At 41.2% G+C, this 60,948-nt stretch overlaps 1 protein-coding gene across 1 annotated transcript; it reads right to left on the bottom strand.

The window, feature by feature from the left end:
- Positions 1–309: 309 nt before the first annotated feature.
- Positions 310–38,984, bottom strand: pgrmc2 (progesterone receptor membrane component 2). Its single transcript, XM_067993639.1, has 3 exons — positions 38,603–38,984; positions 9,688–9,843; positions 310–1,658 (listed from the first exon to the last, which is right to left on the bottom strand). Exons 1-3 carry the CDS (start codon positions 38,952–38,954, stop codon positions 1,561–1,563), a joined length of 606 nt encoding a protein of 201 aa, XP_067849740.1. The 5' UTR covers positions 38,955–38,984; the 3' UTR covers positions 310–1,560.
- Between the last annotated feature and the right edge of the window lie 21,964 nt (positions 38,985–60,948).

Genomic DNA, 60,948 nt, shown 5'->3' with positions numbered 1-60,948 from the left:
ATTGTCAACTGCCGTTACATTTGTATCATGCATCCATGTTTTAGAACTACTTTGCTTCCCATCCATCCAAACAAGTAGATACGATTTAATGCAATTTAAACATTAGACAACACTTTACCCAATTTACAAGTACTAAGTGGGGAGACTGCATACATTTAAACTGTTTACCAAAGGTTATTTCTGTGAGAAAAGCTAAAAGATGAAATAATTAAGCCAATGTAACCCAATCTGTTTCTTTGCTATTTCTGTTACTTGTGCTGTTGACATAGATTTTAAGTATTTTCAAAATAAATCACAAATCAGACCAGATTAATAACCAATTGTTTATTGTGCAATATCCATCTGATCCACCATAACCTATAGCTCTGGTTCAAGATTTGTTACTCTACACGGTCAGTTCTCAGTCTGGTTGTAGTACATGCTTTTATTAAAACAGTTACACATATTTACAAAATTTGCAGTGTCTTATCATCCCAATTTTTTTCCTATCCCACACAAGTTAAAGGTACTCCTCTCTCCCACAGAATAAAAGAGCTACTGCAAACAATAAGGAAGAAAATAATGAAATGTGGGTTTCTGACTATGACAACACTAAACTGTACATCACTACATAAATATGGCAGTATCACTGGATATGCTAGCCGCACATACATTAGCACGAGTGGCTTCTTTCCCGCCACTCTATCAATGGCAATATCATACTATAGGCAATGATAAACAGAGGTCTACAGGCAATGACTGCTTTTCTCCTTTGAACACTATTACACCATTGGCTCAGGTCTGGGGAAACTGAATTACAATATTTCAAGTTGAAGTAGAAAAGTAATCAAAATAAGGCACAATGAATATTACATACATTTTGATAATGGAGGGGAACCAAACTTCAGTGTTACATCATTGCAGAGAAATATAATTGTGTAACATTCAGTGGGAAAAACCACACAGCATTTTGAAACTGAGCCAGCACAATCAGTTACCAGTACCCCCTCTTTCCTTTGATTACTGCATACTGATTTTGTGCCGTTTTATGGGGAAAAAAGCCTTTAAAACTGCATTGTGCAGAGTATTCAAAATTCATCTCTGAACTCCAGCTTTCAGTAGTGCAAACTACTTACTATTTTACTGTAAAAGCAAGATCACTGGCAATTGCTTGTAATGTTGCTGTACATAAAAATTGCACAAAACAAGGATCCCAAGACAAAGGGGCCTTGCCCTATTACACCCAGTTTAAAGAATCTTGAAACATTAGTAATGTTGGATGGCTTAAGCCCATCTCCCCTCTACCGGCAAACAAAAGGCCCAAGATAAATCAACTCCTGGATGTTTTTTTTTGCTAACATGGACGTAACCTTACCTGACTTATTACAACAACTGCAAAACAACGTTGGCAGCATATACCAGACATTTTAATTAAAATCTCCACACAAAGGTATTCATCACTTTTTACAAAATATATTTTGCATTCAATCATTTGTAGCTTGTGAAGAAAAAGAAAGCTGCAGAAATCTGAGTAAAATGGGTTGCAGCACGGAAGGCCCTTGCTTTGGTTGCTGAACAGTTTTAGTCCTGTTTTGAGTGCTCCTTGACATCTTCCTCATCTGTATATTCTGATGGTTCATCCCATGGCTTCAGCAGCCGACCTATGTAATCATATTTTTCTGCAAATCAAATAAGCAAAGATTTTAATTCAGTAATACTTGTTTTCAAAAAAAAAATTCAGAACATTTTCTACATAACTTAGTATGCCGATAGGTTAATCTTACAAAATACCGCATTGCTTAAAATAAATTGTTGTGGTGTATGTCAGTTTTAAGCAGTATTTTTAAAAATGCTAATTTTTTGGGGATGCAGTCATTATTTGTCAGCTCTTTTTTTAAAAAACTAGAATTAACTACTGCAAAACCATAGAAAATACAGAATTTGGTCTGGAATAATTATCAAATGCACAATCAAGCAGAAGAATTTTTACAGCATAATAATGCAGATTAAAAACACTGAATTGTAAACAATATTCTTTAAACCTGTACAATAAGTTTATCCACTCAAAATTGCAATTTCATTTAAAAAAAATAAACTATGTAGTTTTCAGCAAAATTATTTGCAATTGTAGTTTGATGGAAAATTTGCTGAACACTGCAAAAGAATTGCAAATCACTCAGATTTTACACAACTATTGTGTAAGCAGTACTGGATGCAAAAAATATGCAGACATCTGAATGGGGATTATGATAATTATATTCAGGTCAAGATCCTGGCAAATTTGCAAACAAAAGCTCACTGCTCATTTACAGTACTAAAACCTCAAGATCTGGGCCATTTGAATGAGGTAAGTACCATCACTGTGGCTGTTTATTTCTCTCCCCTCTGCTTCAATCACAGCACAGCCAGGTCATTAATGGCATTGCTTTAATACTGTGCGCTGATCATTTGCAGGTGCTAGATACTGTTCTAAATCGACTTACTGCACTAATCCGCAGGGTTAAGTCTTCAAAAGGAACTGTAAACATAGTGGCCCAGAAGTTCCTCGATCCAACTTAAACCAATATTACACCAAAATCTGTGTCAATCTTACAACTGCCGACTTACGCTGAAATTTCCTGAAAATCTCAGTAGCATACACCAGAATGTAAAAGCTGTCGGAAATTAGTGTAAACAATCGATGTTATGTAAATTAAAGTTTGAAGCCATCAAATCATCATTGATGCATATTAGGCACAGGGCGTTCAATACAACTGTAGAAGCTTTTCTCTTTCTAATGCAACAGACTCTGCTGCCATTAAAATGAATTCAGAGATATAGAAAATACAGTGCTGGTCTCAGTAGTGAGACATTTAAAAAAGAAACGCTACAAAACATCAGAAAGAGTGACTTTGGGTCCTGCTTTGCCAAAAATGTTGTGCGTAAATGCAGGAAACTCATGCTGTCTGGTCTTAAGTCACTTATGCAAGAATTTCCTCGGAAAATCCCAGCCCAATGCAACTCCTATGCCATTGTTGCGCGGAAAATTACGAGGAAATTCCGGGCCAATGCTACAGAGAAAAATCTAAAATATACAGATCCAGGAGTGTTAGTAGACTTAATGCATAACATGTTCAATCACTGTAGCCAAAATCAAAGAAAATATAATGCTGAACTATATAACAGAGTACAAGTCAAAAGACGTTATAATGCTGAAACTGTACAATACTCTGGTTAAATCTCACATTGAGATATGTAGATGGTGCAGAGCCCTAAAGCTGATACCTAAGCAGACAATTTTGCGAGCTTGTGCTGCTGGCAGCAAATATCAAAGATTTAGGCATGCACTGCCCAAAATTCTCAAATCAAAACCTTTGGCAGCACATGCCTGAACTTCTTTTTAAGCTTTCTCCCATTAGCGCAGACTTGTAAAATATCCCTTTAATGTCAGACTTTGAGTTACATGAAAAGATTAGAATTGCATTTATATAGCACCTTTAACATAGTAAAAGGTCAAGGCGCTTCACAGGGGCCAATGTAGGTCAGTGAGCCAGGGATGATGGGAGAACAGGACTTGGTGCAAGTTAGGATATGGACTGCAGAGTTTTGGATGAGTTCAAGTTTACGGAGGGTGGAAGGTTGGCCAGGAGAACATTGGAATAGTCAAATCTAGAGGTAACAAAGGCATGGATGAGGATTTCAGCAGCAGAGGAGATGGGTGATGTTACCAAGGTGGAAGTAGGCGGTCTTGGTGATGGAGCAGATATCTGGTCGGAAGCTCATCTCAGAGTCAAATAGGATGCCAAGGTTGCGAAAGGTCTGGTTCAGTCTCAGACAGTGGCCAGGGAGAGGGATGGAGTTGGTGGCTAGGGAACGGAGTTTGTGGTGGGGGCTGAAGACAACGGCTTTGGTCTTCCCGATATTTAGTTGGAAGAAATTTTTGCTCATCCAGTACAGGATGTCGGACAAGCAGTGTGACAAATCAGAGACGGTGGAGGTGATAGTGTCTTATTTCAGCCTTGAGTGGAGGGGATAGTTAATTTGTGGCCAATATTGCAGAATTACGCATGTGAATGCACGTTATGTGTGTGATTGCCATGACTCCTCCTTAGAGAAATTCTATAGTGCTTGCACTCTGTAAAGCAAAGACAAGTGCTCAGTTGGATCCTGAGGCATAAAGGCTAACCTTACAGCCTTGGCTAGGTGACACTATTGGAGATCCCCAAGATGCCAGCAGAGCACAGGTTAAGAGAAACACATTGTACCACCAGAGTAATAATTAAACACTTCATCAATATTGAAAGCGAGCTTCCAGGATGATGGTTGTCTACTGCATGCTGCAAAATTTTGCACTGCAAAGAGTGCTGCCCAGCCCAAAAAAAGAGTGTTAATGGAAGACAAGGGGAGAAAAAGGGGACCAGTAGCAGCAAGAGCAGGGAGGATGTCTGTGGCAGTAGCCAGAAATAGTCACAACACTCTGACGAAAGGTCATCGACCCGAAATGTTATCTCTGTGGCATGGGCGGACACGTGGCATATGAAATTTAACGCAGAAAAACGTGAAGCGATACAATGTGGTAGGAAGAACGAGGAGAGGCAATATAAACTAGAGGGCACAGCTCTAAAAGGGGTACAGGAACAGAGATCTGGGGGTATAGGGGCACAAATTGTTGAAGGTGGCAGGGCAGGTTGAGAAAGCGGTTTAAAAAAAAAGCTTTATAAATAGAGGCATAGAGTGCAAAAGTATGGAAGTCATGGTGAACCTTTATAAAACACTGGTTCGGCCACAACTGGAGTATTGTGTCCAGTTCCGGGCACTGTACTTTAGGAAAGATGTGAAGGCCTTAGAGAGGGTGCAGAAAAGATTTACTAGAATGATTCCAGGGATGAGGGACTTTAGTTTTTTTTTTAAAATCCATTCATGGGATGTGGACGTCACTGGCAAGGCCAGCGTTTATTGCCCATCCCTAATTACCCTTGAGAAGGTGGTGGTTAGCCACCTTCTTGAACTGCTTCAGTCCGTGTGGTTATGTGGATAAACTGGAGAAGCTGGGGTTGTTCTCCTTGGAACAGAGGTGGTTGCAAGGAGATTTGATAGAGGTATTCAAAATCATGATGGGACTTGACAGAGTAGATAGAGAAACTGTTCCCATTGGTGGAAAGGTCAAGAACCAGAGGACACAGATTTAAGGTGATAGGCAAAAGAACCAAAAGGTGACATGAGGGAAAACTTTTTTTTTCATAAACACAGCGAGTGGCTAGGATCTGGAATGCACTGCTCGAGGGGGTGGTGGAGGCAGACAAAGGAAAAAATTTGCAGGGCTACGGGGAAAGGGCAGGGGAGTGGGACTAGCTGGATTGCTCTTGCATAGAGCTGGCGTGGACTCGATGGGCCTAATGGCCTCCTTTCCTTGCTGTAACCTTTCTATGAATCTACACAGATGCTACCTGATTTGCTGAGTATTTCCAGCATTTTCTGTTTTTATTTCAGATTTCTAGCATCTGCGGTTTTGACTTGGTTGATTCCTTTTTTTGAGAATCAGCTGTTACCACTGCAGAAGCATTCCATGCAACACTGTTCCCCTGCCTTTTCCTGATCACCCATCATGCTCACTAGCATCTGGGTAAACATCTAAACATTTCCGATTCCACATATCTCAACACACTAATGTCAATCCTGAAGAAAAAATGAAGGACCTAGCACCTAGACAATTTTTTTTTCAAACTATCCACAATATCACATCTTTGTATCACCTTGTTTCCCCTTGGTGCCACTGTTTGTTCTTTATGCCTAAACTGGTGCTCTTCCCAAATGCTACTCAAGAGGTTGGAGCATGCAAGGTAGCTGGTTGTCGACTATACATGATCCTCTCGGCACTGATGTGGCTGAGGAAGATGGCTTCGGGACTGCTAGCTCCCTAAGCTCCTATCCTTTGCAACTCCATCCATGGCCATCCTTTACCTCCTGTCTCCTCTCCTCCACTGTTCAAGAACCTCTGCTCCTAAAAGTGGGTACATTTTAGCACAATCTACAGGTTAATGCTACTTGTACAGAGCACACTGCCCATTCCCTGACCCTAGTTGTAGTGTTTTTACTTGTGCTCTTTTCAACAACTGAGACTCTGTTCACATTTTATTTCCTAGACTATTCGGTCATCAGGACTCTGCAACATTACACTGTATGCCTCAGCTGCCAGAACTCTGCTCTGCCACTCAACTGCCGATTTTAAGTAACCTGTTCTAGCCAACAGTGCCCACCCCTCATCTGCTGCTGTTATCTTTTGAGCTTCAGGACTGTACTGCAGTGCACTGCTGGCTTCTCAACTTTACTGTGCTGCAGTGTTGGGTCCTGGACAGAAATCTGCTTTCTCCTGGACCAAATTCCATTTCTCTGCTGGCTTCTGGGCTTTACTGTGACCTCCACCTTCGCTGCCATTTTCTACTGAGACTGTATTCTCTGCCAGACTACCTATATTTCAGTGCTTGTCCTGCTTTAGTGGTCTCAGTTTTCTGCTCCTCTGCAGGAACTTTTCACTCTACGTTGAGCTAGCTGTGGTCCATCTTGCTGGTTCCCATCATGCTCTGGATCCTGCTCCCAACGCTGCTGAATGATCCCTCCTTTGCTGCTATCTGCTTGCTCTCTTCATGGCGGCTGACTCTGCTCCACTTGTCCTTCAGAATTCTCAATCGACTTCATTGGACTGTCAACCCCGAGCTCTTGCTGCTGCTCCCAATTTTGTGTGCTCCTTACCTTCCTACAACTGTTCCTCCGATCTCCCTGCACCGATACCGTGGATTTACCTTTCAAGCTTGCTTTTGATCCACTGATTTCAATCCCACTGCTCGTACACTGCTAACATCCAAAGCCACTACGTACTTCCTCTGGACCCCTGGATCATGGCCGGCACAGACATGGGCCAAATGGCCTACTGCGGTGCTGTGAATTTTCTATGTTTCAACTCTCCACTTCTCCTCTGCCCTGATTCCACTGGGCAACTTTGAGCAGCATGACCACCAATATCTGCCTCTCAAGCAGCTCCTGGATTCACTCCCTCTCCGCAACTGTCTGAACTGGACACTGGTTCGTGGATATTCCAAGCTGACTCCACCCTATCTATAAGTCAACTTCATCCCACCACAGGGACTCAGGCTTCAACTTTAGACTCTTTCACATCGTTGCCTCAATAACCAGGTCTCTCCTAATCTCTGCTGGACCTACATAACCTGAATTACCAGAGTCCATTCGAACGTGTATTTTGGCTGCTACTCTAGATCTTCTGTCGCCGCCTCTTGTCTCCCAGTCATGCCACCTTTCATTTCTCTCTTCTCGAATACCTTGCCGCAGCAATCTCTACCCCAACTCATCACTGCTTCTCTGCCTTCATATTCCTCTTCTGCTGTCCTAGGCTCAAATCCCTTTGAATAAGCCCATAACTCCTCACTGTGCCTCACTTTGCATTACCCAAAGGGCCCATCAAGGCACCTCCTTATGAGCAGTAACCTCTACTGCTCCATCCTCCTCTCTTGCCAACCTCCCCACACAACACATCCACTGGAGGGTAACTGTACCAACCTCCTCCTCACCTCCACCCACCACTGCCAGTAGATCAATCATCTGCATTTCTCACCAAAATATCTGCTCACTCATGAACAAGGCCCTTGCCATCCACAACCTTATTGTGGATGATTGTATTACCATCTTGGCTTTGACTGAAACTTGGCTCACAGGTGGCAACATCTTGCCCCTTACCGAAGATTCTCTACTTGGCTATACTTTCCACCATCTGCCCGTCCCAAACCTGGTGGTGTGCCCTTATCATAAAGTCACACGTTAGTCTCTGCCCATACTCCTATGGTATCTTGTTCCACTCTACCATCCACTAATCCAGGATTATCCTGGAGAGCAAAGATACCCCTGTTTTTTTTCTCCACTACCAAACATTTCCTTAAACCCCTCCACCCTTGCCTCAAACAAATGCGAGGAGCTCATGGACTTCTTTGAGAGTAAGATTGAGACCATCTGTTTAGCTACCTATGCTGTTTCCCCCTTCTACTTTCCAACCACGTTAAACCTCCACCCAGGCTCCACACACCCTATATCTTTCTCTAGTATCCACCTACTGCTCCCTTGACCCCATTCCCACTGAACTGACCACACAACTTCCTTTTTTGGCCCCATGCTAGCTAACAGTGTAAACAGTTTCCTCTCCTCAGGTACTGCTCACCTCCCTTTCAAAACCGCCAACTCAAAAAAAAATCCATCCTCAACCCCTCTGTTCTTGGAAACTACTGCCCCGTCTTCATTCTCTCTTTCTTCTCCAAAGTACTTGAACATGTTATAGCCTCCCAAATCCATGCCCATCTTTCCCATAGCTCTCCGTTTGAAGCTCTCCAGGTTTCCTTCTATGCAATAGCACTGAAACTGCCCTAACCAAAGTCACAAATGATATTTTCTGCGACTGTGACAGTGGTGCTTTACCGCACTTCAACCTCTCTGCTGCTTTGACAGGCTTGACCACAGAACTTTCCTCCAACGCCTCGCCTCTACTGTCCAGCTCAGTGGGAATGCCCTTGCTTGGTTCCACTCTTACTAATCCAATCGTAGCCAGAGTACTTCAAATTGTTTCTCTACCAACCCCCACACCATCACCAAATTCCCCCAAGGATCTATCCTCGGCTCCCTCCCCTTCCTCATTTACATGCTGCCCCTTGACGACATCATCTGACGACATGGTTTCAGCTTCCACGTGCACACTGATGACACCCAGCATTACCTCTCTTGGCCCCTCCTCTGCCTCTGTGGGAGAAATTGCGGCACATCCAAGATTGGATGTTGAAGCAGTATGACAACAATTAAACATTGGGAAGACCAAAGCCACCATCCATGGCCCCCAATTCCATCTCCCTCCCTGACCATTATCTCAGGCTGAAGCAGACTTTGCAATCTCAGCATCCTATTTAACCTCAAGATGAGCTCCCGACCCATATCCTCTCCATGACCACCTACTTCCACATCCACAATCACCCGCCCTGCCCTTACATCAGCCCATCATCTGCTGCTGAAACCCTGATCCATACTTTTGTCACCTCCAGACTCGACTATTCCAATACCCTCCTGGACAGCTTCCCATCCTCCACCCTCTAAATTTCACTTCATTCAGCACTCTGCTGCCCATATTCTATCCCACACAAATTCCTGCTCACCCTTCACCCCGTCTTCACTAACCTACTATGGCTCCCAGTCCCCGAGCACCTGAAATTTAAAATTATTATCCTCATGTTTAAATCCCTGCATGGCCTCGCCCCTTTCTTTTGCTGTAATCTCCTCCAACCATGCAACCCTTCCCCCCAAACTGTTTGTTCTTCTAAGTCTGGCTTCTTACACACCCCCCCCCACCCCCACCCCCACTCCCCTTCACCCTACCACTGGTGGCCATGCCTTCAGCCACCTAGACCTCACACTGTGGAATTCCCTCCCTAAACCCCTCTGCCTCTCCAGCTTTAAGACCCTCCTTTGACCAAATCCACCTCCTTGGCCAAACTTATCATACCTCCGAATATGCCCTTTTGCTTCAAAAAAATTAAATGTAATTTGAACATTAGAATTTAGAACACAACAGTACGAATGAAATGGAAATAGGAATTTTAAACAAAACCTATTCTATACATCACCAATACTTTCTTCATGGGCTATATCAAACACAACCAGTGAAAGACGTTGAATGCTTACCCATGAATTGCATCTCCCATTCTCTAACACTTTCCATCTGTACAGCATTTAAATCGGACAGATCATCAAATTCATCTCTCAGAGCTTCTTTGTCAAGACAGAAAGTAGCCAATCCTCTAGAGGCATCTCGGCCAGCAAATATGCCGTAGGGACCATCTGTAAAAAAAAAGTTATCAGAAAAAGTTGATTAGAAACTGGTTGAATTGGCAGTTGACAATTAAAAATGGGCTTTGTCCAAAAGTTCAAACAGTTGCTGACCAAAGAAAGAATAGTATTAAATCACACATAATAGGCAATGTAATGTGAATAAGTTGCTTTTCATGAAAATATTTAGGAATCTAAAAAGGTCATTAGGTTCAACAGGCTTGTTTCTCTTTTTAAAAAAAAAATCAACCCCACTTACTTGCCTTCTTATCAAATCCCTTATTTCATTCTTCGGAAATACATCCAATTGCCCCTTGCATTCATTTATACAGTCCCCTTGTATGACCTTCCTCAATATTTCCATGTTTTACTTGATCAGTTAACTGGAAAATATTAATACATTGCTATTACTCAATTTAACTGAAGTATAGAACACAAAAACTAGTCCATTGACCCAATTCCTTGCAGCAATGTACTTTTAATTGGGAAACAAAGTGAAGGGCCAAAGCCCATAGTACATACCACCACAATGGTTGAAAAAACAAAGGGAAAACTGGGCAGATCAGAAATAGTAATTTAGTGACACCAAGCTTGGATTTTAAAGGCCTGAAAAGCAGAAAGATTGAGGAAAGAAATTCAATAGTTCTGAAGTCCCAAGAATGGGTTAGGGTGTTTTAGCCTTGGAGTGTGGCTGAGAGAAAGACTTATTTTTCATAGGTCTGACAATCTGCCACTGTAACAAGCTGCTGCGACAGCCTGCAAAACATGCTTAACTGGTTCAGCATGTTCACTAAGCAACTAAAATAGCAACGTAACACAAGCACACTGAGGGTCAGCATCAAAACAAAGCAAGACATCAAAGGCAATGAACAAAAAAAATCTTAAAATATGGGGGAACACTCAAGTTAGTTAGGAAATAAAACAGAATATCAGAAGCAACACAATGGAAAAATCCCCAAGGATGAAATTTAATCACTCTTTGAAATGGAACAAGCCCACATGGGCTCAAAAACACGCTATGCCGATGAGGTACTCACTGCATGCTCAAGCAGAACCAATCTCCATGTACCCAGTCTCCAACAGGCATACAGAACACTTGTCGTGCAGGGGGTTTGTTCTCGTGTCACTTTTCCATGACTCAAACTGCACAGAGCTGTAACACAGAAGTGCCTTTACAGTAGGAGACGTGTTTTTATGATGCGATGAGCAAGATTGGTTGTTGGAGGCCAGTCATCACAGCCCCAGCACATCACTGCAGGAGTTCCTCAGTGAAGCATCCTGAGCCCAACCATTTTCAGCTGCTTCATAAATAGCCTGCCCTCAGTCATAAGAACAGGAGTGAGGTTATTCATCTCCATTCACCATTTCCTAGATAATGAAGCAGCCTATGCCAACCTACAGCAGGATTTGATAACACCTAGGCTTGAGATAAGTGGTAGATAACATTTGTGCCACATAAGTGCCAATGACCATCTCGAACTTGAGAAAGCCCGACCATTTCCCCCAACCTTCAACGGCATCACCAGCACCAAATTCCCCCCCAACATCTTGGGGGGGGGGGGGGAGGAAACAACATCAACCAGAAGCTAAACTAGACCAACCATATCAAGGCATGACAGAAGCTGAGTACGCTGCGATCTGCGGCTCATGAGCCCTCAAAGCAGCTCAACCATCTACAAAGTTCAAGTCAGGAGGGTGTAGGAATATCACCAGGCTGGGTGTAGCCACAACACAAGAAGCACACCACCACCCAGGACAGAGCAATGTGCTTGATCGGTGCCCTTGCCTCTGGACTCATTATCCACCTGCAATCTACAGGATGCACTGCAGCAACCCACCAAGGTTACTTGTATAGCACCTGCGACTTCTGCTGAGAGGACAAGGACAAAAGTAGCAATATTGCAGGAACACCTTCACCTCCAAGTTTTCTTCCAAGTCACACACCATCCTGATTTGAACATACATCACCATTCTTTCATCACCAGTGGGTCAATATCCCGGAATTCCCTACCTAACACCATATGGGATCATCACCACCACAAACACTACAGCAGTTCAAGGAGAAGGACAACCACCACCTTCTCAGGGCAACTCAGGATGGACAATAAATGCAACCTTGCCAGTGTCACCCACATCCCGAGAACAAAAATAGGCTTGATTTTAATACATCACATATAACTTGCAGCTATAAATCTCCCTTAAGGGAGGTGAATAGCCACAAGTTTTAATAAAGTTATTTTTCTAGATGACACTAGATTGGGGTGATGGTGTTCACAAAAGCACAAGCAGCAATATTTCCATAAAGCATTTGATCAACTAATCTATATTTATTCACTTTCAATGGTATTCTTAAACAAATATTTACTCAGTTGATTCACAAAGCATTATTTGATTTTGATTGGAGTCTATTTCACAGCCACTATTCTGTAGGTGATGGGGGGTGTATTATAACCTTTAGTATCACAAAAGGTTGGTTAATATTTTACTTGTGCCCTCTAGTTCTGTGATACTTTCAACAACAAAAATATATTAATCCATGCCTTTTAGCATTTTAATAACATGGATTATACCCTTTCTTCTGTCTTTTGAATTGAGTCTCTCTTAATAATGTTTTAAGTCCTAGGTGTTATCCATGTGACTTTTCTCTGAGAGACTCTGAGTGTCTATATAACATGAATCATCTTATTGAAGGTAGGGCCTCAAAACTGCACACAGTATTACAAATGCGGCTACACCAAAATTTTGCACTTACACCAACTTACAATCAACTGCTTGAGATGTATTCCAGTACTTAGCCTCATCAACTTCACAGTGACAATGTGATTTTCAGAAGGACTGATACATACCCAAATTACTTTCCACTTTTGTCAATGCTCTCGTACATTTAGTATTTCATTTTTCCCCTAGTGCATTATCCTATAATTATCTATTTTAAAATCATCTGCCATTCCCTAGCTGATCCACTTAATTTGTCCAAATCCTGTTAAACGCAATACAGCTCCCCATTCCAGCTGACTGCAGCTTGGCGTCAAGTCCTAGAATATACCAAAGTGTCCATCTCAACATCATTAGTATTAAAGCAAAACTGGCCTCCTCAGAACTCGGTCATTGTCTTAAAGCTTTTGCCATCTACCACTTTCTCCTTCTGATTACCAATCTAGTTTTCAATCCACCTAACCAGTCCACCCTTATATGCTAAACATTAATCGTTCTTTAAAAGAGTTACATTTTGGACTTTTGCTTCTGAAAATCCAAGTCAATTAGAACCAGTGGACAGCTGATGACAGCAATTAAATTAGCTACATCAGAAAGAATTCAAGTAGCTTTTTAAAGCATAGTGTAATGCTTCTAAAAGCATGTCAATTGCTCCCTATCGCCCCTATACTCTTTAAATGAACACTTACATCCCACAAAATGCTCTTGGACATTTCCTGCATTAACCATGTTATTATTTTACAATTCTCCAATTGATGCATGATTTTTCTTTGACAGCATTGCTCAAGTTATCTGCCATTCCACAAGTACAAATTCATGCAAATCCAAGAAATATTAATTACAGCCTCACCGATATCCTTAAGGATTATAGAGTGATTCTCATCTGTTCCAGGTGCCTTGTAGACATATTCTTTGAACATAACATGTATGCTTCCCAGAAAGTTTGTAAGCTACAAGGTGCTTATACTTGCACTCTTCCTGCATCCTGTTTCAAGACAGCTGTCCACATGCTGCTGCTGTGCTTTGACATTCCAACTTGGAGCCAGCCACCATAAGCACACTGGGCTCCACTTTTATACAGAGATTCTGAGCAAAAGTGTGGGACCAACTGCCCACATTTACATAACTAAAATGACTCTTATTCTACATTCAGAATCATAGACCCATATTTTCATGGGTCTACCCTGCAGTCAGTTCTGGAACCTTGGCTTGTTTTCACAGTACAATGCAGCCGACAAAATGAGACCCATAAATCTGCAGTCAGGTGCATTCCTATAATATAAAAGTACCTAGAAGATTATTGAGGCAGTTTAAATAGATCTTCGATTCATCCAGTCTTTGCAGAATGACATGAAATATTTAACACATCAGCTATCTCCTGATCACCTCTTGAAGGACTTAACTGGTATTTAGCAATCAATTTACTTCATGCATTTTAAAAAAATATAAATGTATATTAAAAATCCTACGACTATACGCACTTGTCAACTTTTTCCATTACAGATTCCTATATCCACATTCATGATGGAAACAGCTTATGTAAACTTGTCATGCTGTGATTACAATTTCCCACCAGTGGCGGTGTCAAGATTTTTAATATATTATATCAAATCAAATACGACAGAAAAATAAGGACAGAATACATTACTTTAAAACGGGGACCAAATTATATCTATGCGTCTTGGCCCAATTATCCGACAGTCTCTAACCCCACTTCACCGTAAGACTACAGGTGGTCTTGACTCCCCATGTGCAACACCACAGGAGACTGACAAACAGCTTAAAATATATTTTGGAACCTTCTTGCCGTTATCCATAATCAGGCTTTTCACTTTCCTCTTGCCCCTGCGATACCCTCTCCAATTATCCTAAACTGACTTCCGCATGAATCAAGATCTCATTACATTTTAATTCATTCTTTTAAACTGAAGGAAGGTGAAAATTAACATCCTTTATCTTCACTCCCAGATTACTAAAAATTTCAGGTAATTATTAAATTTAATATCTACCCAGGTTGCTGAGGGAAGCAAGGGTGGAGATAGCAGAAGCTCTGACCACAATCTTTCAATCCTCCTTGGATATGGGACTGCAAATGTTACGCCCCTGTTCAAAAAAGGAGAGAGGGATAAACCTGTTAAGTACAGGCCAGTCAGTCTAACATCAGCGGTGGGAAAACCAGGAGGCCATTGTCAAAGACAAAATTAATTTTCACTTGGAGAAGCATGGGTTTATAAAGGGACAACCAGCACAGATTTGTGAAAGGCAAATTGACTCTGACTAACCTGATTGTTACTTCAAAGAACTCAGAGGGTTGATGAAGGTAATGCAGTAGATGCATATATGGACTTTCAAAAGGCATTTGATAAAGTACCACATAACAGACTTATTCAGAAAATAGAAGCACATGGGATTAAAGGGATGGTGGTAACATGGGTACATAATTGGCTAACGGATAGGAGGCAGAGAGTAGCGGCGAACGGATGTTTTTCTGACTGGAGGGAAGTATTCAGTGGGGTCCCCCAGGGGTCGGTATTAGGACCATTGCTTTTCTTGTTATATGTAAATGTCCTGGACTTGGATATAGGAGTACAATTTTGAAGTTCGCAGATGACAGAAAACTTGGCAACGTAGTAAATTGTGAGCAGGATAGTAGTAGCCTTCAGGAGGACAGACAGACGGGTGAAATGGACAGACACATGGCAGATGCAATTTAATGCAGATAGGTGTGAAGTGATGCACTTTAGGAGGAACAACATGGAGAGGCAGTATAATCTAAATGGTACTATTTTGAAGGGGGTGCAGGGGTGGGGGTGCATATTCACAAATCTTTGAAGGTGGCAGGACAAGTTGATAAGGTGGTTAAAAAAGCATATGGGATACTTGGCTTTGTAAATAGGGGCATTGAATACAAAAACAAGGAAGTCATGCTAAACCGTTACACTGATTAGGCCTCAGCTGGAGTATTGTGTACAATTCTAGGCACCACACTTTAGGAAGAAGGTCAAGGCCTTGGAGAGGGCACAGAGGAGGTTTACCAGAATGATACCAGTAATGAGGGACTTCAGTTATGTGGAGAGATTGGAGAAGCTGGGATTGTTCTCCCTAGAGCAGAGAAGGTTAAGGGGCATCCTAATAGAGTTATTCAAAATTAAGAGGGGTTTTGATAAAGTAGGGAGAAACTGTATCCTCAGGCAAGTGGGTTGGTAACCAGAGGTCACAGGTTTAAAATAATTGGCAAAAGAGCTAGAGGTGAAATGAGAAGAATTTCCCCCCCCCCACCACAGAGGGGTTAAGATCTGGAATGCATTACCAGAGAGTGGTGGAAGCAGATTGCATAGGAACTTTCAAAAGGCAATTGGACTTTTACTTGAAGAGGACTAATTTGCAGGGTTATGGGAAAAAGCTGGGGTGTGGGACTAAACTGGACAGCTCTTTCGAAGAGCCAGCACAGGCATGACAGGCCAAATGGCCTCCTTCTGTGCTGTAAGATTCCATACCCCAGTACCCTGCTTCACATGAGATGTCAATTATTGATTCCCTCTATGAAATTGCTTGTGCTTTTGTCCCTCCTTTTTTGATTGGTCTTAATCATCCACTTCACCTTTGGGATATCGAAATACTCCATGGTCAGACGAACACAGCTGCCCTCACTTGCCTAAATAGTAAAATGATCTACTTGTTAACTTCAAGGAGACAACTGCCAATTATTACACTTTTTTGCCTTTATTCATTTCTACCCAATTTTCCTCTGTCATGTGCCCTTGTTATTTCCATCCTTCTCAATGCAACCCCTACTAGTAATACCAGCCCTCTGTTTAGCTCAATTGGTGTGTAAAAATATAAAAGTACACTTTTATAGTAGTAACCAACCGCAGACACAAGGTTCTTCCACCATCGGTAACACTCTATATAAACTAGCAAGCCTACATTAAACAGGTGGCATCATCAGCCTATGTAAACATGGGGCTCTGACTATTTAGGTTATGGTTGCCTGCTTTATTAAAAGTAAATGCAGGCAACCAGTCTCTCACATTTAGACTCTAGGTTTCCCTCAGTATTAAAAGCAGACTCCAGCAGCACTGCAGGTACAAGCTCCCTAATGTAGACTGCAGAATGGGAATTATGACAAGTAGAGGTTGCCCCCCTAAAAGGATCAAAAATCTTGTAAAATATAAAAGTTCCTTTAGTGACTTTATCCTCAAGGTTCTCTCTCGTCCATCTTCCGCTTACTTCCATTTTCTGTAATGTCTACTTTTGCTAGCCTCGTACTTAGTCATTCTTTCTGTATTCCCAGTCAGCATGGATACCTCAAAATTTTAAATCATAAAGACATTCAAGCTATAGAATGCACATAGCATAGATTCACCAGAGTGATGCCAAAGATGAGAACCTCTGAGGTGAGACTAGTGTAGAAAGGAACTATTTCCACTGGAGTTCTGATAGTTAAGAGAAGGTTTCTAAAATTATGAAGGAATTTGATAGGGTTAATAGGGGAAGACTATTTCTTCTTGTTAGGGAGACATCGACGAGGGGTCATTAATTTAAAACTATCGTCATTAACAGAGCGAAGAGAGATGCTATGAGAAGTTTCTTTATGTTGCAACATGGAATGCTTTGCTACAGGGAATAGTTGATTTATCTTTTAAGGGAAAAGTGGACAAATACTTGGAGCACAGGATGGTACAAAGCTATGGGGAGAAAGTAGTACAGTAGGATTAGTTCTGAATTGCAAAGAGCCGGCATGGATACAATGGGACAAAGACCTCTTTCTGTGCCATATATGTCTATGGCTCTATGGCCTATGAAAGCTTATCTGCAATGTAAACAATTTTAGAACACTATCAAACCACAAATTGATATGCAACATGGGCTTTAGTCATGATATCTAATTTAAACAAAAACAGTCCCTAAATGGAATATACAATGTGATATGACCAAAAACTCTTCTTTTCAATTTCTATTCACTGAACTGATGTTAACTAGATACAGAATATTCAATATTTTGTGTAGTCAACTGGGAAAAAAAATAGTTTGACTTACCTTTTCTTCTTGTCCTCATGATTTTGCCGCATAATAACTGCAACAGTTAATTACAAACCTATGAAATGGGAGATTATATATACACATTGTAAGTAATAGCAGCTGCCTTGGATAGCAAATTACAACACAGCACAATCCAAGTTGACTATTTTATAAATCATTTGAGTTTTACTCAGTTTGGAAAGTCACTTGAGTCTTCACTGTTACTAGCTTGCAACATACTGTCGAGGGTGACTACTATTACTTAACATACACAATCTTCCATTTTGAAATCCAAGTTTGCAACTGCTGCAGTTTTAATAATTAGGTCTTTGCAGGATTCAGTTTTAACCAAGTTTAACTACTATCCCCCATCTGCCCAAACTGACTTCTGCAACCAGATGTCTTTTTTAAAAAAGTGATTTAAAAAAACTGTTTTCAATGATGGAAAAGTGAAATAAAAAGGACATTTATATGACATCTCAATTGGCAAAGGAAATCTTTAAAAAAAGAGCACTACCTGTGCATGTCCACTTCAAACAACAAGGTACGTCTATTTTCAACAATCATTTGCCACTCAGTATTGCAAGAATATGAAAATGTTAACAAATTGGAAATCTTTTTTAAACTACAAATGCTAGATTTTATGGAAAAAAGGAACTTTAGAAAAAGACCCAACCACCCCCTCCCTGTAAAAGAAAATTCTGCACACACTGATTTATAATATAAACATTCATTGCAGAGCTCCATAGCTTATAACAGGATGAGTAGGGGACAAGATTTTTACTTTACGTTCCAATGTTCCGTTTTTAAAGCCAGGCTGATTATAAGAATGGTTGCTTAGTATTCAGATATAACTCCACTTGGAGCAGGTCAATATGATGCATAAACAATGAGCAGGGTTTGTGCTTTAACTTGCCTGCAGTTTTCACCATCACAGATGAGTCATACAGCCAGATAGCCAAGCAAAGTCCAGGAACTGTAAAATGTAAAAGCTCCAATACTGTATTGCAGACGTAACCAATATTCCAGGTATTACATTGTTCAATTAAAATCCCAACTCTGAGTTCCCGTAAAGTCTAGTTATATGCTTTAACCCACTGTTTTATCTTCATTGTATCTACAAATGTCAATAGTCTACATTTGCACCCTGGCATAAAGATAATAAATACCTGCCTTCCAATTCTTTTCTCCTCTGCCTAGTCCACAAAAAGTGAAAAGTCATGGGGAGACAAGCATGAGCTCCAGGTTGATATCTCAACTCTACCTCGGTGACTCGGAGTTACTGTCCATCCTCTAGCACAACTTGCCAGCTGCTCACCCGAGAAAACAAGACCTCAGATCTCCCCACATTACTGTGGGGAATCACCACAGCAGTCCTTAGGGGTCATACATAAGCTTCACCTTTGCCAAGAGGGATAGAGATTACAAATCCAGAGAGATTGTTAAACAATACGATATCTAACACAGGAGGCAATCAACTGAGTGCACTAAAAGGCCCCAGTGCAGGCCGGAGGGGAAACTAAAAAGCCTGCCATGCGGGGATGCTGAAAATGCCTAGAAATACCGAATCCAGATATTATGGAGAGGGTGGCAACCTGAGAGGTTCTGCACATACACACAAGGTAGCAAATGCAAAAAACGGAGGCATCATTTAAACTGATGCTCTCAATGGAATCGAAGGTCAAACTAAAAAAAGAGGTAAGTGCAATTTTCAAATTCTATATCAGAGGTGCTCAATAGAAAGACTACTCACAGACATGGTTATGGTAATACCATTTTAGCACATGCACTAATTTTAGTAGAAAATGCCTTACATACAAATGTACTTCACGTGTGTATTTACTTAAACAAATACTACCATTCAATGCAAAACTTTTCAGTCTTCGTCTTTCACTCAAGTTTGGAATTCTGGCATGAATTTATCAGACACAACACATCTTATTGCAACTTCTAGGTTTTTGACCAGCAGTTGCTAACAGTACTTTGACTTTAATGACTGCTGGGAATGTTGACTCATAACTAGCTGTGTCAGACCCGCCCCTGCTCGCCATCTAGAACACTGTTGGATGCTGCTTGCCCTTTGCCATGCCAGGCCCTGTTACATAGGAACAGGAGTAGGCCATTCAGCCCCTCGAGCCTGCTCCGCCATTTGATAAGATCATGGCTGATCTGTGATCTAACTCCATATACCTGCCTTTGGCCCATATCCCTTAATACCTTTGGTTGGCAAAAAGGTATCTCAGATTTAAAATTAGCAACTGAGCAAGCATCAATTGCCATTTGCGGAAGAGAGTTCCAAACTTCCACTGTGTGTGTAGAAGTGTTTTCTAATCTCACTCCTGAAAGGTCTGGCTCTAATTTTTAGACTGTGCCCCCTAGTCCTAGAATCCCCAACCGGCAGAAATAGTTCCTATCTGTTCCCCTTGATATCTTATAAACTTCAATCAGATCACCCCTTAACCCTCTAAACTCTAGAGAATACAACCCCAATATGTGTAATCTCTCCTCGTAACTTAACCCTTGAAGTCTGAGTTAGAGTTGCTCGTTATTGGTTTGGGCTTGCTTTCTTCTGCTGGTCTGGAGCAGTTATTCCAATTGGTCAAGCTGGCCATGACGACAGTTTCCCTTTCCATACAATGTTGCTGGTGTACACCACTGTTAAAAACCATTTTAACAGATTACTAATAAACAGTAACCAAGCAAGTAAAGTACAACACAATCAAAAAACACTCGCACACTCTGCTTTTTGTCTTTGATATGCCTATTTCCAGTGGTCATGATTTTTACTAACACTTCTGTAACTTTGGGAACTCCTAGAGGTAATGCCTGCTCCTATTACTTTTAATAGGTAACACCATGTATTCTATTCACTCCTCCCACCGGTGACACTAATGCCAATCACCTACCTCCAGTTGCGGTTTTCTTTTCTTCCTTCCTCACCAGCTACAAGCCGAAGGTATTTAGTGAGAGCTGTAAAGATTTAAGATTTTTTACTGCTGTTGATAATTTATTTCTCCTAATAACGTCTCCACCCTTCCACCACATGCCCCCTTGATCGGATTCCTTTTCACCCAGACTTTTCCTTCATTCAATTACTGCTGCCTATCTCGCCACACACTGGTGTCTCCTGGAATCCACTGCGAGCATTTAAAATTTGATCATGCTACCTCCTTCCTACTTTCCTATTCCCCAATAGCAAAAATATCGTCCTCCACCCCATAAACATTGGACACCATCCCAAAGAGGTCTTTGTTCATAGTCACCTCATGATCTACCCCACAGTGTTCAACCCAACAAATAAAAAAAAATCACAAACTGCAAGGTATCAGGTGTCATTCCAAAGACATTGAGCTTCACACATCAACGGAAGCTACCTTACAGTAAGCAGAACACTGATCAAAACATCCCAGCATACTTGAGGGAGTAAAGAACTACATTACATGATAAAACAGATAGATAGGTGCGCAGATAAAAGGACACAAAATCAATATGCTGATGTGCAGAAGTATGGCCACACAACATCCCAAATGGAACACGCCTACAGACAGGCAAAGAGATGCCAAACATCATGGACAAACAGCCACAAACATGAGAAAACACAAACATTAAAAAATAAATCAAACACACACCAGCAAAACACACTGTGTACAGATGCTTGCAGCAGAGAAATTACACCAAAAAACACAACACTGACCAGCACCAATATCATAGCATAGCACACCACCAACACATGAAGCAATTCACAGCGTATGCAAAGAGATCATACACACAAACATCAGCAACAAACAGATCAAAAGAAAAAAGATCATACATAAAGACACCAATATCACACAAGACAAAGTGTGTACATTAACTAACAAAAGGTTAGGAGCTAGGATAGAAGAATTGGACCAATTCCTTCCATTCAAAAAACAAAGAAAGGTTTTCTCTCCTTTTTATGCCCCTCACATCGGTCAACATTTAATCCCCTCTGATCAACCCTTTAGCCTCCTCTGCCCCCTCCCCCTTTTGTGTTTGGATTAGAAGCTAATGATAGTAATGATTTGGGTACTGTTGATTAATAATTTTGTTTTGAAACTCTAAGTTTTGGATACCAATTAGTATATGCACACATCTCATTAAGAACAAGACTTCATGTCTATGTAATAGACAATGGAATAAGGCTTATTCCCCCAAAAAAAATCAATCCCTTTCACTCACGTGTTTAACCTTTCACGTTAATTAGAAATTGCAAACCTAAAGGGGAAAAAAAACAATGCCACAGCAATTCAGAAGATCCATAGAAACAAATATATGCTACATAATATTGCTCAAGAGGACAACTATTGACGTGTTCAATTTTTACTACCAATATTTGGTTATTTTGTTACATTTTTCCAACAACAAACAATGAAAAAATAAAACTCCTCTGTTCAGCTGACTTGGGAGCTGGATTTAACAAATGACTGCAGGAACATAGTTACAAATCTTTACTCGAATATATTTGCTGAAAGATTTCAAATTGCTTTAAATTGGTCTAATTTGTATTTACAACCTAAAGACTGCTGGTGAAATCCATGGATTGTTTCTAATTTCCTGTTTGTTTTTAACATTCATTAAAACTTCTGCAGAAACAGCTTCTTTTTTCTATTGCTGGCTTTACACTGTTCAGGCTCTCTCAAGCTTGCTAAATCTGAAAAATGTGAATTTCTTAAAGCACTGGAGAAACATAGCTCAAACACAATTCTTTACTAGATAAGCATGAAATGTCAATCAACTGGTAGGAAAGGCTAAGTGGGACTTCAAGTAAAATATAAGGTTTTAAACCAGAAAGGTTTATTAAAAAAATCATCTGCACTACATTTATAAGTAACTGAACTAAGAAATGCTCCTTTCTGCCATAGCACTAGTCAAAACGATCACCCATTTCACATCACATTTAAGTACTGGCAGCAAGTAGCTGTCACTAAAACCTGTTGGACTGCAAAACTTAAAATTTCGTAAAAGGGCCAAGCCACAATGTCCTTCGACTAAGAAGGGGGAATTTAAGTAAATAGCTTCCAGACACTGTCTAAGCTTACAAAAACTGGTAACTTAAGGCACTTTAAAATTTATATAGCGAAATGCGGCAACCAATTTGCACACAGCAAGGTCCCACAAACAGCAAGTGATGACGACCAGATATCTGTTTTAGTGTTAAGTGAGGGATAAATATTGGTCAGGACACCAGGGCTGAACTCCCCTGCCATTCTTTGAAATAATGCCATGAGATCTTTTACGTCCACCTGAGAGGGTAGACGGGGCCATGGTTTAACACCTCATTCGAAAGATAGTATCTCCAACAGTGCAGCACTCCCTCAGTACTGCACTGGAGCGTCAGCACAGATTGTGTATTCAAGTCTCTGGAGTGCAGCTTGAACCCACAACCTTCTGACTCAGAGGCGAAAGTGCTACCACTGAACCGGAACTGGTACCTTAACAATACCATTTGCTCAGATCGTAAGAAAGCAGCATCCATAAAGCAACTCCTACATGTTTAGGCTGCTAAAAGAAACTCCCTTATCCTGATGACAGAATAGCAGACCTATGAAACTGACATGGAGGATAGCTGAAATAAAAACAGAAAATGCTGGAGAAGCTCAGCAAGTCAGGCAGCATCTGTGGAGAAAGAAACAGAGCTAACGTTTCAGGTCGAAGACCTTTCGTCAGAACTGGAAGATGTTAAAAACGTTAAGTTTTCGAGTAAGTACAGAGTCAGGGAAAGGGGGGGTAGGGGAGGAAAGAAGGATGACACATGGAGGATTGTATTCTCCTGCATTCTTAGCTAAATAAGCATGAACCTTTAGATGAGGTACTAAAGGGAACTGAAACTATATTCCAACACGAGTCAGTGTCTTCAGGAAAGGGAACAGAAAGACTAGAGAAAAATATTAAAACTTGTTAAAGATCAGAACAAGTCTCATCACAAATCAATTGCACTTGATCCCAATATTACACATAAATGAAATAATACAAGATTTTACAAATGCAAAGTGCCACAATCCACAAGTAATAAATGTAACATACTAACAAAATGAAATCTCACTATTTTCCCTCTCTGCGGTCACCCCATTTACAAACCTAAGAATAAAGCGGAAGGAAAAAAACTTCAGTCCTAAGTACAATGGGAAGCATACACTTCTGGCCTTCCATTTTTCTACATTTTCCTCTTGAAAATTAGGAAGTTTTTTTTTGCAAGTAAACTCCTATTAGCCATAGGAGGGCACACCAGTCCAAGCTGTGTACTTCTCCATCCATAATGAATGCTATGTTTTTTCTTTGTAGGAAGTTACTTGCCAGCACGCATTGAACAAAAACTAAAATACGGCAAATCTGGAACAAAAACAGAAAATACTCGGGTCACACAGCATCTGTGGCGAGAACAGACAGTTAACATTTCAGATGTGGATCCTTCAGCAGAACTGACCGATGAGCAGAATTTAAACAGAAACAGAAGGGAAACAAAGGGGGGGGGGGGGGGGAAACATACATAGGAAAATAAATAGAATGACCTGTAGAGTGCTACAGTGGAAAGCAAAAGCTGATTAAATGGCAGAAGTGATATTAGCATGGGACAATAGGAGGCATGAGAGAAATCAAAGGAATAAAAAATATAAACTGAACATAAAAATACGTACACTCAAGGAAGAAGATGCTGCCAAAGTCACAGTAAGAGGAGGTAATTGAGCTAAAAATTAAGAGGAGGTATTAGAAAGGCTGGCTGTACTTAAAGTAGATAAGGCACCCGGTCCAGATGGAAGTGTAGTAAACAGTGAGGAGGATAGTAATAGGCTTCAAGAGGACATAGACAGGCTGGTGGAATGGATAGACACATGGCAGATGAAATTTAATGCAGAGAAGTGCGAAGTGATAGATGTCGTCAGGAAGAATGAGGAGAGGCAATATGAACTAAGTGGTACAATTCTAAATGGAGTGCAGGAACAGAGGGACCTGGGTGTATAAGTGGTTAAAAAAGCATACGAGATCCTCGGCTTTATAAATAGAGTACAAAAGCAAGGAAATTATGTTGAACCTTTATAAAACACTGGTTCGGCCACAACAGGAGTATTGTGTCCAATTCTGGGCACCGCACTTTAGGAAGGATGTGAAGGTCTTAGAGAGGGTGCAAAAAGATTTACTAGAATGGTTCTAGGGGCAAGGGACTTCAGTTATGTGGATAGACTAGAGAAGCTGGGGTTGTTCTCCTTAGAGCAGAGAAGGTTGAGAGGAGATTTGCTGTAAGTGTTCAGATAAAATAAAATAAAGAGGTCTCATTGGGTCGAGAACCAGAAGGCACAGATTTAAAGGTTATTGGCAAAAGAACCAAACGCGACATGAGAAAAAACTTTTTTACGCTGCAAGTAGTTATGACCTGGAATGCGCTGCCTGAAAGGGTGGTGGAAGCAGATTCAATGGTGGCTTTTAAAAGGAAATTGGATAAATATTTGAAGGGAAAAAATTTGCAGGGCTACGGGGTAAGACTAACCGGATTGCTCTTCCAAAGAGCTGGCATGGGCTCAATGGGCCGAATGGCATCCTTCTGTGCTGTAACCATTCTATGATTCATACTTTCAACTCCTTTTTGTATCTCTTTACAATTACAATGACATTCTGTTTCAGGTAAATCAAAGGGGATTAGATGGCCAAAGGCAGCAACTAATTTACAATATCAATGAAGAAGGACTTCTACATCATGTCTGTATGAGCTAAATAGGGATTTTTTTCCCGAACTTTTATATGATCCAGTGTTTAGAATTGAAGTCATTGTCTTGGGTAAGGCACTATTGCTGATTTGATACCTAATGCAATCAAAGCTAATCAGCTATACCATCTTCAAGGAATGTACTTGAGCATCAAGTGTCAGAGGCTCAGTGGTAGAACTCATGCCTAAGAGTCAGGGCGGGGGGGGGGGGGGGGGGGGGGGGGGGAAAGAGTCAAGATTGAGGACCCACTTTAGGACAGCAGCCATCACAGTCCTTGCAGCCTTTGGTCCGGCACCATGTTTAGAAAACATAGAAAATAGAAGCAGGAGTAGGCCATTCGGCCCTTGGAGCCTGCTCTGCCATTCAATACGATCATGGCTGATCCTCTATCTCAATACCATATTCCCGTTCTCTCCCCATACCCCTTGATGTCTTGTGTCTAGAAATCTATCTCGCTCCTTCTTAAATATATTCAGTGACTTGGCCTCCACAGTCTTCTGTGGTAGAGAATTCCACAGGTTCACCACCCTCTGAGTGAAGAAATTTCTCCTCATCTCAGTCACAAATGTCCTACCCCATATCCTGAGACTGTGACCCCTCGTTCTGGACACCCCCCAGCCAAGGGAAAACATCCTCCCTGCATCCAGTCTGTCTGTTTTCCTGCTGCTGATCGTACTTCCAATGTTGCTTCCACCACTTTTCCCAATATGTTCACCATTCTTTTGAAGAGCGTAGGTTAGAGGGTGCTTGGTGGAGCATCCAAAATGCCTTCACAAAATACTGTAGAAAATGTTATTGGCCAATCAGCTCATGGGGTCTCTGGATAAATGAACAGCATCTCCAATCTTGGACTGGGTCATCAATAGAATGGCTTCTTCATTCTATTGTCCACTGAAAACGTCTTGATACTTGCAGAGAACAATATATATAACTAAGCAATTACGTTACAAACGCGTAGGTTAAAAGAGCAGGGAAGACTCCCAGCAGCAAGTGGCTCCATAGATTGCTAGGCCAACTATTCGGTCCTTATCGGGACATGTTTAAAACTGGAAAATTTAGTTCCCCGTTATTTCTACATGTTCTGATCGTAGATGGGCATAATTGGAAATAAGGACTGAAGAGATTCTGTGCAGCGTAGGAAGTTATGGAGCATCATGCTGTTGGGATATCCCGTAGCTAGGTTGTAAGTCAGTGGAGGCAGGACTTCAGCCTGTTCTTTTTGCACTTTGGATGGAAAAGGCTTTTGGTAAAGGGCAGAATTTTATCTTTACCCAGCCTTTCAAACAACTTGTTTGTGGAAACATTGTTGACTTTTCCGGCTCAGAAAAGTTTTACACATACTTGTATTGTATCCATTGATTTTGTTTGTCATGCTTCTATGCTTTTGGCTTTCTATTGTATGTACTTTTTAAGTGTGTATCTATAGTGCATATCCTATTAATTAAATGTAAGGAATCTTACAACACCAGGTTATAGTCCAACAATTTTATTTTAAAATTGTTGGACTATAACCTGGTGTTGTAAGATTCCTTACATTTGTCCACCCCAGTCCATCACCGGCATCTCCACATCATGGCTATTAATTAAAGATTATGAATGCGTTTCTCTTCATTAGATACTGAGCTACTGTCAAAAAATGCACATTACATTTGAATAGCTCTAAGAAATGTCAGCTCAGTAACCTGTAACCCATTTGAGAGTTTTTCTCAAAATTGCCAAGTGATTTCCTTCTCATTCTATTACTCCTCCCCATTGGTGTATGGATTGTGTATCAGCACTAACTTGTCATCTCAAACTAAAAAGTCCTACAGTTGGCCTCTGATCTGGAATAGGGAATCAAAATCAGCAAGTGTTTCCACTGATGATTACTATCTAGTAGCCTTTGCTGGAAAGTGTGGAAATGCTCAAGAGGAGGGAAAACATGATATATCACAACAGGCTCTCCACACCGAAAGAACCGCATAAAATTAAATCTTGAAAAGTTTTGACTTGGAAGTGCCCTGTGACCAAACAGTCTGCAGACACTCACTGTATAGGCCTGACTACAGCCCGCAGATAATATGTAGCCTGTGAGCTGTGGTTGTCTGGCCCCAAGGCTTTAGTGATTCACCCTCCTGTAGTTTCCTCCTGAAATGGGGTAGCAAACCCAAATTTAGCTTTGGGGACGAACAGTACTTCATTTACATCAAATGGCTCCTGTCCTAAATTCATGGCTTCTGTATTTAAGACTAGCTCACGTCAAATATTCTAAATACCATGAGGGGATTAAAAAAAATACTTTGGTCACAAAGTTTTATGTTATATGATATGGGGAAAATATTATGAAGTAGTAAGATTCATATTTTTGTATCCCTAAGTTTCCTCTAATTGGTCACCTGGATTTTTTTTTTCAATGAAAATGTTTAAAATGAAAATAACCTTAAATATAAAATATCCCACATCATTCCCCCTTCAAAAAAAAAACCTGTAATAGAAAAATTACTTGTAACCACATTTCGGCATCCAGGGCGTGCTCTGGTGGTTATCAGAAGGCAGCAGTGCTAGTTGGTTGTCATTATATCCTCACTACTACTACTACCTTTTCATTGGTATCGGTACTTTCTGACTGCATGCAATCATCAAGTAATTAGGCTGGGAAATTGTGATACAAATTGTTTACTCCTTTTTATTGAAGACTATCCTCTATCTTCCCCATTGCTATTTTTCTCCTTCAATTCTCAAAAATACTGCCTTTTCTTTGCTGTATCCTGCCGTGAATGATGGCACAATATCCCCATGCAGTCTTAGGTTATTTATTATTGCATTTAACTGTTACTAGCATTGCTTTTTATATTAAACAAGATTAAGGAGGTTAAAGGGGCATATCAAGTTGTAATTTGATCTGTTTTTTAAAAAAACTTTGTTAAATTAAAGCCTGTTACTTGCTTTTAATCATCCATAATTGTGTATTCTATTCTTTCAATGAATGGTAGAATGTTTATTACCAAAATAATTAACAATGTTCAGAGGGTTTCTTTGGCTGTTATTAGAATATTGGCCAACCTGTTACACACATTTTTTAAAAACTGCGTTTTTTCCTGTTCCCAGCTGCATTTTTGTGGCAACAACTTTCTTTGAACAAAGCTGAAAAGGTTGAAAGGATGCAATACAGATCTCCAAATGACCAAATTAGTGGTAGTGAAGATTACAAAGCTCCTTGAAGAATTTCAGAGAACGACTGTGAACTTTTTATTTTCTTCTATATGGTGAACCTTCCAAAAAAGTGGCTTATATTGTCCTTAAAGTGAAAACTAAAAATGTTCAAAGTCCGACAACTGGACTGTTATTGCACATAATCACATTTCAAGGAATTTTAATTTGGTGTACAATTTCCCCCTCTTAAATTACAGGTAAGCAGCACTTAAAATATAGTGACGTGTAAGGTCAGCTCCTGTTTTGAAGTTACTGCAGTTCTGGAGCATGTGGGAAAGCAATGTAAACATTGTACTAAAAAACATAAATTGTTTTAACTTTCCACCACCTGCAAAAGTACATTTTTCTCATTGTTTAAGCCTTATTTTGAAAGTTGAAAGTAAAAAGAAGCTGTCTTGTATGGTTTTGATGCTTCAGAAAATTCTTATAACTGGGGTATCCAATCTTTTGGATCAATGGGGCTTGTGATGTAACCAGTGAGTGAGCCATGTCTGATTAAGGGTGGATTTTGCACTATTACTTCAGAGTAGGTGCACTGTTTAAACTGCTTTGTCCCAAAGTTAATGTCGTACTGTAAATGCATCCCCAAACTGCCATCTACTTCATATTTTCTCTCTCTCCCTTTGTTCTGCCGCCACCACCCACGCTTTCTTTTTCTCTTTCTCACTTTTTTGCCTCTATCTCTATAACTGTGGGTGGTGAGAGGCAGAAGCAGGCAAGCATATAGGTACACTAGCATTGGAACTCAGGTGGGCAAGTTAGAGGTAGCTACTGCATCTGGGCATGGTAGAAAGGGATGCCCTTGATTAATTCGCCTGAGTCAGGTGGTTGTGGGTTCAAGTCCCACTTCAGAGACTTGTGCACATAATCTAGGCGGACACAGTGCAATACTGAGTAAGTGTTACACTATCTGAGGTGCTGCCTTTTGAAAGACTTTAAACAGAGTCTGTCCACTTAGATACACGTAAAAGAGCTCATGGCACTATTTCAAGAGGAGCAGGGGTGTCCTGACCAACATTTATCCCTCAACCAACACTGCCAAAAGATTATCTGATGATTCTCTCATTGCCGAGCACAAATTGGCTGTTGCATCTCCCTGCATTATTACAGTGATAACACTTAAATAGAACTTCACTGCCAGTGAAGTGCTTTGGGGCGTCCAGTGGTCATGAAAGGCGCTATGTCAAATGCAAATTTGTTTGCTCTTTCTTTCAAAAGAAGAAATATCCTTAAAATCTAAAGGCTTTAGGTTTCTATCCAGCTCGCCTTTATACAGAAAATGAGGCGGAAGAAATACAGCCCTACAAGAATCTTACTTATATAACAGAGATTGGTTTCCTGAGAATTTGCTGAGGGAAGCTAGAAGAATCTCAATGTCTTGTTAAGTGATCCATCGAGTTTGTGTGTAGTCTAAGTTTGATTATTGCACTGTATGGTATCTGCCTGCTTCCATGCAATAACCCCAGACAGTAGTGTTCGTTTGTACATGGTTGTGATATCTTCTACCTTCTGAGGCGACAATGTTGTTGGCATCCCATGCAAGTGTTTTACCGTGATTTGTGGTTAAACCTGGGCTACATGAACCCACAAACTCAGAAGTAGGTTTCGATCTACAAGAGACTCGGTCTGGTTGTGAAAACTCATCATGCAGTCAGTACGAGAAATGGTATTGGGGAAAAACCACGAATTATAGCAGACCTTTCCGCTCTAAGGCTACCTGGATCAGTTGCTTTAAGCATTGAAAAAAACAGAAGATCCTTGAAAAATTCATATTTCCCTTAAAAACATGAAATTATGTAGCAATTCAGATAGGCAGCAGCTTCAGAGATTAACAGAATCCTCAAATTACAACCAGAGGGATAGAGAGACATAAAGCACACACAAACATTATATATCTCACACACTTTCCTCAAACTTTGAATACAAGTCTTACTGTGTTTCATTTCTTGATGCGCTGAAGAATAACATGGGTCATTAATCATGGACCATCAAGCAAACAAGGAAAGGACTGACCAGGCTACAAGCTAGGAATGTTGGTACCATTAGATAACGCTGCTATCTCAATGCAGCTATACTACACGTGTTGGTTTGACACACATACCATTTTCAGAGTGGTGTGAGCAAGCAGTGAGTTAGTTACTCTAACCACTTGCACTCCCTTTAATCATCTAAAGTTCTGCATGTCCATAAAAACATCTCCAGATTCCCCTGATGGCTCAGTGAGTAACTGAACCAGGTTTGATCATCAGTCTATTGAGTTAGTTGATCAAAGTTAGTGTAGCATTCAGCTCCTACTAGGGTTCTCAGAGCTGGGATTCCCACCCCGGTTGCTATTCAGTGATCCTTGTTAGAAATGCACTTATGGAGGTCAGATGAGGACTCGACTGTGACACCCCTCTACAAATGAGTAACTTGCCGGTACCTGGAGGAACCGCCTAATAAGTCTCAATATTCAGCTTTACACCAGTTAGTTATCTTGCACTCTGTGCCATGTCATGCTGATGTAGAATTACTATCCCATAAGAGTGTCTAATAATGTGATTGAACAAATGCGTATGCAAGCATATTGTTTGTTTCAGACATAACTAGATGGGGTAAAATGATTGTAAATGAAAATAGAAATGCAAACAATTTTTTTGCATTAGTATCAAAACTAAAACACAAACACAAGAGAATTTTAGGATACAACGGGACACTGCAAAAAAAAGTTATAGACCTCCAAATTTAAGTATTTTAAGCCAGGAGTTTCACTTTCAGATTGGCTTATCTGCTGCTTGCTGTAAAAATGCAAACCAATGAATGGTATTAAAATTTTATTTTCTCCCCCTTATCATAGTTCAACCTTGTATTTCGTAACAATTTTTAAGTCATTATAACCTTTCCCTTAGTAGCTCATCATATGCACATTGTTTGGTATTGACAAGTTTTAGGATATGGAACCGATAGGCAGCCAGTTGGCACATAAATGCACTAACAATATTCCATAAACATAGCTTTTCTAGAGCATCAGTGAGGCAGTTCCCATGCAGAAAGTGGGGTAGAAAAGGGGGAGCATGGTAAGGAATATAAATGTTAAGATATGAGTCACCATGAATTATACTTCTGCACCTCTGATCAGCACTTAGGGCGAATTCAGAGTATTTAATTGCCCCATTCCCCTAAACAACAAAGTGGTAGAAAATTTTAAAATGAAAGCAGAAATACACTGGGTATACTTTCAAATGCAATAAAAACCCACTGAGTATGGCAAAAATAGCTCCAGCGCCACAAAGCACCAACACTTATTCGGTGTCAGCTTGGCTCAGTCAGTAGCACTTGTGCCTCACAGTCAGAAGTTTGTGAGTTGAATCTCCACTAGACTTGAGCACATAATCTAGGCTGACGGTGAGGGAGTGTTATATTTTCAGAAGTGCAGTCTTTCGGATGAACAGCCAACTGAGGCTGTTGCCTATTCAGGTAGACATAAAAGATGCCATGGCATTATTCAGAAAAGAGCAGAGCTCACCCAATGTCCTAGCCAACATTCCTGCCTCCACCAGTAACACCAAAAACAGATATGTGGTCATTCATTTGTTTGCTGATGGTGCAACCTTGCTGTGAGCAAATTGGCTGTTGCATTTACCCTGCATAACAGAGACTACACTTCAAAAGTAGCTTCTTTGTTGTAAAGCACTTGGGGATGTCCTGAGTATGTGAAAGGCACTTTATAAATGCAAGTTCTCTCTTTAATGAGAAATGTAAAAGAATATAGGTTTAAAAAGGTGATCTAAAAATAGCAGCATTACAATTCACATAAAATATCCGTAAAGATAAAGATAATTTTTGCAAGTGCAGCATTAAGTGTAAAGATAATAATTGCAAATCTACAGTATTTTAAATGTACATACAGTAGTGCTCCAATTAGTAACAATAGACATTGCACTATTCATATCGTCCACCAACTCAACAACTTCCAGATGTTGAGGTTGGACATGATTCTGTCAGTTGTCTGTACATTGCCAAGTTTGCCACATAGGCAAGCCTCAATGCGTCAAACACAATGGCGCACATGCTGCGCACAAATATATTGTTATTGGTGATATTGTGACAATGTATTTTTTTTTTAAAAAGAGAACATTAGCCGCAGTTTCCTGAAGGGCAAATTTTATGTTGCTGACTTCATTTAGTGAAATTACTTCAAATCAAAAAGAAACTTGTAGTATGTTGTTGAATATTAACTAGTTTTGGACGGACAGTACAAATTCAACAGACAATATAACGAGGTTCTGACGAAGGGTTGCAAGACCTGAAACGTTAACCCTACCTTCCTCTCTCCACAGATGTTGATTGACCTGCTGAGTGTTTCCAGCATTTTCTATTTTAGCAATGTGTAGTATTTTGCTTTTTGTTTTGTTGTTTAATTCACATCACTTCTCTTCCATGAACGTCCACCTTGAAAAACATCTGCTCTTTTCAACATGATTTTCGTTTGTCTCTTTTATCCTGTTCACCTTCATTGCAATCTGTTTCCCTTCTTGTTTGATATGTTCACTAAAACTCGCTTTCACAGCTAGCCACATCTCTTCTCAGCAACTATCCCCCACTCCGACTGATTCCACACGGATAAATTCCACCTTTCCTGTTTCAGATCCACCCATGATCACAGATATCACAGTGAAATTCAGCGTTACTCTGACCACTGCTCTCGCTGCTTCAGGAAATCCACCTTCTCCACCATGTGCCACAGATTGCAATGTCTCGACCTTCCTCTTCAGCAGCACCAACTGAAGGTTCCGAAGAAGGGTCACAAGAGCTGAAATGTTAACCCTGCTTTCCTCTTTACAGATGTTGCCTGACCTGCTGATTCAGTTTTTATTAATGAGACATATATTGTGTTAGCATGCATCACACCTGAGCATCACATTTTGATACTGTATGTCACACTTAAAAAAAATATAAAGAACGCCAATCATTACAGGGACACTGCTCAATAAGAAAATACTCTATTGACTCAGGAGTCAGAATGTCTGTAACCTCTAATTGACCCAGTTACTAATCAGAATCCTATTGATTTCAAGAATGCAGAGCGATTAGCTTTAAAGAGAAATGCGACTACACTTTGGCAAAATACATTATACCATATAACATACACAGAACATTGTTTTTAAATTGCTGTTTCTCTACAGCATCTTTCAATTGCACATACCATGGTTTCTGTGTTTTAAAAAGTAGACAGGTATATCTGTTCCTAGACCTCAATCGATTGCACTTTGTAGCCATTAATTGGTACATGATCTCATTTTTTTACATTTTCTTTGTGATGAAATGCCTAAAGCTATCCCCAATAAATCAAGAATTAATCATATTGAGAAACACAGATGTGCTCCTACATTTTTCCTTTTCACAACAGAGGATTAGCAGTCCCAAGGGTCTATCATACTAATGCACTGCACCTCCATACAATTCGTATTTTATAGAATGTCTGAATAAAACAATTCTAATCTGAATCCATTTTAACTAGCTTGAAAAATATTACTGTAAATAGTACTGTGTTAAGGACAAATAGTTAAGTATGTCGACCACATTAGACACAGGAAGAAAATGCTGTTGGGGAAAATAAACTTCATTATAAGAAACATATCGCAGCTCCTTGTCCCCCCCTTTCCTTGGCTCTGTACTTGCTTAAAAACTTAACTCTAACATCTTCCAGTTCTGAAGAAAGGTCTTCGACCTGAAACGTTAACTCTGTTCCATTCTCCACAGTTGCCGAGCTGAGCTTTGCCAGCATTTTCTGTTTTTATTTCAGATTTCCAGCATCCACAGTATTTTGCTTTTGATTGCAGCTTTTCTTGGTTTCAAATGAAATTGTATCTCAAAGTGTCTTTCCTAATTTGAGTTTCCCCACACCCTCTGGCCTATTGTATTTCTAAAGTTGCCCATCCCGTTTGATCGGTGGCCCGTTACCCACCTTCTTTACAGAATCAGCCACACTCTCTCTCCCCCACCCCCATGCCTGACCTGCATGGGAAGCAGAGACCTTAATCCACTGGAAGCTCTGATCAACCAGCACCCTCTGCTCAGTTTTTGGCCGATCCGCTTTTTGTGTCAGTGTTCCTCTCTGCCGCCCCTATATTTATTTAACTTAGAATCATAGAATTATACAGCACAGGAGGCGGCCATTCAGCCCATCATGCCTGTGCCGGCTCTTTGAAAGAGCTATCCAATTAGTTCCACTCCCCTGCTCTTTCCCCATAGCCCTGCAATTTTTTCCTTTTTAAACTATATATCCAATTCCCTTTTGAAAATTACTATTGAATCTGCTTCCACCACCCTTTCAATGCATTCCAGATCATAACAACTTGCCACATAAAATAAATTCTCATCTTCCCTCTGGTTCTTTTGCCAATTATCTTAAATCTGTATCCACTGGTTACCGACCTTCCTGCCAGTGAAAACAGTTTGTCATTTACTCTTATCAAACCCATCATAATTTTGAACACCTCTATTAAATCTCCCCTTAACACTCTCTGCTCAGAGAACAGTCCCAACTTCCCCCAATGAAGCAGTGACCTTTAATTGATGTTGCTTGACGTACAAGGACTCTTTCAATCCACGAGTCCCACTAATTAATAATTTAACTTTCTCCCCAATTTATTTAATTAATTTTTCCACACCTCGGCCAACTCCTCTTAATTATTTAGCATTGTCAACCCCATTCTGAGTACGGCTACTTTAAATTCATAAATCTTTAATTCATTGTTCTCAGTTTCATTTCTGACTACCCTGTCCTCTTCCATCACCTCTTTCCTCCCGCTCTGCTCCACTCCCACTTCTCTCCCTGATCCCCTCCCCATTATTCTCTACACTGCCCCTTCCTTCCACCACCTAATGTGATTTTGTCATTGGTTGTAACACTGCAGCCACTTCCTTTAGCCTCAAACTCTGTTTGGAGATCCTCCAGCAACTTTTTCTCCCCTAACCCCAATCAGCCCCTTTCTATATTCTACTTACCCATCCCCCCAAACCTCTAACGCTGCTCTACTTTCCTCCTACTCCACCTCAGCCCCACTCTTACTTTCCCCTCTCAGCTATACCTTCCCTCTCTGACCTAAGCTTGCCCCTATCTTCACAGTCCTGGTCTAATTACCCTCCTGCCTCTAACCCTTGACTTAATGAGTTCACTTCGTCTTGACTCCCTGTATGCAACACCATCAGTAGGCCTGATGTTATAAACACCCCTTGTGTTATAAAACTCACTGTGTGCACCACATGAGATTTACAATTATAAAAACGGTATATCTGGTGCATATTTCTTGTTCATCACAGTTCTCCATTCCTATGTGTCACATGGCAAAGAAAAGTACAAGAAGAATGTCTGTAAATGGGGTAATTTAAGCTTCTGTTCAGTTAATCAGACTTTTTGTCTTAAAACACTTAGAAAGCCAATCTGACCTGCAACTGATTCAGGATTCGTTTCAAGAATTCAGTGCATTGTACCTACACTTTTACATGGTATAATGCTATCTTTACAAAAAGGCACATTCTCTAACTTAATGTGAGCAATACCATAGGAGAAACACTAGCTAAAAGAATACAAAGTTACTACACAAGGCTGTGTATTTAGGGATTTACAAAGCATAAACATGATCTTTTCATTGAAATTGCAAGGATTGCCTCAAAATTGTAAGAATTGCCAGGTATCCATGTGGATATTTTATATATTTGATAGCATTTTTCAAAGGAATCCATTACTGCAGTAAGTACATTCTTTCTGCATTTCATATCTTCTTGCACAGCAATTTGAAGTCAAATGATCAGTCATGTGCCACTTTTGACTTAACTGTACGCAAATGCTTCAATTAGATTCTTGAATTTGGACTGCGAGTAGTTTAACCTTCAAAGTTACTGATACAATCTATCCATTAATTCAAATGATCTGATGTGCTAAAAATTAAAATTCCTACTTCCTCATTATTTATATTGCTTAAATCAAGTTACTGTATGATTCCATTTTTTAAGTGCAAAAAATGACCTTGAATTATCAGGAGTAAGCAGTATTAGTGTGCACCTGAAGAATTCAGTACAAAGACCTTAAGAGAACAGAATTACCCTCCAATACATCATTTTTACACACAGATTTTATGGCATAACAATTATGTGTGTCATGGAATGCTTAATGTGCATGGAATCTTATCTACTCACCACTGGGTTCATAACCCTATCATGCTGACATTTTTGCATAGGTCTTATACTGGTTTCCTACCCTATAATCACTCAATACACTAACCAACATTACACATGATAATTTGAAAGAGCCTGTACAGATCTGACAAGAGAGTGTCCATGCTATAATAGTTATTAGAGTTCTGAAGTGAGTACTTCCTAATAGAAAATTACAAATTTGGATTACTTCACCATTTATTTATGTATCAAGTATATTTATGTATTAAGAACAGCCACTCAGGGCCATAGCTTGCATATGCAAATTTAACTGAACATTAGCTCTCAGAATTCCCCCACTGAGCTACCAATGAAAACATGACAACTGGTCAATACCCAGATTCAAACATGAGGGGGCAAGTGAGTCCTTAAGGTAGAGTAAGCAGGGTCACTGATTACAATTTTGTGGTTGAAGGACTAAAACTGGTACACAAGACACCGCCAAGGAACTAGATCCCTCCTACATGGTGTCAGCCGTGGCTCAGTAGCACTCTCATCTCTGAATCAGAAGGTTGTGGGTTCAAGTCTCACTCCAGAGACTTGAGCACGAAATCTAAGTTGACACACCAGTGCAGCACTGAGGGAGTGCTGTACTGTCAGTGGTGCTGTCTTTCGGATGAGACGTGTCTGCCCTCTCAAATGGACATTAAAGATCCCATGGCACTATTTCGAAGAAGAGCAGGGGATTTCTCCCCAGTGTCCTGCCCAATATTTATCCTTCAATCAACATTGCTAAAACAGTGTTGTATGTGGAACCTTGCTATGCGCAAATTGGCTGCCGCGTTTCCTACATTACAACAGTGACTACACTTCAAAAGTACTTAATTGGCTGTAAAGCGCTTTGAGAAGTCCAGGTAGCGGGAAAGGCACTAAATAAATGAAAGTTCTTTCTTTACTAAGAAGTTTACAAATTTGCAAAATACCAGTCCAATTAACTCCACAAAGATGTCTTGCTGTTCCACATTCAGCTCCTTTAAAGTACTCCCTTCAGTTATGGTACACAATGATTGCACCATTGATGGAATATTTTTGAAATAATCTTTCACGGAACAATCTCTCTGTGGCAAAGGAATGCAAAGTTCATCCACGGGTGCATGCATCAATTTTCAACAATTTCTTTTCTCAAAACATCAGCAATTTTCAGCAAAAAAGTACCATCGCCAGAACCTTCTGTATACAACTGTAACATCTGCATGTTCGCATTTACAGGATCTACCAGCCTCTTGTATGAAAGTCGAGTTACATTCAACTTTTTTGCCCACGTCAAGATACTGCATATAACACTATATAACAGATGACAATGAATTAGACGTCAAGTTCGCAAAAGTCTGGCAATACAAAACCCTAAAAGCAGCCAATCTTCGCTAGTTCGAAACTTGAATTCACTCACCGCCTGTGTATAACAGCACTGCAAACTCACGCAGCTAAAATAACTTTACACTATAATCTCTTGAGTCCCACTGATTAAGCAACTTCCAGCATTACACAGGAAAACACCCTCAGGTCCGTAACGCGGTTTTCACTGTACAATGCATTTGCCAAGAAAATTGATCGCCTTTCGCATCCTCCGAAGGTTTTTTTAAATTTCAATGCAACGACCGAATAAAAACAATTATTTAAATTCCTAATCGTCATGTCTCTGGCTTAATTTATTAATATTTTGTTGGAGTTAAAAGATACACCTTATTAAAGTGCTGCTCTCTTATTGGACGAGAACAGTTTGCATACAAATATAACAAGAATAAATGAGTGGGAAATCCAACCACGAAGGCACACAAATCGTACATAGCTGAGCATCAGCACAGTGCACAGCGGAGTTGTACAGGCGGTGTTTATCTGCATTCCCCGGCAGTGAATGTGGAGTCCCTGTGTGTGTGTGTTTTTTTTTTAATTAGGTGTGTGTGATTTGTTGTTGCACTGACCGGGTCCGTAGAATTTCTTCCCTTTGGTCACATCGAAGACCTTGCCGTTGACGGCGAGCAGGAGACGCGGGTTCTGAAGCCCGTCGTACTCACGCAGCTGTTCCAGACTGAAATCGCGTTTCTTCATCTTGGGCAGCGCGGGCTCTTTGCACTCCGTCTCCGAGCCGGCCCTCCTTCTCCGGTACAGTCTGTAGACCCCGAGCAAAGCCAGCAGCAACAGACAGACGTTAAACACTAACCCGCCGACACCGAAACCAGCGACCCCAGCCGCCTCCTCTTCTTCCTCCAGAGACGGACCACCCCCCTCGCCGCCGCCAGCACTGCCACTGTTTCCCTCCACATCGTTCGCCATAATGCACGTTAGCAACCCCGCCAGCAGCGTGTACCCACTCCAGTATAATGACATCCCATTGGGTCGCCTTCATTAACACCTCCTCCAATCAAGGCCCGCCGCAAGGTCTGATGGGAGTTGTAGTCCTGCAGTGGTCGCGCTCTCCGACCTGCACATGCGCCCGACGGCAGTGGGGCTCAACGATGACTCGGCGTCGATGACGACAAATGCAGAGCCCAGTCTTTGTTGGGCACGCTGCCTACGTGGCACGTGGTGCCCTTGAGAATCGGCACGTGGAGTGCAGCCCGGTCCCGGAGCCCGGTGGATTGAAGCGGAGTCTGCGCGGGCTGGCGAAGGAGTGTCATTCACAATATTTGCTGTGATTATACGTGATATGGTGGCATGGTGACGTAAAAACAACGTGAAATTAGGCTATGGGTTACTAACATTGATGCTTAAAGCCTTCATCTGAAATGACTCTGCTATTTTAACGTATTTAAAACTAACCACTTAATACTTGTATGAAATTAGCAGACAGAAATTTTAGATGAACATGTTTGGCCTACAGTGTAATTTTATGACCCAAATTTTTTGATTGTTCTTAGGTGCATTAATTCAGGATACTTAGTATATTAAAAATACTGTTCATGTTAGTTTGTTATCATACTAATGGAGACATACCAATATTGAAAATGTAAAAATACAGAGGTTTATAGTCCTATAAAAATGGGTGTTACTGGTAATAGTTGGAGGAACCCATGGGAGCCAGTGCCGCCCCTGACCCTATAGGTTCTAGGGGACAAAGCGCCTCAGGATGGGGACTGAGGCAAAGTCCCTAAATATTTAGCCGTGTTTGTTATTGAGGATGCTGAACTGTACAGGATCTAAGGATGTCTAGTTCAATGGTCAGGAGAATTTCTGTAGAAACAGCAGAATAAAGGAAAAGAACATCAAAAATATGATGAGAAGCAGTAAAGATCTGAAATTGTGAAAGATTTTGCAGAGAAAAACCAAGGAGATTAAAGAAGGGCTGAGACAAGCCAAGATAAGTAATACCCAATGGAAGTAAAAAGTAAAGCAAACCACCCAAGGGATGTAAAATTAAAAGTGGGCACCAGATAGAAATAAAATCAAACGGGAACATGTTGAAAGACAAGCATACAGGAACTTACAAGGGCAGACAGAAGGGAGGAGATTTTTGTGAGTGGGTGGATAGTATCAGATTCAGTAAGTAGGTTTTAATAAAAGAACATAAGAAATAGGAGCAGGAGTAGACCATACGGCACCTCGAGCCTGCTCCTCCATTCAATAAGATCATGGCTGATCTTCGACCTCAACACTTTCCCGCCTGATCCCCATATCCCTTGATTCGCTTAGAGTCCAAAAATCTATCAGTCTCGGCCTTGAATATACTCAACGACTGAACATCCACAGCCCTGTGGGGTAGAGAATTCCAAAGAGTCACAACCTTCTGAGTGAAGAAATTTCTACTCATCTCAGTCCTAAATGGCCGACCCCTTATTCTGAGACTATGCCCCCTAGATCTAGACTCTCCAGCCAAGGGAAACAGTCTCTCAGCATTTACCTTGTTAAGCCCCCTCAGAATCTTATATGTTTCAATGAGATCACCTCTCATTCTTCTAAACTCCAGAGAGTATAGGCCCATTCTACTCAATCTCTCCTCATAGGACAACCCTCTCATCTCAGGAATCAATCTAGTGAACCTTTGTTGCACTGCCTCTAAGACAAGTATATCCTTCCTTAGGTAAGGAGACCAAAACTGTACACGATACTCCAGGTGTGGTCTCACCAAAGCCCTGTACAATTGCAGCAAGACTTCTTTACTCTTGTACTCCAACCCTCTTGCAATAAAGGCCAACATACCATTTGCCTTCCTACTTGCTTGCTGTACCTGCATGTTAACTTCCTGTGTTTCGTGAACAAGGTCACCAAATCCCTCTGAACACCAACATTTCTTAGTTTTTCTATTCTTCCCACCAAAGTGAATAATCTCACATTTCCCCACATTATACTCCATCTGCCACCTTCTTGCCCACTCACTTAACCTGTCGACCTTGCAGACTCTTTGTGACTTCCTCACTGCTTACTCTCCCACCTAACTTTGTATTGTCAGCAAATGTGGATAATCGTGCCATTCAAGAAAGGAGGGAGAGAGAAAACGGAACTATTAGGCCAGTTAGTCTGACATCAGTAGTAGGGAAAATGCTCAAATATATTATTAAGGACATAGTAACAGGGAACTTAGAAAATCATAATATGATCAGCCAGAGTCAACACAGTTTTATGAAAGGGAAATCGTGTTTGACAAATCTATTAGAGTTTTTTCAGGGTGTAACTAGCAGGGTAGATAAGGGGGAACCAGTGGATGTAGTATATTTGGATTTTCAAATGGCATTCGATAAGGTGCCACACAAGATTAGGGCTCATGGGATTGAGGGTAATATATTAACGTGGATTGAGGTTTGGTTGACGGACAGAAAACAGAGTAGGAATAAACGGGTAATTTTCAGGTTGACAGGTTGTAACTGGGGTTCTTTTATTTAGACAGGTTGTAACTAGTCGGGTGCTGCAAGGATCAATGCTTGGACCTCAGCTGTTTACAATCTATATCAATGACTTATATGAGGGGATGAGGGGACCGAGTGTAATGTATCCAAGTTTGCTGACGATACAAAGCTGGGTGAGAAAGTAAGCTGTGAGGAGGACGCGATGAGGCTGCAATGGGATATGGACAGGTTAAGTGATCAGGTGGGAAGGTGGCAGATGAAGTATAATGTGGGGAAATGTGGAAACTTTCCACTTTGGTGAGAAGAATAGAAAAGCAGAATATTTTTTAAAAGGTGAGAGACTAAAATATGTTGGTAGTCAGAGGGATTTGGGTGTCCTTGTACATGAATTACAGAAAGTTAGCATGCAGGTACAGCAAGCAATTAAAAATGCAAATAGTATGTTAGCCTTTATTGCAAGGGGGTTGGAGTATAAGAGTATGGGGGCCTTGCTGCAATTATATAGGGCTCTGGTGAGTATTGTGTACAGTTTTGGTCTCCTTACCTAAGGAAGGATATACTTGCCTTAGAGGCGGTGCAACGAAGGTTCACTAGATCCTATGAGGAGAGATTGAGAAAAATGAGCTTATATTCTCTGGTGTTTAGAAGAATCAGAGGTGATCTCATTGAAACTTATAAAATTCTTAGAGGGCTTGACAGGGTAGATGCTGAGAAGCTGATTCCCCTGGCTGGAGAGTCCAGAACTAGGGGTCATAGTCTCAAGATAAGGGGCAGGCCATTTAGAACTGAGATGAGGAGCAATGAGTAAGGGTTCCCCCCCCCCCCCCACCTGTCACATGGACCATTGCAGCTGCCACAGGTTGATGGCTGCAACATGTCCATTTGAACTGGGAGTGTTTCCCCCAGTACGGGAAACAGTCTCAGTCAGTTGCAAAATCCCATCCCTGCTAAAATAACAGGTCAATCAGGTCTGTAAACAACCTGAAGTACCTATTTAAGTACTTTAAGTGGCACCCCGCCGACTTTAATTGCCTGTGAGCGCGTCAGTGGGGAACCCGGAAATGGGGCGGGTTGGAGCCAGGCTCCCAACCCGCCCCGGGAATCCCCGATTTTCGCAGCCCCCCCGCCACGTACGCATCCGATTGCGGGTGCGAAAATCGAGCCCAATGTGTTTTCTGACAGAATTGAAATGCAAATTGTATTATTATATGTTTGTAAACAATGGGATATATATTCCCTAATACTTTTACTAGGGTTATAATGCCTCATTAAAGATGAACATCTTTCTGCAGTAAGGTTTCAGTATAAGAAGCTTGTCCCCCACCCCCAACCACTATCACCGTAAAGCTTGTTAAAAGAAATAATTATATTGCCACTCTGAGAGGAAATTCTCTATTGGTGCATGTCCAAAAGCACATGGAGACTCGCTGCAATAAATTGGATAGCCAGGTGGTGAAGGATTGAATACTAGAGCCTGATCTTCAGTTGCTTCCAAGCTTTATTCACAGAGATCCACATTACCCCCTCAGCACCCTAGATAAGCTCTCGTATAAATGGATGAGAGTCCCCAATTGATACGCACCACCTGAATACAATTAAGATAATTGATATAAATCACATGGATACAATTAACATCGTTGTGTCAGATATCCTTGCTGGAAGAGACACTCTCAGTTGATGATTAATTTTAGGTCAGGAGAACCAAAATCAACATATTTCCTGTTCCTGGTTGCCAATCTTGGCACTGAAACATTCATTAAAGGCTCAGTACCAGCTGGGTGACTGTTGACACCAAGTTACAAGATGGTGGCAGGAAGAACCATTCCGTCTTATGGTGGTGCAGCATTGTTCCAAGCACAAATTCAGTACTAAGGAGGAACAAGAATATAATTGGACATCATTTTACGATTGTAAAGTTCAGCCCAAATGTTCTCAATCAGATTGGACTCCTTTGGCTACACGGATCTGGAGAGCAAGCGCTGGTAGATGTCTTATTCTTCTCTCAAAATGGAGAATTTTCCAAAGGAATGAAAATGCTTAACTGTCTTCACAAAAATGGGAAAAGGGAACAGTAGAGGGAACTATAATTCAAAGCACAAAAACAAGGAAATAATGTGACTTTTTAAGTGTGTTTATTAACACTAAGATAAGAATCTACATCAATAGCATACCAGTGAATAAATACACATTTTAAATGTTATATTTTCATATTTCTAGTTTTTAAAATTTTATTAAATGCAAAAAAAGATTTTGCGCATTATGGGACCGGTATTGCCAGACTAACATTCCTAGTCTTACTAGAGTTAGGTTAACTATAGAATAATTTGCTTAGTTTATCTAGTTCTTCTAGTGACAAATTTGGATGGATTGTTCTCAGCCAGTAAGCAGAAAGCTAATGGTATTTATGATTATTTGGCAGGACTTCTGAGAGGTTTTTCTGAGCTTTGGAAGATAATTTATGTCTGACCCACATAATAGATATACTTGACTTGGTAAAGGACATGAAAACAAAGCCTATTTGCAGACTTCAACTCAGACTACAACTCAGTGGTTGTAAAGATAAGAATCATGCTCAAGATTGTGAACAAGAGCGCAACTTCATTAGTGCTAAACATTGATGGTTTTAATGAAGATCAGAATGCAGAAGAAATATGCTGCAGAAGGGAGTAATATATTTGAGGAGTTTGAATATCATACCAAAAAAAAACGGAAGAATGTACTATTGAAAAAATGTTGGACTAACTTGAAAACAACTTTGGTTAGAAAAGCAGAAGAGTTATTAGCAAAGACCCAAAGAAGGAGAAGGACTCAAAGATGATGGAGGAAATCCTCACACACACTAATGAAATGGATACATTAATGTGAAGGAAAAGGACAAGATGATTTTAAATACAAAGAACTAGATAAGATTACAAAGGAAAGTGTATTAAAGGACAGGACATGTGGATCGTAAAATAGTGGAAAGAAATAAATAAACTAGACAGTAAATAAGAGCAGAAAATCCACAGAAAAAAATCTAATAGCTAATAAACAAAGGGAAGGAAATGCAATGAGTGGTTGCATTAACAAAGATATAGATATTTTAAGTGAATAAAAAAAGCTAGATGGGAAAAATATCTAGAACCTTTAGCTAACTGAAGGGCGGAAAAAAAATGACTATACAGTTAAGCTAGAAGTGCTGCAACAGAAGATGAGCATGCTATATTGCATTTGCAAAAAGGAAAGACAGGTGGAGAAGTTAGTGACCTAACAGAGATGCTGTATAGTATGGGAAAGATTAGTGTACAGAAAATGACCCAACTCTGTAATATGATCGACAGGAATCCTACCTGTGCACTTTACCAGTTCTATATTTGTCACACTCCCCAAAAATCAGAGGTACAGAACGTGGAAATGATAGAACCACCACTCTCATGAACCACACTGAGGTTGCTAAAATTAATACTAGAAAGAATAAAAAGGAAGCTAGATTGGGAGTTAACTGAAGAATAATTTGGTTTTAGAAGTGGAAAACAAACATGTGAAGAAATATTTGCTTTCAGTATGATCTGTGATCAGGCAATAGAAATGAAGAAGGAAATCCATTATAGGTTATAAAAAAGTCTTTAACAGAGAGAAGCATGAAAGATTAACAAATGTCTTGCAAAGAATTGGAATTGATGGGAAAGACATGAGATGTATTAAGAATCTTTACTGAGAAAGCAAAGAGCAGGAAGAATGAATGAGTTGACAAAATGAACAGCGATCAGATGAGGAGTTGGGTTAAACATCAGTGAAACTGATAAATAACAAGGTGCAACAATGATACAGCACTGATTGTAGATACAAGAAAGAGTACAAGAGATACGTAAGAATGGTAAATTAGACAAGTTGAAATACTGATTGAAAACAAAATTATTGTTATGGGAGATTTTAAATACCCACTCATTGATTGGGAAAGGGAAGGAGTAAATGGAGAAAAAGAAAGGAATTCCTAAATATTTTTCAGGACTCCTTCCTCAAGCTGTATTTTTGTATGCCTACAAAGGAGGCATCACTAGATCTATTTACGAGTAATGGAATAGATCAGGTAGATGAGTTAAATGTGAGTGAGGTTTAAAGTCCAAATAAAAAAGGAAAAATTAGTACAAAGACAAGGACACCTGATTCAAATAGAGTAAATTTTAGAAAGATGAGTGAGCTTGGATGAGGTGATGTGGAAAGATTAACTGTAGATTAACAATAGGATATATTTAAAAACGAGATTGCAAAGTTGCAGAATAAATATGTCATTAAAAAAGAGACTACTTCAAGTTTCATAAGTAAAGAGATTATAAACAAACTAAAATTGAAGAAGAGGGCACATAGGGCCCATAAGGATGATAAAAATAAAAGAATACAAGAAAATAAGGAAAGAAGTTAAGAAAGGGATAAGGAACGCAAGGAGGGAGGATGAGAGAATCTCAAAACGATATTTAAAAGAACAATAACATTTTCTACAAATATATCAAGAAAAAGAGAATTGTTAAATGTGAGGTGGGACGCCTGAGAGGAAAGGATAATGAATTAGTAAAGGATAAACGGAAATTGGCGGGGATACTTAACAAGTATTTCACTTCTGTGTTTACAAAAGAGAAGGATATTGGTGGGGGATGGGGTAAATCCTGAATTGGTTAAAAGCAAGATAAGAGCTATTATAATATTATACTACTACTACTACTGAATTCCCGTCTGTCAGCTCAGGAGCCGAATTAATTCACTCCATTGTTGTTGTTTCTGAACTAGTCTAGCTGTATCCCTTTCTGTGACAAGTCATTCTTGACATTGTCTATCCAGCATTTCCTTACCATAAAGAAGTTAATTAAGCTAAAAGAGGACAGAGTCCTGGGACCTGAAGGGATACATCCAAGGATCCTGAGGGAAATGGGAGAAGAAATATATTTGATCCTATAATTATATTTCAGGGTTCTGTTGAGAGTAGATGTGTACTAGAGAGTGGCTAATATTGATAAGATGGTGCAATGGGCAAAATAACTTGCAGATGCAATTCAATATCAGTTAATGTGAGGTGGTACATTTTGGCAAAGAAAAAGTAATAATTATACTTTGGACGAGGGAAGGTTGGGTGATGTGGAAGAGCAGAGGGATTTGGGGGGGGTGGGGGGTTCATGATCTTATTGAATGGTGGAGCAGGCTTGAGGGGCCGTATGGCGTACTCCTGCTCCTATTTCTTATGTTCTTATGTTTAAGTGGAGAAGACCATAAAAAAGCTAATGGAAAACTGGGTTTTATGGCAAGAGGTGTAGAATATAAAAGTAAAAATATAATGGTGAATCTATATAAAACCTTAGTAAGACCATGGTTGGAGTACTGTGTACAGTTTTGGCCTCCGCGATATAGGAAGGTTGAGGCAATAGAGAGGGCACAACACAGATTCACTGGGTTGCTACCTGGTATGAGGAAATACAAATACAAAGAAAGCTTAAAAAATTGGGGCTGTTTTCGTTACAACGGAGGAGATTACAGGGTGATTTGATCTAGGTGTTTAAAATTATGGAGGGATGGCACAGTCAATAAGAACAGACGGTTCCAGTGGTCGAGAGGTCTAGAACGAGAAGACAAAGATTTGAAATTATATTTGAGAGATTTAGGACAAAGAACACAAGTTATTTTATGCAGAGAGTTATGAGGCTTTAGAATGCACTATTGAAGTCAGTGATTGATGCAGAGACCATGGGCTCGATTTTGCAATGGTGGGGGGTTGGCAGCAGGGTGAGAGTGAAGGTCGGCGTGACAAACCCGCATAAACAAATCTTACCATTTCCGACGCGATCGCATGTTGATTCATGATGATTAGCGTCCTCTCCGGGTTTCGCACCTGGCAGCCAGCCTGATTGACAGGCTGGCTGCCATCAGGAGCTGCAACATGAGGGGGGGAGAAAGAGAGAGAGCGAGATGTCATCCGGTGCTGGACAGGAAAGCCATGGTGGGGGGGGGTAGTGGGAGTGTGGAAGATTCGGCGCTGGACTGGAAGACCGGTGGGGGGCGAGAATGGAAGATCCGGGGGGAAGGGGAAGATCGGGGGGGGGGGGAATGGAAGATCGGGAGGACATCGGTGGGGGGTGAAGAGGACGTTGGGGGGTGAAGAGGGGGACATCAGGGGAGGTGAAGAGGGGGACATTGGAGAGGGTGACATTGGAAATCGGAGCAGGGTGCAAAGGTAGGTTCATTTTGTGTTTTCACTTCTGTCTATGGTTTTTTATTTAATTTATTTAGTTTCTTGTTCCCTGATTCGGCCCTTCAAGGCGTGAATCAGAAGCGGCGGGCAAGCCGCCCAGATAAGTTAAAAATCGTTCTAATTACTTCATCTGTCACAGGTAAAGTGCCTTAAGTTCCTCAATGAGGTACATTTGGCTCTTTAACTGTCATCAACGGCGGGACTTCCGTTTTCGGGTCGCCCGTGCGCGCACACACAGGTGGGTCCCTGGGGAACTCAGAAGTCAACGGGTTGGCGCCGGTTTCCAAACCCGAATGGGATTTCCACAATTTTCGGAGCCCCCTGCCCCCAACACACCCGTAATTGCCCCCTAAATTTACCCCCCCATATCAACTTTTAAGAACAAGTTAGACACGTGGTTGAAAGCAAGGGGGAGAAAGGGATATGGGAACAGGGCAGGCATACAGGATTAGGACTACTGCTTATGTGGAGGATAAACATCAATACAGACTGGTTGGGTTGAAAGTTCTGTTTCTGTGTTGTAACTTCTGTGTAGTTCTTTGTCAGTGCTAAGAGGACAAAGTCACTTGCCACAAAGAAAGAAGACAATCTAAAAATTGACCTTCAACCGAATATCGAAATAAAGTAGATAAAATTGTTTACTTGGACATCAGATTGTTGAAGCAACAGCCAAAGGAGTTTAGCAATTGCAAATGACGTGGTTAGCAACATGACGTTGCTTCTGTGTAAGCATAAAGTATTGGAGGAGTAAGTTCTATTCAAAGTACTCTACCTATTTATATTAGAAAAGCATATCCTTACCTGAAATTTCTTTGATTCTTTTTTGTAAGAAACATCAATTTTGTTGCTGGTATGGACATCCTCAAGTATTAATATCAATTACAGGTATTGTCTCTGAGCAACTCAATTGCAAACAATGGGAGGCATTAAAGTCACAAGGGAAGTTGTTACTATCTGGAAAAGTTGAAGGCAATGAATCAAAGGTCAGGCAAAGATGAATGTGGCTAAATGATATGATGAAATGGGCTGGTATAACTTCATGGGCTGCTATAATCCTGTAGAGTTCAGAAAGTATGGAGAAGGCACATAGAGTATGTATTAAAATAGAAATCACCCAGAGATTGCTTGATTGAACTAGCTAAATGATTGGTGTCTTCAGTGTTTTCTGGTATTGACTTTGTTTTCTCCTTGCAGGCTGCTCATCACCACGCACCCTTCTCTAGCTGAAAGAGTGGGACAGACTGAAATATGAGCTTTCCTGTAATTGCCATCACTAGCATGTTATGAATGGCTGATAGGAGACAGAACTCAAATGAATTTTAGCTTTTCTCCTCCTCTAAAGGCAAAGCAGTTGGCTATCTCACAGTGCTCCATTAGGTAAATTGTCTGAGAACTGGTGATGGTCAATAGGGTCAAGTCATTAGAGGGGTGATGTGCAAGTCATGCTACCATGGGACAGTGCCATGAGTTTATTTAACATTGACCCTCAACTCAGAAAATGTTTAAAATGCCTTGTGGTTCTAAAATACTTTCTGACACAATTTGAATAGATGGTGGCTCCTTCAGTTACCATACTGAGGCAGTTTTCTTTGGTTGCGTTCACCATTTGATTATTTTAAGGAATCTAGTTTATACCTAGAGAGTGATGCATTACAAATGTGTTTCTAGATTGGCATATTAGTTTGAATGACAACTGGTCCTGAATGAAAGTCAAGGGGGTAGAAATTGGTTTAAGTCTGTTTTGGGCACAGAATGGGCGCCACACTCGAAACGCGTGCCAGATCACTTGGATGCAACTAAGGCCCCAAATTGTTCCACCTGATTAACTTAAATAAAATAGGTGGGCTGCCAGCACTACTCGCGCTGTTCATTGGCAGCTCACCTATTCGGGGCGTCAATGTCATGTGGTGCTGACGGCATTTAAAGGCAGCTTGTACCTGTTAAACGGAAGGTGCACTTTGGCTGTAGACAACTGTCACTGAAAATTGTCCATAATAGCAGGCAAAGGAGAAGCTGCAAGGCCCCGTGTTTTTCTGATGCTGCGTTGGAGATATTGGTTGAGAAGATCAGCAGGAGGAGGTTCATCTTCTATCCACCAGGCGGCAGGAAGATATCAAGGCAAGCTGCCTGGCATGAGTGGGCAGAGGTGGCAGAGTGGGTTAGTGCCTAGAGCATCGCCCCAGGACATGGCTGCAATGCCGATAAAAGTTCAACGATCTCACAAGGCTAGCTAAGGTAAGCCTCCTAACTCGTATCTCTCATTACTCCCTGCTTAGCCCTGCATTACCTGTAGCCCTAGCACTCACAACCCTTCCCTCCCACGATTACTAGCACTCTCCTCCAATCACTTTAGCACACTTTACTCCACCTCCTACTGCAGCACTCTGCACCTGCTACTGTCCTCACTATTGCTTCCTTCACCTCCTCATACCTCTGCCATCTTTCACACACCAGCAACTCTATTCTACTCTGACATGCACATGCTCAAAACATCTCACGACTCCAACACTGATGCACTCCCTTCTTGTAGGGCAAGCTAACATGCAATAACACGGAGCAGGCAGCCACAGGAGGAGGGACACCATTCATCCATGTGCTGTCCCCACTGGAAGAACAAGTTATGGACACCGTGGGCAGGGAGCGTATCAGGAGCACTCCTGGCGAGGCTGTAGGACAAGTACCGCAGCGTTTTACACCATCTTTCCCTTATTCCCTCCTCACTTAAATTTCACCTCACACACTGTCCATGACAAATTTCTGCTGCTTCAGGAGCCACTCAACTGTCTCTGCTTACCCCTGCCACTAAATGCTAACCCTTTTTCCTTTCTTCCATTTCAGGTCTAGAATCTCCACATAGCCCTAAGGGAGCAGAAGGAAAAGAGAATCGACATTCCAAAAGAGGAGGCAGCATTCGACCTTACACTTACAGACACCAGCTCAGAGACTGGCACCGTGATTAATTCAGAGGGTAGGCTAGAGGGGTGGAGATTCACCCAGCAGTAGTGCGAAGGAGGATAGTGGAAATCTGGAACTCTCTTCTGTGAAAAGCTGTTGAGGCTAGGTCAATTGAAAATTTCAAAACTGAGATTGATAGCTTTTTGTTAGGAAAGGATATTAAGAAATATGGAACCAAGGCAGGTTAATGGAGTTAAGAAACAGATCAGCCATGATCAAATTGAATGGCGGAACAGGATCGAGAGGCTGAATGGCCTACTCCTGTTCCTATGTTGCTAGGAGGAGAGGATGGTTCAGGAAGCAGCTTGCCAGATGGAGAACTTGCATCGTAGGAGCATTAGAATAAGTAAACGAGTACACAAGACAGGCACTAGGGCTTTGCACAAGGGTGATTTGCACATAGGCATCTGTCATGTAACCATTTGTCAAATCAAGACTGGAGTCTTTTGGAATAGTCAAGTAAAATGTTTTGTTTTGGTATAGCTTTTGGGCTTCAAAATCGTAGTGATGTAACAGAGAAAATCTGAAAAACAGAAAATGCTGGTCAGTCGGCATCTGAGAGAGAAGGTTGGCATTTTGAGTGTGGCCCTTCATCAGAACACATATGAAGGGGGAATTCTCCTATTCGGGATGGGGTGGGGCTTCTGACCGTTCATCTGTATCCGCTCTAACCCAGACCATTTCCTGGTTTGGGGTTCATTACATTTGCACGGTGGGCTGCCAGTGGGATTCCTGCCGTTAAGAGGGAGCAAAGGTGGGGAATACTGGCGGTGGTGCAATGGGAATATCCTGCCTTGATCCCTCTGTCTCAGGCCTCCATTCCTTGACAAGCCTGTCCCAGCCTGGTTTTGAATCCACCCTCCTGCTCACAATCAGTCTCTGCTACATGACAGGCTTTGGCTTTTTCCTATCTTTCACATGTTACATCAGTATTATATCATTCTGTTACTATAATCGTAGCCTGCACTAGGTATACAAAAAAAGTAGTGACCATTTGTATTTAAGGGATTTTTTATCAACTACATTTGAGCTTTTCATATGTTCATTGTTGCTAAGCTTCTTTATGTTTCCATATGAAGTAGTGTCATGCAGTTAATGAGGCCACTTTAACTGTATTGAAGCGGGTTTCCTACGTTATGTAGGCAGAAAATGTTATACCATGCTGGGAAATATTGCTTCCAATTCGTCAGCACAGGTGTAATGATTTAAGAAGGACCTATCTGTCTGCAAAATGGCTGCCATGTCTGCCTACATTACAACAGTATCTGTATTTCAAAATAATTCATTGTATATGAAGTGCTTTGGGATGATTCTGAGAGACGTGATAAGGCGGTATATAAATGGAATTTTTCTTCCATTTATAAAAATTTTCAGTCTCATTCAGACATTCTCATCCCTGTTTAAATAGCATAATGAATGTGAAATACTGCATATTAGAAATAAAAACATGATGCATGTATGCACCAAGGATGGCATAGAACTTTCTAAGGGGGATGCTGGAAGAACCCTGGCTGACTCCTCACTTACCATGTATAAATAATGTGCAGCGACAATAAACAAAGCAAATAGGATGGTGGTTATGTTGCTTCATCTTTTGAATTCAATCCCTAAATGTCACTTTGAAGCTCTCCAGTGCCCTGGTCAGGCCGTAACTGGGGTATTGTGTACAGTTCTGGTCGTCACTCTCTAGGCTGTAGAGGAGAGCAACAAGGCCCATTCTCATTGTCACGGGGTAGCTATGAGGAATGGCTTGATAAGTTAGGGCTCTTAAGCCCTGAAAAGAGAAGTTTAGAGGAAGACTTTATAATTCAGGTTGCTCCCCGGTACTTTTTTCTTGTTCTTCCCACAATAGGCAGATTCCATATGCAAGCCTGTGTTCACCCTGATCTGAAACAACCATATGCATTTGGTGTATGGGAAACAGCGTGCCTCAGAGCAGGCTACTTTCCCTTTTATTGTGAACATGCTGCTGGATAGTACATAATATTCCATTACTTCTGATGCCACTTTGGACGGGTCATATCAGCCAAGCCAAACACTTTTCATAACAAGTTAAACTATGATTTATCATTAATAGTAATTTATGGAAGCAAGCAGTACAGGTGAAATATTGAACAGTTCAGTACACAACCACAAGTTTGGAAAGATTTCACAAGGCATTATGCAAACAAACCAGTCACAATTTGAGATAAATTACTTCTCAGAAAGAAAATAAGCAATTTTGTTCCTCAGCAAAAACAGAATGCAGTCTTTGTATGAATCACACAAGCTTAAGTTTTCAGAGGCTAATTTGCACTATGACAAGGTAAATCAAACTATTAAAATATGTTGGTTTATTTATACTTATTGGGTAGATTTTACAAGTTAGCACTACTATCACCATCGCCAACTGCCCCATCTCCAACATCCCTTTCCTCTCCAAAGCCCTTGAGCATGTTGTCGCCACCCTCCCAAATCCGTGCCCATCTTTTCTGCAACTCCGTGTTTGAACCTCTCTGATCAGGTTTCCGCCCCTGCCACAGCACTGAAACAGCCGTTATCAAAGTCGCAAGTGACATCCTATGTGACTGTAACCATGGTGCACTATCCCTCTTCATCCTTCTCGACCTGCCTGCAGCCATTGACATGGTTGGTCACATCATCTTCCTCCAACGTCTCTCCTCCGTTGTCCAGCTGAGTAGAACTGTCCTCGCCTGGTTCCATTCTTACCTATCCATTCGTAGCTAGAGAATCTCCTGCGATGGCTTCTCTTCCTGCTCCCGCACCGTTACCTCTGGAGTCCCCAAGGATCTATCCTTGTCCCCCTTCTGAGTCTCATCTACATGCTGCCCCTTGGCGACGTCATTTGAAAACACATCAGATTCCACATAGGCATTCTACCTCACCACCACTCTTGACCCCTCCACTGCCTTTGATTTGTCACGCTGCTTGTTTGACATCCAGTATTGGATGAGCAGAGATTTCCTTCAGTTAAATATTGGGAAGACTAAAGCCATTGGTCCCCGCCATAGACTCCGTTCCCTAGCCACCTACTCCATCCCCCTCCTTGGCCACTGTCTGAAGCTGAAGCAGACTGTACGCAACCTCTGCGTCCTATTTTACCCTGAGTTGAGCTTCCAACTCCATATCCTCTCCGCCACCAAGACAGCCTACTTCCACCTTCTTAATATCACCTTTCTCTGCCCCTGCCTCAGCCAATCTGCTGCTGAAACCATCATCCATGCTTTTGTTACCTCCAGACTCAACTATTCCAATGCTCTCCTGGCCAGCCTCCCATCTTCCATCCTTCGTAAACTTCAGCTCACCCAAAACTCTGCTGCCCGTCTCCTAACTCGCACCCGGTATCTAATATCTCGTTATGTGGCTCGGTGTCAAATTTTGTTTGGACTGTTTTGCTACGTTGAAGGTGCTATATAAATGCAAGTTGTTGTTGTAGCACGGATAATATTCATAGATGTTGTAAGAAAGAAAGAACTTGCACTTATATTGCACCTTTCACGATCTCAGGACATCGCAAAGTGCTTTACAGCTAATTAAGTACTTTTGAAGTATAGTCACTGTTGTAATGCAGGAAAGGTGGCGGCCAATTTGCGCACAGCAAGGTCCCACATACAGCAATTACCAGATCATCTGTTTTAATTATTGGTTGAGGGATAAATACTGGCCAGGATACCGGAAGAACTCCCCTGTTCTTCGAATAGTGCTATGGGATCTTTTCCATCCACCTGAGAGGGCATGAGACAGGAGCGCTAATCAGAATATTTGGTGCGGAGGTTAGTGCATCTGTTTTTCAGCCTGTCTGATTTCTGCCTATTAAAAATAATTGGCTGAAAATCAGGCAGGCCAGGAATCATAAAATGTACTCCATAATCCCCTTCAAAAGCAGGCAGTTGCTTTGAAGGGCAGTCTGTCAGATAAATGTATTGGCTGAAAAATAGCAGCTTTACAATCTATAGACACAAAGGCATGGGGATGACCACCTGGGGGTATTGAGGGGATCACAAATATAAATAATCTCAGTTGGCAATTTTAACATGATTTCAACTCGCAATAGATGCTCAATATGTTCCATTCCGTTCAAAGCACCTCTAACTTTGATTTATTTCTGATCAAAAGTAAGCAACCTTCTTCCCAAAGCCCATCCCAATAAATACAGTGGTATATTGACATACTTTATCCCTTTCAAAGACAGTAAACCTGACTTTGTGTCTGCAAGAAAAGATGTCGACTATAATGACAGAGCAACTTCCATTTTGAGTGTGGTATTTTGAAACTGCTGTCCTTAAAGCTAAGTGAAAGCAAGAGAAACCACAGATAAAAAAAAAACAATTTTGTTCCCCGATAAAGATGTATCAGATATTTAATGGGAGAGAGAAGCGAAACCCAAGACAGTACTTTCATATAGGTCAAGCAGCAGGATAAGAGTGCACGTGCACAGACTTGTAAAGGATTAGGACAAGCATCAGAGGCTGAACAACAGCTGGAATGAGTTGCCAGAAGAGCGGTTGAGACCAGGATACTGTGCTCATTTAAGAGTTGACTGGATGCTATAATGAGAGTTGGTAGTTTGGTATTGTGGAAGGATGAGATCAAATTGGCCGAAGTGCCTTTTTTGACCAAACCTATCTTGTGGTCTTGAAGTAACAAGACTATACTATCAAGAAAGATTCAATATTCCTCATGGAAGTTCTTCTTCCCACATCCAATTTTCTCTGCGCCTTCCTCTCCTGAAGACATCGACTTGTTAGACAACATCCATTACCTTATTCAACTGGTCATTCCTCATGTTTGAGTCCAAGCATCAAAACCATAGGTGCAACCACTGCCAATACCAGAGGTCCGGACACATCCATGCCTCAACCACATGACTTTGCTCAAGCCAGATACAATTCTGGACAATAAATCTGAACTAAACTACCCAATTCACTGGTTCTCAAACATTTTTGAACTGGACGCCACCAAAACATGTGTGTGTGCCCCTGTAGCTAGACACTGGTAAGTCTACAAAAAAGTCTTTGTTCTGCACCCCTTCTATGTCTCTCTCTTCCTTTACTTGCTTTTCTCTCCTCCACTTTTGTTTCTCCCCTTCCTCTTTCATCTCACTCCTCTTACTCTTTACTTTCCCTTTCACTCCTGTTACCTTCTTTTCCTTTATGCTTCTTCAACGGCTTTCTTTTCCCTCTACGTCCTTAGATTGCAGCTATTTTGTAAAGAGAGCGTGGGGAGGGGCATGGGGAAAATTTGAAGTGTACTTTTGAAGGGTGGTCACTGTTGTAATATAGGAAACGCGGTTGAGAATTTGCACACAGCAAGGTCCCACCATGTGATAATGTTAATCTGTTTCATTGATGTTTGTTGAGGGATAAATATTGGCTAGGACACCGATGAGAACTCCCCTGCTCTATTGAAATAGTGCCATGGGATCTTTTCCATCCACCTGAGAGGGCCTTGGTTTAACGGCTCGTCCAAAAGTCGGCACCTTCGACAGTCAGCAGTCCCTCAGAACTGCACTGGAGTGTCAGCCTAAATTATGTGCTCAAGACTCTGGAGGTTTTTTTTTAATTCGTTCATGGGCTGTGGGCGTCACTGGCAAGGCCAGCATTTATTGCCCATGAGAAGGTGGTGGTGAGCCACCTATACATGAACCGCTGCAGTCCATGCGTAGCGAGATTATACAACTGAGTGGCTTGCTAGGCCATTTCAGAGGGCGATTAAGAATCAACCACATTGCTGTGGGTCTGGAGTCACATGTAAGCCAGACCAGGTAAGGACGGCAGGTTTCCTTCCCTAAAGGGCATTAGTGAACCAGATGGGCTTTTTTACGACAATCTGGTAGTTTCATGGCCACCATTACTGATACTAGCTTTTTATTCCAGATTTTTATTTAATTAATTGAATTTAAATTCCCCAGCTGCTATGGTGGGATTTGAACTCATAACTCTGGATTATTAGTCCAGTAACATAACCACTATGCTACCGTACCCTTGGGGCTTGGACCTGCAATCACAGCTCCACTTCAGTCCGACGCTCCTGATCTTTGACCACCCAGTGCAGAGGGTGGCAAGCAAGTTGGAGGATCTTCTTTTGGGTCCAGGATGGGCACGGCCCGCGGGTCACTCTGGCTGCCTCCCTCTCTTCCACGATCTTGTTCCTGGCAGGGTGGCCCTGGAGGAGAAGCATGTGGTGTTCACTGGTACGCATGAGGCCTTAGAATCATAGAAAATTTAGGGCACAGAAGGAGGCCATTCAGCCGGCTGAAAATGAGCCACCCAGCCTAATCCCACTTGCCAGCACTTGGTCCCTAGCCATGTAGGTTACGGCACTTCAGGTGCACATCCAGGTACTTTTTAAATGTGTTGAGGGTTTCTGCCTCTACCACCCTTTCAGGCAGTGAGTTCCAGACCCCCACCACTCTCTGGGTGAAAACATTTTTCCTCAGCTCCCCTTTAATCCTTCTACCACACTTTAAATCTATGCCCCCTTGCTATTAACCTCCCTGCTAAGGGAACTAGGTCCTTCCTATCCACTCTATCTGGGCCCCTCATAATTTTGTACACCTCAATTAAATCACCCCTCAGCCTCCTCCGTTCCAAGGAAAACAACCCCAGCCTATCCAATCTTTCCTCATAGCTAAAATTCTCCAGACCTGGCAACATCCTCGTAAATCTCTGTACCCTCTCTAGTACAATCACACCTTTCCTGTAATGTGGTGACCAGAACTGTACGCAGTACTCAAGCTGTGGCCTAACTAGTGTTTTATACAGTTCCGGCATAACCTCCATGCTCTTATATTCTATGCCTCGGCTAATAAAGGAAAATATTCCATATGTCTTCTTAACCACCTACCTGTCTACCTGTCCTACCTCCAGTGATCTGTGGACATGAACTCGAAGGTCCCTCACTTCCTCTACACCTCTCAGTGTCCTCCCATTTATTCTATACTCCCTTGCCTCATTTGCCCTCTCCAAATGCATTATCTCACATTTCTCTGGATTGAATTCCATTTCTGCCCACCTGGCCAGTCCATTGATATCTTCCTGCAGTCTATAGCTTTCCTCCTCACTATCAACCACACCGCCAACTTTTGTATCATCTGCAAACTTCTTAATCATGCCCCCTACATTTCATTAATATACGCCGCAAAAAGCAAGGGACCTAGTACTGAGCCCTGCGGAACCCCACTGGAAACATCTTTCCAGTCACAAAATCCATTGACCACTTTCTGCCACTGAGCCAATTTTGGATCCAACTTGCCACTTTCCCTTGGATCCCATGGGCTTGTACTTTTTTGACCAGTCTACCATGTGGGACCTTGTCAAAAGCCTTGCTAAAATCCATGTAGACTACATCAAATGCACTACCCTCATCGACCCTCCTTGTTACTTCCACAACCGGTGGGCACTGCATGGACTGAAGTGTTTTGTGGACACCAGGAATGATATTATAATTTAGTCTTACAAGTTTCCCTTTGTTTTGTTCAAAGTTATTAAAGGAAAAGAAGAAAAAAAAGCACCTGGGGAACAGAACTTTTAAAGAACCATGAACAGGGCAGTAAAGCAGCTTGGGAGTGGGACTTTAAAGGAGGAAGGGAGCTGAAATAAAAACTGACAAGCGACTCATGCTAAATGTTAATCAGAACTTACCTGGCTGTCCCAGGCATTTGTTGTTGCACCAATGCCCAAAACACACAAACACAAATGTTAAATATTCATTGTCAAAGATCTGTTTATTTGTATTAACTAGTGTTAAATTTTTTACAACAGCACCATCTAGGGGAGTGGGAAGTGAATGCCTAATTTTTTTGTCTCTTGCTGGGCCACTTAGGTGCACACCATGGATCCTCACAGGCCACATATAAAATTTTAGTCAGTGTTCCCATTAATTAGTATGTATCTCAAACTGCAGGAACTAACAAATCTCAGTGTTCTGAATTAGGATTTATCCACCAATGAAGCAAAGTACTAAGAACAGATCTTTCCGAACCTCCAGGCTCATGAAATTGAAACAGGACAAACTGGAAGTGAGAAATAAAAGCACAAAAAGAACTGGGTCCATGAAACAGATTGCCAGGGCTTACAGGCTGCATTTGGGCCACGTTTTGGACAACTCTGCTCTCGCCATTTGTGAATGCTGTTTATGCAAATACTTTCATTGCTCACACAACAACGCCCTTGAGAGAGTTATTTGATTGACTGTTCAGAGCATACGAGCTGATCTCTTTCCTTAATGTTTCAAGTGATTTTACAGCAGAGTCAAAATGGTAGCACAGAATCTAATCACAAAATAAACCTTCCGGGGGGGCAATGTAAAAGACCAGACCTGAAAAGGGGATCTAAAGAGCAAGTTGCTTTATGAGAAACATATGCTTATATACCACCAGGAAAAGGGCACACAGAAGGAGGACAATCTGTCACAAGACCATGAAGGCATCAGACTTAATGACTCTCCAAACAAAAATAATTTGAACGCTATACTTGTTTTTTTTCACTGGACTTTCAAAAGGCGTTTGATAAAGTTCCGCTTAATAGTCTTGTCATCAAGATTGAAGCCTATGGAATAAAAGTGACATTAGCAGCATGGTTACAAAATTGGCTAAGTAACAGGAAGTAGAGAGTAGTGGTGAACGGTTGTTTTTCGGACTGGAGGGAGGTGTACAGTGGTGTTCCCCAGGGGTCAGTACTAGGACCACTGCTTTTCTTGATATATATTAATGACTTGGGACTTGGGTGTACAGGGCACAATTTCCAAATTTGCAGATGACACAAAACTTGGAAGTGTAGTGAACAGTGAGGAGGCTAGTGATAGACTTCAAGAGGATATAGACAGACTGGTGGCATGGGTGGACACTTGGCAGATGAAATTTAACACAGAAAAAAGCAAAGTGATACATTTCAGTAGGAAGAATGAGGAGTGGCGATATAGACTAGAGGGCACAACTCTAAAAGGGCTCCAGGATCAGAGAGATCTTGGGATATATGTACACAAATCGTTGAAAGCGGCAGGGCAGGTTGAAAAAGCGGTTAAGAAAGCATACGGGATCCTGGGCTTTATAAACAGAGGCATAGAGTACAAAAGCAAGGAACTCACAATGAACCTTTATAAAACACTGGTTCGGCCACAACTGGACTATTGTGTCCAGTTCTGGGTACCGCACTTTCGGAAAGATGTGAAGGCCTTAGAGAGGGTGCAGAAGAGATTTAATAGAATGATTCCAGGGATGAGGAACTTTAGTTACATGGATAGACTGGAGAAGCTGGGGTTGTTCTCCTTGGAACATGGAAGGTTGCGAGGAGATTTGATAGAGGTATTCAAAATCATGAAGGGTCTAGACAGAATAGAGAGAAACTGTTACCATTGGTGGAAGGGTCAAGAACCAGAGGACAGAGATTTTAAGATGATTGGCAAAAGAACCAAAGGTGACATGAGGAAAACTTTTTTACTCAGCGGGTGGTTAGGATCTGGAATGCACTGTCGGAGGGGTGGTGGAGGCAGATTCAATCATGGTCTTCAAAAGGGAATTGGATATGTAGTTGAAAGGAAAAAATTTGCAGGGCTACGGGGATAGGGTAGGCGAGTGGGACTAGCTGGATTGCTCTTGCATAGAGCCGGCGTGGACTCAATGGGCTGAATGGCCTCCTGTGCTGTAGCCTTTCGATGATTCTATTCTATGATGCGTAGGCTTACAAATAAAGAATGGCTACTAGAGAGCTATTGACGCTTGTGGACTCATACGTCAGCCGAATTTTTCACCAGTAGGAATGGAAGAATAACAAAAAATGTTTCTTTATTATGTTTCCTTTCGTGTATCGATTCAAGTTCTGTTATTTGTTTAATGATATAAATACTTTGCTCAAGTTTTTTTTCCAAACAGCTTCTCATGGCTTGTGGGAGTCGTTTTTGAAGAACAGCACCAATGCATTCATAAGCAATTCACCAACGCATTCTATTATCATTAAAATATATTTAGCGTTCTCTGGTTATTGACTCAATCAAATAAATGATCAATCTCTACGATAAGGAGAATAGGACAGCAGTGTGATGGAGAATTGCCCTGATGTAAGTTGACCATACAGCTATGCAACAGAAGGTGTTTTAACAGTAGAGTGATCATAATTTGGCACAGCAGATTGAGGGAGAATTGAATAGATATTAGAGGACTTGTGCAATTGAGAGGTTCTGGTTTTTCAGACCAGCTAGATGGGTTGTATAATTGTGAGTAAGGAGTCACGGTTAGCTAGCAGACAGTGGGATTTATAATGTGCAGCATTTCTGCCTGAAGCAAGACAGCAACATTAGGATTTTAGGAACATTAGGA

The sequence above is a fragment of the Heptranchias perlo genome, chromosome 1, assembly GCF_035084215.1.
Source record: "Heptranchias perlo isolate sHepPer1 chromosome 1, sHepPer1.hap1, whole genome shotgun sequence".
In the NCBI taxonomy this organism is placed as follows: domain Eukaryota; kingdom Metazoa; phylum Chordata; class Chondrichthyes; order Hexanchiformes; family Hexanchidae; genus Heptranchias; species Heptranchias perlo.
This window is presented reverse-complemented; position numbering and strand designations above follow the sequence as displayed.

Bases quoted from the DNA above. Each gene is read 5' to 3' on its own strand.
- pgrmc2 (XM_067993639.1), bottom strand. From the start codon at position 38,954: ATGGCGAACGATGTGGAGGGAAACAGTGGCAGTGCTGGCGGCGGCGAG. The intron at 9,844-38,602 runs GTCAGTGCAACA...TTTTTTTTACAG, and splicing joins GAAGAAATTCTACGGACCCG to ATGGTCCCTACGGCATATTT. The intron at 1,659-9,687 runs GTAAGCATTCAA...TTTGATTTGCAG, and splicing joins ATGGGAGATGCAATTCATGG to AAAAATATGATTACATAGGT.